Source organism: Coptis chinensis, chromosome 1 (assembly GCF_015680905.1).
Source record: "Coptis chinensis isolate HL-2020 chromosome 1, ASM1568090v1, whole genome shotgun sequence".
NCBI classification, from domain to species: Eukaryota; Viridiplantae; Streptophyta; class Magnoliopsida; order Ranunculales; family Ranunculaceae; genus Coptis; species Coptis chinensis.
This window is the reverse complement of record NC_141456.1, coordinates 22,284,016-22,356,104: the sequence shown is the minus strand read 5'-3', so window position 1 is coordinate 22,356,104 and position 72,089 is coordinate 22,284,016. Positions and strand designations below refer to the sequence as shown.

Genomic DNA, 72,089 nt, shown 5'->3' with positions numbered 1-72,089 from the left:
TCTTTCTCTATCCCTGTAACCAGCCTGCCTAGGCCGGTAGTCACCCTTGGCAGGGCGGTCGGTATAATTATACTGCTCTTCCATGTTTGGTTGCTCTTGTTTGCGGTGCCTGCCTTCCCAATCATGTCAGACATATCTCGGATGGCGGTCTTCCCTGAAATTGATTCTCTGAGGTAAATCTTCCTTTTGAGATCGGACATGTTTAGGGTAGTAGTTATCCCTGTCAATCCGATTCTCCCCATAAGTTTGGGTAATAGGGTCATTACTCTTAGAGCGTCCACTGGTTGATTGTGCTTGAGAAATAACACCTTGCGGTGGCGCTGCTGCAGTTGGATGTTGAGAATTGATCCTACCACTAGGAGCAACTCGATTGTTCAACAGTTCTTGCATTGGCCGACTTGAATTTCGAGGGTTGCGATTCCTATTGGCAGGAGGAATATGTTGACTATTTGGTCTGCTTCTTGTGCTTACCATCTTGATTGTTTCATGTGATAATGGATTCAAAACCCACGATCAAGGCCAATTATGTTTCGGCAGTAACCTGCTTCAACACAACGAGAGCAATGGTAAAGAACGCATTAAGAAACAGAGGAATTTGATGTTGGGGGAGATGAAACTGAACCAAAAAATGGCTGCCTACGTACCCAAGATCTATTCTCTAGGGATCAAGTTTCAACATAGTTCACATTATGAGAATAAGTAAATTTTATATGAATGAAGAGATTGAGTCCTACGAGGATTGTGTTTGTTTTTGTCAAAAGAATTCTTATCCCTTTGAACCTCTATCCTTATATTGTAGAATAATGAACCTGGACATATTCTTACATAGACCAGTTATTAGGTGTAGCTAGGATTAAGCCCTTGGGCTTAATTGATTTGGGTTGGATCCGTGGGCTTAATGAGCCACAAAGTGGGGGTCTATACAATGTTTATGATTGAGTTGCTATGAAATACTTTGACTATGTCTTTAGATAAATTTAAGACAACTTTAAATATGACATGCGCTATATATTTAAATGTGATGTTTAGTGCAATATATTTTATTGGCCGTGATAAAGTGGAATAGATGATATATTCAAATGTAATGTTTAGTGCAATAGATATTTTATTGGCACATGATAAAGTGGAATGGATGGTATATTCAAACGTGGTGTTTGGTGTAATATATTTTATTAGCACGTGATATAGTGAAATAGTTATGAGAAATAAATGAACGATATTTGAATAAGTTACGTAACGAAAATCCTAACTCCTAGTTACCACAACTCTTGTGATAAATATGAAAGGTATCTTTTTAAGAGAATGTGAATTTAAGGGAACTTGGAACCCTTGTAGCCAAATGATGACTTTGATTATCTCGTCGCCAATTTAGAACGAGACACGCGATATTTTATGCCTAACAAAGGCTTACTCACATAGGTTTGGCGTCCGTGTGGGGGTACCTTGTATGCGACATCCCGCTTAGGGTAACTACAGCGGTGTGGACCATTATGTGAGTGAGGCATGCGGATGTGCATGTTCGGCTCGATAGAGGGGAGCGATTGTGGTAGACAAGAGGAACCTAGGTAAAACATAGAGACGATGTTATTCTAGGGACACTTGAAGAAACTCTAAATAATAATTATTATTTGTCAAAGTGTATGTTAACACAATAATAAATGATTGACTATGGTTGTGAAATTTGTCGTAAAGTTTGTTCTCCTTGGTTTGATGGAATGATTGGATTTTGTATATGATATATTTTGTTTATATTGTACTTTGTTTTATTTTATTTTATTTTTACTCACAATTGTTTTGCAGAAAGGTTAGTTAAATTAATTGTTTTTGCAGGAATGACCCACTCTGTAATTTGGCCAACGTAAGTGTAAGTATATTGTAAGTTTCATTTTTGTTCTTCTTATTATATGATGTGGATTTAATCAGAAGCTAAGGCGCCTCGATGGAGGAACTAAATACCTTAATATTATTGAATTGGAAGCTAAAGCGCCTTAGTGGAGGAATTAATTGCTTTAATTATTGTATGTATGGTTGTTGCATGATTAGTTGGAAATTAAGGCGCCTCGGTAGAGGAAATATATACCTTATTGATTATGTATATGTATGTATAAGTTTGGTTTGTATTTTAGGACTGCTCATACCAGCATTGTTTATAATGCTGACCCGATTTGCATGTTTGCTTATCGGGTGTGTTCATAAAATGAACATAGTCGATAAGTCTTGACTGGATTAGTGTTGAAGAAGGTTGATTGCTATTTGTGGTTTGCGTTTGCGCCTCATTACAGAATATGTTTTGTTTTCCCTTAAGGTGCAATAGATTTTTAGTTGAGACAATAATATTTTGTATTTTCAGTTGTAATTATAATTAAAACGTTGTTTAAAGGAAATTTGTAACTTAATCATATTTGTGAATTTTTGTAATGAAAATGACTTTTGTTTATTTTAAAATTTTTATTGGTTTCAAGTTATTGGAAGAATTAAACGGATGCTGGGTTTTTGGAAGTTGAGAGTGCATCACACCTCGAAAATCAAAGAGTCGGGAACAAATATTGTTTTTCCGATTTTGTAAATATTTGGGATTTGACATCTAGCGTCTCTGGGCAAGTTAAGATGGATTTCAGCTAAGTTAATATTGTTATTGACATGCATACAAAGAGGCAATGTGGCAGTTTTTCAAATTATATTCTCCAGATAAAAAAAGTTTGAGATGTTGAACATTGTGTCGTATAGCGAAAGAGATCCATGCATTCACATGATTGGCAAATATGGGTTTACCATCTACGAAAATGTAATGATTGAACTTCCGTATGTATGATCCATCGTGAAAAAGAAGCGTCACATTGATCATATCTCTAAAATCACTTATCTCCGTCGAAATATGCCTTTACGAAATTTCAAATTAGAAAGAGAAGAGCATATAGATCTCCATTGTCTTGAAAAGAATGCTGGTTTTGATGGCATCTTTCAATGGGAGGAAAGAGATGTGACTATGAACTGGATCTGGCATATATAAAACGATTCTTAAGATCATAAACTAAGATTTTCAATCACATGTTAATCACATAACAATACTCATAAATCAACATACCTTTATTCGAAGTCATGCTTGTTTGCGAGAATCTTTAATGGGGAAGAACTAGGCTTCTCTTTCTTAGCCTATAAACCGTAATTGTGTTTTCAATGAATGAATTGATTGATGGAAATCAATACATAGTTATAGGTGGAAAGAGGACCGCAGTTTCCTAATTCATAAGATTTCCATTATCCATCATGGTAGGAATATCGTAATTAAGGAAAGACTTATGTTTAGTAAACTACTATAATCGACAATTTCTAAGTAAACCAATATACCCTATATTATCTATGGACCATATCTAGGGTTTCCGTTATTAGGAAATTCTTGTGTTTCAAATTTCCAACAGTCTCCTACTTGGTCCATAGGAGGATAATATCGTTTATGGTTTAATTTAGAAAACATTAGGTGCGCGTAAATGTCGCGTTAATATTTAATGGTTATCGTAAATACCATATTTAATAAAAGGGTTTTTTAGACTTTGGTCCTACGCATAGTTGGTTTATTAGACTTTGGTTTAGAAAAACTTGAATATTAGACTTTAGTCCTAGTTCTGTTTGTTCACCGTTACAGTCAACTCAGTCGTATGTAAGCAGATTGACCACGTTGACCGTTAGTCAACTGAGTTGACTAATGGTGAACACACAGAACTAAGACTAAAGTATAATATTCAAGCTTATATGGACCAAAGTCTAATAAACCAACTATGCGTAAGACCAAAGTCTACAAAACCCAGCCCTTAATATAATCATTAATGTGAGTCATAGCAGTTCCATGCAAATTAAGCTACATGGTTCTTTCCATGTACCACAACACCAATGATCTTCTCAACTAGATCTTAAGAAGTATCAATAATGGTCCAATAATGACTTATCAAAAGACTGTTTACGTTATCATTCATCCATTCACTTACATGTACATAAATAATGGAAAACAGAAAATTCAGAACATTCTAAAATGAGCTAAAAAAATGTGTCAATTTAATAAGCACTAACCAAAATCCACAAAATAACAACTAGTGGCGACACTCAAGACCCATACTTTTAACATGTTTCTTGAATACCTTGGGTAATATCCCTTTCGTAAATGGATCTGCTATATTAACACTCATACTAATGTGTTCAATTGACACTCTTTGGTTCCGAACTTCTTCCTTGACTGAAAGGTATTTCATTTCCATGTGCTCAATACCTTTAGAATACCTATCATTTTTCAAAAAGAATACAGTTGCTGCGGCATTATCACAATGAATTATCAGCGACTTAGATATAGAGTCCATAACTCTAAATCCTAAAATGAAATTCCGCGACCATAATCCATGAACTGTAGCCTCAAAGCATGCTACAAATTCAACTTCCATAGTAGATGATTCAATAATAGTTTGCTTTGCACTTTTCCATGAAACTGCTCCTCTAGATAAAAGGAACACATAACCAAAAGTGCTTTTCCTACTATCTACACATCCACCAAAATCTGAATCTATGTAACCAACTACCTCAAGATGGTCAGCTTTCCTATATGTATGTGAGCATATAATCCTTTGTCCCTTGCAAATACCTTAGCACTTTCTTAGCGGCTTTCCAATGGTCAAGCCTTGGATTGCTTTGATATCTACCTAGCACATCGACTGCAAAACTAATGTTTGTCCTAATGCAAACCTGTGCATACATCAAACTCCCTACAAGAGAACCATAAGGGATATCTTTAATTTGTTCTCGTTCCAATTCATTCTTAGGACATTGACTTAAGTTGAACTTATCCCCTTTTTGAATTGGAACAACATTTGGATCGCACATTGACATGTTAAATCTTTCCAAAACTTTGTTAATGTAAGCTTTCTGAGGCAATCCCAACAATCCACGTGATCTATCATGAAATATTTCTATTCCTATCACGTAGGATGCCTCACCCATATCTTTCATTTCAAAGTGTTTGGAAAGAAAATCCTTGGTGTTAACAATGTTTTCAGTAAACCCAAAGGAACTAATGGTACTATGAAACTTTTTGTACCATTGTCGGGAAGTCTGTTTAAGTCCATATATTGATTTCTTTAACCTACAAACCATATTTTACTTTCCTTCTTTTATGAAGACTTTTGGTTGAACCATATAGACTTCCTCGTCTAAACTCCCATTCATAAAAGTCGTTTTCACATCCATTTGATGTAGTTCTAAGTCAAAATAAGCTACCAATGCCATAATGATTCTTAGGGAGTCCTTCTTTGAAACTGGAGAGAAGGTCTCATTGTAATCAATACCTTCTTGTTGAGTGAAACCCTTGGCTACAAGTCTAGCTTTATGTTTGTCGATTTTACCTTGAGAGTCATATTTCATCTTAAATATCCATTTGTTTTCGACTGTCTTTTGTCCTTCAGGTAAATCGACTAACTCCCAGACATCATTAAGTTCCATAGATTTCATCTCGTCATTCATGGCATCAATCCATTTAGCAGAATCGCTACATTTAATGGCTTGTAAATACGTGACCAGAGTTTTAGTGTAATCCCGATGTTAAATTCTAATTCTTGTAAATACACCACATAATCATTTGAAATAGCTGATCTTTGTGGTCTTTGAGATCTTCTTAATGCTACTTCTTATGGTGCATTAACAGGTTGTTCAATAGCGACAACTTCATTATAGATTTGTTAATCATTCATATGTTGCTCTTCATTATTGACAGGGTCAACAACAGGAGGAACAACAATATCATTAGTAATTCGTGGTATGGGAAATTGTACCCTAATTTCTTGAATGACAACTTCTTTAATTTTGTCACTCCCACTGACTTCGCCATTCTCAATGAATTTAACATTTCCGGTTTCAACTATTTTTGTAGTATGATTAGGACAGTAAAACTTATACCCGTTGGACTTTTTTGGATAACCAATGAAGAAACCACTAATGGTTTTCGGATCCAATTTCCTTTCTTGTGGGTTATACACTCTTGCTTCTGCTGGGCATCCCCAAACATATGTGTAAATGTCTTAAACTGGGTTTCCATCCTTTCCACAGTTCAAAAGGGGTCTTTGGAACTGCCTTACTAGGGACCATATTCAAGATATATAATGCAATTCTAAGAGCATGCAACCACAATGATATAGGTAAGTTAGAATTACTTATCATACTCTTAACCATGTCCATAAGAGTTCTATTGCGTCTTTCAGCTACACCATTTTGCCAAAGCAAACCTGGCATTGTGTAATGAGCACATATTCCAAGACGCTCAAGGAGTTTAGCAAAAGGACCAGGACATTGTCCTGTCTCATCATACCTTCCATAAAACTCACCACCTCTATCAGATCTTATCATTTTCACCTTTTTATCTAATTGTCTCTCAACCTCAGTTATGAATATTTCAACAGCATTCACAGATTGAGATTTATCATGCAAAAGATAAAGATAAAAATATTGTGAAAAATCATCTATAAAGATAATAAAAGATTTTTCACCACTAAAAGATGGAACATCAAAAGGTCCACAGATGTCCGTGTGAATTATTTCAAGAAGATGTGCACTTCTAGTGGATCCTTTCTTTGTATGTCTTGTTTTCTTGCCCTTAATGCAATCCACACACACACCAAAATCAGTCAAATCAAGATTCGAGAGAACCTTTTCTTTTACCAATCTTTTAACTCTATCACTGGATATGTGACCCAGTATTTTAAGCCACAAAAAGGATGAATTTTCATTCGTTAAGCTATGCTTAGTTCCAACATTATGATGCATGGTAAGAAGGGATTCAGAAAAGGAATGCTCAAGGTTGAGTTGATATAAGCCATTAACAAGAAATCCAGAACCAATAAACTTGTCATTCTTTATTAAATTGAAGGGCATAAATACATAAATATGCAACGTACTTAGGTCCTATTAACACTTGTATCAACATACAATTTTTTTTCACAAACGTATCAATGTACTATGTCTGATTTCACAAGAATAGCAATATGTTAGCATCCATTAGTTAAGTGATGATGTGTCATTTTTTTTTCAATTTTGTTTTATTTGTATTTTCCACTCGGTATACCACCTCAGCATTTCTACCACCTCAGCGTAGCACGCCCTAAAACACGTGACATATAAACGAAACCTTCTCCTAATTCGAAACAATAATTTCTCAATGTCTATCTAATGAAGAAAACCCTAAATTGAAAATTTTCCCTAAAAATGTGATATTTGTTGGAATTGGTAAAATCGATTAATAACCGAACGAAATTGAAGACTCGGATGAAGAAGTAACACATTTTCCTTGACCAAGTAAGTTGATTTAACCGATTGTCTGTTTAAAATTATTTGTTCATTCATTTTATTAACTCAATGCATTCATTTTACTATGTAGTGACTAATTATGTGTTAGAAATACACCATGGGGGGGGGGGGTTCTGTAATACCCCCATTATACATTATAAAAATGGAAAAATGGAGTATTGTTATGATTTGAAATTGGAATTGTACACATGTTCTGGGATTTGTAATGTGGTCAATAGTTTGGGGCACATAAATTATTTTAAAATGTATTATTGCATGCCATGGAAGACTTTAGAGTCGGGACTTAGGTTGATTGAGTCTGACAGTGATACCAATGTTATGCTTCAGGAGGGAAATGAACATGGTGTCATACGTACAGCTGTATGTTGTGGGTGGAAATTATGTGTTAGATGATATTGATGAGGATTCTGAGGAAGATGCTATTGATGTGGATTCTGAGGAAGATAAATTAAAGGAGGGGATTGATGAGGAGAGTGATAGTGAAGACTCTGATATTGCTAGCTTGGATCATATTAGTGATGATGATATTGATGTGGAACTGATAAAGGTTAGGAAAAAGAGAATTGAGTTAAGACAACAGAAGAAGAAGGAGAAATGTTCAACTGGGGGTGATATAGAAGTTGAAGTTCAGGCTAATGCAGAAACTTATGAGAACCAACCAACTAAGCATGGTGATATAGAAGCAGATAATGTTAAGGTTAATGCAGAAATTGATGGGAACCAACCAACTGAGCTTGGTGATACTATTGGTTTTACAGAAAATGATAGTGATTATGCTAGTGAATCAGATGATGATAGCCCTATAACTGATGATGATGAAGGTGGGCTTAAAAGAGTTAATTCTAGGTTTCCTAGCTTGCCTCCTGGTTGTGATTTGTTTCAGGTTGAACCTGTTATTGGGATGAAGTTTGGGTCCAAAAAAGAGCTTAAGAAATTGTTGAAGGCTTATGCTGTGACTCATGGGTATGATATAAGGTTCCCTAGGAGTGGTACTAAGTTATTGGAAGTTGTGTGTAAGGGTTGTGATTGGAGATTGTGGGCCACTTGGATGCAGCGTGAAAAAAGTTTTCAAATTAAGAGTTTGAAATCTAAGTATGAATGTTCAAGGTCTATAAAACTTACATTTATAAATATTGCATGGTTAGCTAAGTATTACTTTGACAAGATCACTACAAATCCCAAATGGACACTGAGAGAGTTCCAAGAGTAGGTGATGCACAAGTTTGGTATTAAAGTCACAAAAATGCAGTGCTTAAGGGAAAAGAGAAAAGCAATGGGGGAAGTTGAAGGATCTTTAAAAACCCTTTATGGTAAACTCTGGGACTATGGAGCTGAAGTGTACAAGTCCAACCCAAGAACTACTTGCAAGATAATTGTGGATGAATGTAGGTTTAAAGGGTTTTATGTTTGTTTTGCTGCACTTAAAAGAGGGTGGAAGGCAGGATCAGCAGGCATGTAATAGGGCTTGATGGAGCTTTTTTGAAAAGCTTTTGTAAAAGGGAGCTTCTTACAGCTGTTGGGAGATATGGGAACAATCAAATGTTCCCAATAGCTTGGGATGTTGTTAGTATGGAAAACAAGGGAAATTGGATTTGGTTTTTACAACTGCTGATGGAAGATCTTGGAATTGGTGATGGGACTGGGTTGACATTGATCACTGATCAATAGAAGGGACTCATTCAAGCAATTGAATTGTTGTTACCATTAGTTGAGCACAGATGTTGTGCCAGGCATATCTATGCCAACTTTAGAAAGCTTCATAGTGGAACTCAGTTGAAGAATTGGTTCTGGAGAATGGCCAAGAGTAAAACTCCACAAGAATGGGATATTGTCACTGATGAGTTGAAGAAAGCTTCACCACCTGCATATGATACACTCATGAAGCAAGACCCACAGTATTAGTGTAAGGCCTTTTTTGATTTTAGATCTTCAAGTGATTCAGTGGACAATAATATGTGTGAGACTTTTAATGGTGTCATACTTGATGCAAGAAGAAAGTCCATCATTGATATGCTAGAAGACATAAGAATCAATCAAGCACTTAGGTGTCAGAAGAAGAGAGAATTAATGGAGAAGTGGAGTGATGATCTTTGTCCCAAAGCTAGAGAGAAACTTGAGAAGAGCAAAGTATATTCAAGATTTTGGAGAGCACATTATATTAGTGAAGAGTAGTAACACTAGTGCAGTACCTGATTCATGTTAGGGGTTTGTAGTAAATGTGAAGGAGAAGTCATGTTCATGTAGGGGGTGGAACTTGTCAGGAATACCTTGCTCTCATGTAGTTTCAGCCATATATCACCTTCATGAGAACCCTGATAAGTATGTTGCTCATTGGTTCAAGAAAGAAACAAACTTGAAAATATATGACTTCTACTTGCAGCCATGAATGGGGAAATGTTATGGCCTAAAACAAATTGTCAGAAGTTCTTACCTCCAGCACTGAGAAGAATGCTTGGAAGGCCTAAGAAAGCAAGAAGGAAAGAGCTACATGAGGTAGAAGGAGTTGGCTCACAAGTAAGCAGAAAGGGAAGAATCATGACTTGTACACTATGCAAGAAAGTTGGGCATAACAAGAGGACATGTCCAGAGTAGGTAAACTGCCTAGGTTTTGTTGTTATTTTGTTAATGATAATGTTGTTTCTGCATGAATTATTATATGTGTTTATGTTTCAGGTAGACATTGTTGCTGAGGATGGAAATGGAGTTGAGAATGCTGGTGAAGGTGCTAATGCCAATGCTGCTAACAATAGCAATGCTGGTGAGGGTGCCAATGCCCATGCTTCAAAGGGTGCCAATTCCCATGCTTATGCTACTACCAATGCCAATGCAGGAGGGAGGACAAATAGGAAATCAAAAGGAAAAGAAAAAATAACTAATCAAACAACACCTACTGTAAGTAAAGACCACATGTTGTTATTGTTTGTTGTGTTTGATTCATTTTTGTGTATGATTGTATAAATTTTTCTTAGGCTCAGAGGGTCTCAATTGATAAAACACACCAAAAAGACAAAATACCACAAGATTTTGGTGTATTTGTATCCCCTACCAGTGGAGAATCTTATGTCATGGTTAGTTAGTTATTTTGTTAAATTTCAATTGAATTGGTTACCATTTAAGTTTATTTTTAACATGTATATTGTTATATTCAAACAGCTGCAGAGAGGTGAACCTATTAGTTTGAATGATTATGGTGTACCACCAAAGATGGATGGATCTGCAGAAACTTCAAAGAAAGTGGGAAGCCCAACAAGAACTAAAGCTGCAACAAAGAATTTGGGAGTTGCTACTAGGTCACTGAAAGTGGGAAGGCAAACAAGAACTGAAGCTGGAACAAAGGATTTGGGATTTAGACCATCTCCAAGAAGAGTTGCTACTAGGTCACAGAAAGTGGGAAGCCCAACAAATACTGAAGCTGCAACAAGAAATGAAGCTGCAACAAAGGATTTGGGAGTTAGACCATCTCCAAGAAGAGTTGCTACTAGGTCACAGAAAGTGGGAAACCCAACAAAAATAGAAGTTGCAATAAAGGATTTGGAAGTTAAACCAGTGGCACTAGGAAGAGTTGCTACTAGGTCACAGAAAGTGGGAAGCCCAACAAAAATAGTAGCTGTAACAAAGGATTTGGAAGTTAAACCAGTGGCACCAGGAAGAGTTGCTACTAGGTCATCATGTGCACTAGTGGCAAGTCAGACTAGGTCATCATGTGCACCAGTGGCAAGTCAGACTAGGTCTAAGACCAAGTATAATGGGGGTAGTCAGAAATGATTGGAAGGACTTCGGTCTTATGTAATTTTGTTCATGTTTTTTTGTCAATCAACAAGGCTTGTATGTTGTTTGCCTTTTTGTTGCAATCTAGTTAAATTGTTGCACTGACAATCAATTAGAATTGTTGCAGTCCACTTAAATTAAATTGTTTTGTTTGCCTTGTTCTGGCAGTCCAAATCATATGTTGTTGCAATCCAAATGCTATTGTTTCTTGCAGTTAAGACTTAAATTCAATTGTTTCTTGTACTTAAATTGTTTGTTATTGCACTCTAAATGCTATGTACTAATGTAGGTAACATTGCAGTCCAAATGCAAAAGAATTCAGGTGCACTCTAAATGCACAACAAATTCAATTGAAATCAATGTGCACTCTAAATGCAACTATAATGCACACAATCAGAAAACCCAAATTCAGCCAAAAATCCAACCAAGCAAAATGTACACAACAAGTTAACACAGTTAACTTGCATTTAATTAACATTACCAAATTCACATTACACATTCTTCAGTAGCTTACAAGAAATTTTGAAACACAACAACTAACAAATACACAACAATAACAGTCAAGAAGAAGCTCTTTTTCGCATCAATCTTCTGATGGTTCTTCTTCAACTCCTTAAACTTCTTCTTCAACTCACCCAATTCAATTTTCAGTTCCAAGTTCTCATCTTTGAACAATTTATTCACCCTTCGCAGCTCATGTTCTTCAATTTCGTCAGCCCAAATAAACTAACCACAATGATTGGGACCAGGAAAATAGGGACAACCAATATATTTTCTCCCTAGAATTTTTACACTCCTAGAAACTTTCATGATAGCAGGATGTCCACAAAAACAAGTGTAGGACGTCACTGAATATGAAGAATTTGGAGAAGAAGTTGAAGCACACTTTGAAGAAGACATTTGATTTTGAACCCTAATCACAAATTTGATTTTGATTACTAAACACACAAATTTGATTTTGAACCCTAATTTGAGAAATGAGAAAGAGTGGGAAATGCACAAATGGAGGGGATTAAATTGTTTCGAATTGGGAGAGGTTTCGTTTATATGTTACGTGTTTTAGGGCGTGCAACACTGAGGTGGTAGAAATGCTGAGGTAGTATGTCGAGTGGAAAATACAAATAAAATGAAATTGAAAAAAAAATGACACATCATCACTTAACTGACGGATACTAACAGATTGCTATTTTTTTGAAATCGGGCATAGTACATTGATACGTTTGTGAATAAAAATTCTATGTTGATACAAGTGCTAATAGGACCTAAGTACGTTGCATATTTATGTATTTAAGCCTAAATTGAAGCAACCAAATCCTACTTGTAATGAAAACCCATCGCTATCAAGTTTGGACAAGGAAATTAAATTTTGGGAAACAGAAGGAACATAAAGGGTTTGTTCTAAATCTAAGTGGTAGCCAGAATCTAACACTAAACAAAAAGTCCTGATGGCTTCAACTGGTGCTTTAATTTTACCCTATTTCCCATGAAAAGATAGGCTTCATTTGGACCTGTGGTCCGGGTTGAAAGGAATCCCTGCATCGTGTTCAAAACGTGAACGTTAGAACCAGAATCAAGCCACCAAGTGTTAAAAGGAACTTCAATTAAATTTGATTCAAAACATACGAAAGCCCAGGCTTACCAATCTTTTCGAACCAAGCTTTGCTTTTTATGTAGTCTTTCTGAAAGTGTCCACTCTTTTTACATAAATGGCACTTGTCATCCTTTTGTCCTTTTTTTAGTGCGGGTTAATTAGGTTCGTTTTGACTGGATGGCCCACACTTAATGCCTCTTCCAGTCTATTTTCTGAATTTTTGCTTCTTATCGCCTTGGACCATAAAATGAGCAACAACTATTCTGCTGCTTAAGTCTACCCTCTTTTTGAATCAGCATGTTGCCAATTCATTCACATTCCACTTGTCCTTATTAGTAGTGTTATAGTGAATTTGAAATGGCCCATACTGAGCAGACAATGAGTATAGGATAAACTGGACGAGAAAAGAATCGCCCACAATCATTCCTAAAATATTTAGCTTAGCAGCCAGATTAGTCATCTCAAGAACATGCTCATGCATGGTTCAAGTACCATCAAAATGCTTGGTGGTAAGTTCAGCCATAAGTTTTCCAGCAATAGATTTATCAGTAGTGCGAAAACGTTCTTTGATATTTTTCAGATAATCCAACGCATTATTAGTTTAAGGTAGAGTAGATTTGATGTTGTTTGCAACAGTCATTCACATAAACATCATGCTCAATCTGTTTGATCTAGTCCATGCCTGATGAATGCTTTTCTCTACATAAGTGCTTGCCGCAGTAAGATTAGTGGGTTTGTCACAGAGAGTTGCCATATCAAGGTCTAGAGCACCCAAACTAAACTGAACTTGCTCATTCTATTATGAGAAGTTAGTTCCATTAAGAATAGGAACAGATGAAGCTTGCGAATTAAGAGCAATAGGGAGAGAAATTGCAAGATAATAAACATGTTCACTACATTAAACTTTAAGACACAAACACAACAAAACAAATATGACTAAGTTTTTCTATTAATTGGTTGGCATATTCAATAGTCAAATAAGCATGGTATCTGTGGGTATCCTATATGCTCATTTAACCAAAGAATATGTGTGGCTACTTAATGTTTATCCAATCTAGCATGCTTGGTGTACCTGTGGGTAACTCAAAATATAATTGAATAAACAAACAATAATGTTACGTAGTCGCGTCTAACATTCAAAACATATTTAGTTCACTGTGGTGAATACCAAGTACGTCATAATATGAATGTTAAAATTAAATCAATATCCACTAACATAGTTGGGATTACTATGGCGAACACCAAATCATCATAATATGAATATTAGGCAATTTAATTTTGGTAATATAAGACATAGATCTCAAAAAAAAAAGCTTCGAAACAACTACTTGTACGCAAAAAACGGAGTTATAACGAATTATATGCATCAAAACAAGTTAAAAAGGCTTAAAGGTCAAACTGGACTTTTTAGTTGGGTCTGGATTTGGACCATTCTTAATGGGTAAGTTCTGACCCGGTTAGCACTTAAGGGAGTTAAGGCCCAGTCAGTCAAAACAGACCCGATCCAGTTGTCTAGATCCAAGAAGCTAATAACAGATCTGGGCTTTGGCCTTTAGATGTTATTAAGGCCCTTTATCCAACAAAATAGAACATGTTATCATCGTCTTCTTCACTAGTATAGCCGACCATAAGCTTTTAAAGGAATCAGATACTTAAAGCTTGATTTAACTAATTAAAATAGATGCATAACATTTATTAAGCATTCATCATAAAGCCCAATGGAATAGCAAATGTCAATAAAATTTCTTATATGAAATCACCGGAATCCGGCGCTAATGATTACCAATAATGGCACTGTCCTCTTTTGATGTACCCGAATCCGGTGAGAAATGACAGGTTCAATACGTCTAAGCTATAAAGATGTAATAACAGGCAAGAGAAATACATCTTTTGATGTGAACAGTAAACTGTAAACCCATTAACACGAAACTTTGACAGAACAATGAATTGTGATGTTAGACCAATAACTAAACCGATAGAAACATATACATGCTTAATGTTTCTATGACATATCCAACAGGCGTGCACGAGTGAAACAAGTCTAACCAATATAATGTCAAGTTTAAATTAAGATCTGTACAAAATAGTATATCTAAACATTGAATAACGGTTAATAGTGACAGTGACGAAGTTAACGAATTTAATATAATTTCGAAGGTATCGACCAAGACTTAATAACAATGATGCAGAAACGATAATAATCTTAATATGATACGACATGATTCGGTTTCGATTATTGGATTAAACACATGATTACAATATGAGCTATGATACCATATTTAAAATGATTTTAAAAATCGATCATAAACTAGAATTTTCAACCACATAACAATACTCATAAATCAACATACCTTTATCTGAAGTCACGTTTATTTGCGAAAATCTTTAATGGGGAAAAACTAGGTTTCTCTCTCTTAGCCTATAAACCGTAATTGTATTTTCAATGAATGAATTGATTGATGGAAATCAATACATATTTATAGGTGGAGAGAGGACCTTAGTTTCATAATTCATAAGATTTCCACTATCCATCATGGTAGGAATATCGTAATTAAAGAAAAACTTATGTTTAGTAAATCGGCAATTTCTGAGTAAACCAATATACCTTATATTCTCTATGGACCATATCTAGGGTTTCCGTTATTAGGAAATTCTTGTGTTTAGAATTTCCAACAACATACAACTTATTCTATCTACTTTTCGATCATGATCATAAGTGCACATCCTTTTCATATTTGCTTTGTATAACTTCTTACGTTACCTCAATCAGTACGCCAATTTACCTGTTGCGCAATGCGGAAACCAATTCGAATCACAAGCAATATATAACAAGACCACGTACACACAAATAAGTAGCTAAGTAGCAGTGAACACAAGACTTAGGAGACGATCTAATTCACTCACTATTATATTATTCTCAATTTCTCAAAAGCTCAGCAACTAATTCACTGATGTTGCTTTCTCATGTTACTCAAGCACTAACTTCTAACATATATAGGTCCTTACAAGATTGTTTTAGAAACCTGTGTGCGCTTAAAATGACGCATGAAATATAGTTGAAAGTTTTATTTATTGGAGGTAAGAAGATGAAAAACACCAAAGTTATTATAATAAGAAGACCATGGGGATTTTAAGGGGGTGAATTACTTGACCGATGGAGGTCGGTGCTTTCATTACGGCAGTTGTTCAATTGTGAAAGACAAAAAAACAAAGGTCATCATCATTGTAGTGCTTATATGTTATGAGAGAACAGGCCATGCCAATAGGACAATATTACATTTTATGGGTTATAGTTTGGTTCGACAGATAATTACAGCCCCAGGACAAAACAATTGTAAAGACGGTATTGCTCTTTATTGTTTTTGAACCCAACTCTTTTTCTCAATTAAGTCACAACTAATGAAAGCTAAAAAATCATCATTGTTAATTTTGCATATTCTTATTACAGTCTCACTAGCCAACTAAACGTACTTCAATCTATCAACATAAGAAATCATTACAAAAAGAACGACTTTACCCAACAGACAATAACTATCGTCAAAGGTATTACCTGATAAGAGCCCAAAACAGTAGTTTTAACCCATTAACAATAATACTTTTAGACCAATTATGCGAGTAATAAATAAGAGTTAATGCTGATTACGTGTTTTTATGTATTTCGGGCATTGGAGTCGATTATGTCGCGAAAATGTGTCACTTTTATGAGATAAAGGAGCGAAGTGTTGGTTCTTAAAGAAGTTACGTGATTAAAGGCCAAGATTCAAGGAGAAAAATCCTTTTTTAAATCCCGGTCAAAGCTGAAAAGTCAAAGTCAACACGGGCAGAAATAGCGCACAAAAGTTAACAGAACTTCCGAAGACCTTATCTTTGGACTCAGAGCTCGGAATTGGGCCTACTTTATGTCAAAACGACCGACTCAGAAAGAAATTTCCAATAGCCCAAGCCTTGACCCAATCAGAGGATCAGAAGTGGACAAAAAGTCTGCTGAAGTCAAATCCAGCTGAAAAGGTCTTTGTGGACTGAAGAGATTGGGTTTTGGGCTCGATTTTCCGGCCTAAAATATGGCTCCTCAGCCTGTATGCACGAAAATGTGGATCTGGTTTCCTCCATTTGAGGAGAGAAGAGTTAGCTCTTAAGTTATTCTAGTTTTTAGGTAACCATTAGCCAATAATTTTTAGATCTAGTTTTAGACTCCATTAATTAGTTTCAATAGCTTGTTTTAGATCTAGTTTTTACCTTTCAATTAATTAGTGTTAGAATAAAAGTAGATTATTATTTAGAATCACTATTAGTTTTATAATAAAGTATTAGTTTTCATCTCAATTTAGTTATTTGATTAAATTCTTATTTAGTTTTAGTTGTTTTAAATTCATAAATTAGGTTGTCTTCATTTGATAATTAGTTAAATCATAATTATAGTTCAAATTAGTAAATTTACAATCTTTATATCATGTCTTGCTTAAATTCGTATAGAAATGATAGTTTAATGACTCAAGGCTAAACCTCTATTAAAGGGGTTTGAGGAAGCCTTGACGAAAACTTGATTTTGTTAGCTTAGAAATCGTCGTGATAATCTATTCAATTCTAAAAAGTAATTAGTTCACCATGAGAATGGGTTTGATTGCTTCACATGCTAGTTATTATTTGGTAGAGATTTCCATGAATAATTAGGGATTAGAAATACCATTTTGTTATGCGAAAGCATTGAAATTTGGATCACGACGAATCTTCGCTAGTTAATTAAGTCGAGTTAAGGTGGAATCAATCCCCTCTAATTCCTTATCATATAGTCAAATTAGAAATTCCGTAGTTTGAATTATTGTATCTTGTTAGTATAATTCACATCGTAGTATAATTTCCATCATACTCTCATTAACTTTGGATAGATTGATAATCTTAGAAAACATTGAATTCTAAAGAACTAGGAGTGGAACGAATCTTCTACTCCAACTCTATTGCGATAGCATCGAGAGTAGAAAACTTTGATAAACCCTTAGCTTAAGCTAGCTTTAGTTTTACTCGTGGTTGAGTCTCGTCGCTTAGTCGTATGTAAAACTATCGTTTTACATATTATCAAATGGCTCCGCTGCCATCTTAGTTCCCTTTAGTATTGTTAGTCTTTTCAAAGTCCCATTAAACCCACCCACCCTTGTTTGTTTCTAACAGTGATTGCTTGGTTCGTAAACTAAAACAATTTCAAAGAACAAGCCTGAGCGCGCCCCGTGCCCATACAAGGCAAAACTCGAACGCCCCACTGAAGCACACGGAACTCCAGGTTGGACTGGAAGCGACCACACCTACCTAGGCTAATTCGGCGAAGCGACGGTGCCCCTCTTCTTGAACCTCCCGATTTTCACTGGTTAGTTCAAACTTCCATTTCTTCAAGTTATTCTGTGTTTCTAACTTGTTACACACAATGAGCTTGCGTAAACAAGACACTATTCATAAGCGAAGCAAGGAGGCACTCAGGCACTTCTTTCTTCCACTCCTCGAATCTTCTGTTAGAGGAGTTCTTATACTAGCATATCAGGGTTGTTTTGATTGTTGTCGTGTTTCTTCAATATTGGACTTAGCCTTGCATAAGATTAAGGTCAGGTAGAGAAAAAACGACTAACGTAATCTATCGTGAACGTCAACACACACACCTATCTAGTATACCACACACCACACCTAATATAATGGCTGAAGAAAGAGAGTCTCCTCTCTCTGACTTTTACAAAGCTTTAAACAATAGCCCAAAATCTTGCATCGTTCTATCAGACCCAGTGGGGGATTTCCGAATCCCCCCAAATATATTTAATTTGCTACCCGTTTTTCATGGGTTAGACCATGAAAAACCTTATCAGCACATGCGTAGGATTGACCAAGTCCTTACTACATTCCACCATCCTACGGTTGGTGCTGAACAAATTAAACTGAGGGCATTTCCTTTCACCTTAGCCGATAAGGCAGCGTCTTGGTTAACTGCCCAAGCACCTAATTCTGTGGACTCATGGGCCAAACTTGTTCAACTATTTATGGAACATTTTTACCCACCACTGAAGACAGATGAAATGCTTTCCAAGATTCATTTCTTTCGACAGAATCCTCATGAATAATTTTCAGAGGCTTGGAATCGTTTCACTGATCTTCTTATAGAGTGTCCATACCATAACCTCGCGAAAGACACGTTAGTTCGTGCCTTTTTCAAGGGACTGTTACACCACCACAAAGAGGTGCTTGACATAATGAATGGGGGTAGTTTCCTCAGTAAGGGAGCCTTAGAAGCTTATAAATTTCTAGAAGATCAAACAAAGCGTAATAATAACTGGGGGAGGGGGGGGGGGGGTAGTGACGATATCTCCCGCTCCACTAGTTCTTCTTCAACAGTTAAGGCCGCCGGTATGTTTGAGATTAAACCGATTCTGAGCTTAAAAATTTAATCAAATCTCTCACTAAAATGGTAGAGGTTATTTCTGTTCAACAAAAGCCTATCCCCGTCATGAATGTCAACTCTAATCCATGTAATTTCTGTTTGAGTCTAGAGCATCCTGACTCTTATTGTCCTCTCGCCTATGAACAACACCAATCACAACAAGATAATGTTTGTTCCATTATTAGCGAACCTAACGCACCTTGGCGACAAAACACCAACTTCGGTTGGCGAAATAATCAACAACTTCCAAGGTTTAATAACCAAAATGTTAGGCCAACAAACAATTACAACCAATCTCCACCGAGGCAAGGACAAGGACAAGGGAATTATAATAATTATTACAATAATAATTATAATGCTAATAGAGGTATTGTTCTGGTAAATAATAACTATCAAAATCCACTCATTAGTAATCAACGTGACATAGTTCCTGTCACACAACCTATAGCTAACACTCCTCCACAACCAGATCGTTTCGACGCCTTTATGCAATCCCAACAACAGATTTTACAAGCTATCCAACTTTCCTTACAACAGTTAGCACAAGAGAAAGTACAACCCAAAGGTGTGTTTCCAGGTCAAGCGATACCTAATCCTAAAACAACAAACACAGCCTTTGAGGTAAACGGTAATACTAGTAATGAAAATGGAAACGTAGGTGAGCTAAATGCCATCACCACTCTCTGTTCTGGCAGAGTGGTTGATAACAACGTAACTATGCCTATAGTTACCCCACCAGTAGTCTCTACACCAGATATTATTCAAGATACCGAAATAGAAACTGAAGATCCTACCCCTGTAGAGGTACCAGTTAAACCACAACCTAAGAAATAGAAAGCCAAGGTTAAACATCCTGTTGATCCATATGCTAAATATAGAGATAAACCACCGTTTCCTCAGAGATTAGCTATGTTAAACAAGGATACAAATTTTGACGAGATTAGGGAAGTTTTTAAAAATCTAACGATAAACTTATCTTTTCTGGAAGCAATTAAAAACTTACCTCACCATGCTAGGTTTCTCAAAGAGTTGGCACTAAAAGACGTAAGACAAATATTTCTAAAGACGCCTTTTTAACTGAATAGTTTCCAACTTTATCAGAACATAATGGAATCGTTAAGTACAAGGACCCTGATCGTCCTACTGTACAATGCACCTTAGGAGATACTCACACGACCACTGCTTTATTAGACCTGGGGGCGAGTGTTAACTTACTCCCTTATTATTTATATAAACAAATAAGTCTATAGGAGATGCAACCTACAAAAATGATGTTGCAATTAGCTGATAGGTCTATCAAGTATCCTAAGGGTGTAGTTAAAAATGTGCTTGTTAAAGTTCACGATTTCTACTATCCTGCGGATTTTGTTATCCTCGATACAAAAGTCGCTAACGACTCTGTTCCGATCATTTTAGGGCACCCATTCTTGGCAACTGCTAATGCGCTTATAAACTGCCGCGATGGATCGATGTCCTTGTCTTTTGGCCATCTTTTTGTTGAGGTAAATGTTTTTAAAATGATGAAATAGTTACCAGATACGACTATCGACAGAGAGGTTAGTATGATCAAGAGCCTAGCTCAAGATTATTTCAAAAACACGTTTCTTGTTAAGCAGATGAACAAATTCCTTTCCTTTGGAAGTTCTAATTTCGACAAGGACTCCCTGGACATAGATGAAATCGAGGAAGATTTCCTTTAACTCTTTTGCAACTCTTCTTTGCCACCTCGCGAGTCCCCACTTATCAACATGCATTCATCCCTCAACGCCATGACAGAAGAAGAATTTTTCACCCTTTATCCTAGTGATTCTTCTAGCCCACCTATTGAGGAATGTCTTGCATATCTTAAAGATTCTGATGATCTAGAACTGAGAGCATTAGGTGAGCGCCATTTACCTACTTCATATCATCCTGTCACTCATTCACCTTCCATCAATGTTCCCCGCCCTACACCTTTTCAAAGGAACCTTGAGTTTGCGCTTGACCCTCTTGCTTCTCCTGTGCTTAATGATTTTTTAAATCCTCCTAATACATAAATAATTCCCAAGGGAAACGCACTTAACACCGTCATTTTCATAATTGAGACAGTTCCCACCTACACAATGAATGAGTTTTGTGCTAAACCCACATTCTCATTTCTTCCATTCCTTACTTCTAAAACTTATCCATATCCAACATATCTTCCACAAACATCCATTTTCTAACGATCATTCACTTGGACACCCTCTCGTTCAAAGATGAAGAAGAAGGTGCATGCTCGGTTACGTTCTAAATCTATCAGACTTTGCTTTCATTTCACTAAGTTGCATCGTAGAAAATCTTGGTGCTTGATTCTGTTTGGGGGTGTATTCCATGTTATTTATTTATGGAAAGACCCACAACTCTTCAGGTTGTTGATATATAGAAAACTGCAGGGTATATATATATATATATCCAGTTATTTGTTAAAGTCTCGAGTATCTGACTATAAACGGCTCATTTTGTTGTTTGGTGCACTTTCTTACACTTCCATATATTGGTTAGTGCACCATTCAGGTAACCGGGCCCTCCCTAAGGGTGGAATTCGAGCTAATCGAGCCGAGCTTTAGTGTGCTCAGGCTCGGCTCGAGTTTAGTGGCGAGCTTTAAAATAGGCTTGAGCTCGGCTCAAATGATATATTGAAAGCTCGGCTCGAGCTCAATAAGCTTGTTTAACCAAACGAGCTCGAGCCAAGCTCAAGCTCGTTTGTTATACGAGCTTGTCAGGCTTGAAATCTGAATATGCAATACAAAATTAAATAGCCCACATTCATAAATTATAAGTCATTGTCTGAAGCTTGCTAGGCTTGAAATCTGATTATGCAGTACAAAATAAAAAGACTCCCAACCAGGCAACCACTTACTGACTTACAGTCATATAACTAACTGACATACTACCATTACTGACTTACATTCATAACTGAACTGAACTGATTGACATACCAACATTTCATACCAAAAAGTCAAAAACATCTTTAGATGTCTTAAAAGATCATAAGTACAAGATTTGGTCTGTGGAATTTTAAGGAAAAAAAAATAACAAAAGGTGGGCACCACTTTGATCCCAGTTCAATCTACTTGGTAACTTGGACAAGCTTTCCCACTATCACACATTTGAAGCTTTAGTCTACACAAAAAAGAATGAAGCCCAATATGCACAAAATGGGATCAAGGCCAGGCTAATCTACACAAAAAAGAATCAAGGCCAGTCTGCACAAAAACGAATCAAGGCCAGGCCCATCTACACAAAAAAGAATCAATACCAGTCTGCACAAAAAGGAATCAAGGTCATGTTCAATAATTTGTTTAGCAACAATTAATATACAAAAACATTAACTATAGAAAGCATTATAATTACTAGACAACCAGTAAAGTAAAGGACAACTTACATTTATTTTACAAAACAAAATACAAATGGTGATTAGGATTAGAAGAAGCACCTTTGCAATAGTGGAGGCGTGGAGCAAATGAAGCTATGTGGCCTGACCCTGCAAAGCAAGCACCACTATGAGTGTATTTAATGCACTAAAGTTTTAGTAATATTGAACTTACATATAAAAAAAATATATACTTACATTCACAGATTTGCCAATCCTAAATTCAGTTCGCAACCAATCTCCGATACAAACCAATGCTTCTATTGTTTCCGCATTCAATGAACTTCGATGATCATCAATGACTCTACCAGCAGCACTAAAGGCACTCTCATAAGCCACCGAAGTCACCGGGATCGAAAGAATGTCCCGAGCCATTTTTGAAAGGATCCGAAACTTCAAAGTGTTTGCTTTCCACCAGTTTAGAACATCAAAAGTACCATCACAGCCAACATAGATGCCTTCTTCCAAATGCACTTCTATCTCAGACTTAGCATTTGATTGAACATAATTTGTTTCCGTGGCCCACATTTCAAATTCACACCTCGACTCGGCTATCTCACTTGAGCTGCTACTTCTAGCTCCACTCTCTTGGTTAATTTTACCCCTCTGCTTCTTTGGATACATAATCCTCAAAAAGTTCAATCATTGAATCACGAACAACTTTAAGTTTATCTTCAGCAGTTTGGGTGGGATAAAGTTTGTTAAAAGCATACTCGATATATTTCAATTTGTTTCGGGGGTCTAGGGCAGCACCTATTGCCATCAAAAGGTTGCATTCTTCCCAATATTTATCAAATTTGTCTTTCATGGCTTTTACCATACGAGCCATCCATTCTCTAGTATCCATCGACATTTGCAACAAGATCTTTTTATCTTCCAAATTTCGGAAAAAAAAAGATTAGAAGTAGGATAGAATTGACCAGAAAATGCTTTTGTTGCATCATTAAAGATCTTCAAAAACCTGCATACCTCCGAAGCTCTTGCCCATTTATCCTCAGATGGTAACCACTCATATTGAGAGTCTCTAACCTTGTACCTTGGAAAGACTTCTTTAAAGAGAAGTGCAGACCTCAACATGTCATATGTTGAGTTCCACCTAGTGGATACATCCAGAACCAAAGATTGGGTGGTTGTCAACTTCAATTGTTTCACAATCTCATTAAACTTGTGAAGTCGTGAAGGGGTCAATGTGACATACTTCACACTTTCACGAACATTCTCCACAACACGTTTGATCTCTTTCAAGCCATCTTGCACCATAAGATTCAGAATATGTGCACAACACCTAACATGGAATATTTTACCACCAAAATAAAGGTTCTCTCCAAAACTAGTCAAGAGGCTAGTAACAGCTGCATCGTTTGCAGAGGAATTATCAAGTGTAATGGAAGACACTTTTTCCTCGATCCCCCACACACTAAGACATTGAAAAATGCAATCAACAATGTTAACTCCATTGTGAGGAGGTGGCAAGTAACAAAAGCTCAAGACACGCTTTTGGAGCTTCCACTCTGAGTCCACAAAGTGACCGGTGAGGCACATATAACCAACGGTTTGGTTAGAGGTCCACAAATCAGATGTTAAACCAATCTTCCCAACATTTCCCAATGTTGACCTCAACTTTGACTTCTCACATTCATAGACTTTCAAACAGTAATCTCTAATAGGTTTGCGATTAATTGGATCAAAATAAGGATTGAGAACTTTACAAAATAGCACAAACAATTCATGTTCTACCATCTTAAAAGGATACTCATGCGCAATGATGGCTTTTGCTAAAATATCTATTGCTTTTTGTTGATCAAACTTATATGTAGTCAAACCATCATGACTATCAAATGACAAAAGAGATTGTTTAGGAACTTTACCTTGACCAGAAATCACAGCAATACGAGGTATATAAATAGGTATGTGCCTTTTAAGATGACTTGTTGGCCCCCCATCAATATAAGAAAGCCTCAGCTTGCAATGTTTACATTCAACCTTCTTTACGCCTTCGACAATTACTTCTATAAATTCCTTCCAAACAACGGATGTCTTGGCCATAACCCTCTTCTCTGGATTCTCAGATTGTTTGTGTTGTTCGTGTGAAATTTCTTGCTGTGTTACTCCACTTTGATGTTCAGTAGTAGAAGTGCTTGGCGTTTGTAAAGGCGTACTTGAAACAAGTTCAGGTTGCAAATCAGACATATCTAGTCAAAAGTTTCAAACCAATCAGTTTTTAAGAAGAAAGTAAAAAAAGGAACAATCAATCACAAGAAATAAACAATCAATTTATGCGTCCCTAGAAAAAATAAACAATTACAAGATTTCAACCGAGAATGAATTGAAAGAAGCTAAGAAGCCAGTCTGAAAATCACTTTCTCTCACCCATTCAAAAATGGAATTAGTCTCAAGTCTCAACACAACCACAACCAACTATAACCAACTGTACTAATCGGTGAAAACTACCAGACCATGTTAAAAGAATCAATCGATCAATTTCTCAACGAAATTAGTCGTGGCATTACTTATTTTTCAGGTTTTGTTTCAATTTTCTTTCATTTACTACATGCTAGAGTTGACCCACCACTTGAAACTATCCCCTTTGTAGTTAGTTTTAAAACTAGTGTTGAACATAATAGTGCCGTCCTATTTTGCAGTAGAAAATAATTGGGCTTCACAACTGGAACCCCTAATTTGACAAGTTTGTTAATAATTTAAGAGGCTCACAAAGTACTGTATAACCCCTGCATCGCAGAGTGTGCACAAAAGCTTTGTAGAAAATGAAAATGATGTTGTATGTTAAAAATGGACAAGCATACTGCTCCAGATTATTCCAGAAACAATGACATTTAAAATTCAACCGTACATGAACAATGACATGGTGTTGACTGTTGAATTAAGAGAGGAAGGAGAAAAGTAATTATAAATTACTCAAGGGATCGAAATGAGAAAAGAAAATTCAACTCCTACTTTTGAGGAAATAGATATAAAGACTTGTTTTGATTACTTACTTGTTTACGTTTCTTGTAATGGTTTGAAATCTGTTGCTTTGATTTCTCCAGTGTTTTATGAGTTGTGGAAAGTGGGGTTGTTTCAGTTATTGGGGGAAGAAAAACGTTGACAAGAAAGAGGGATAAGCTAATCCATTCCTGCACAGTACAAACACAAACAATAAATTAAAAGAAAATGGATGACCAAAAACCAAAGAAAGAAAAAAAAAAAAAAAAAAAAAATAGAGTGAGAGACTGAGAGTGGTGAACTTGTCTTGGTGTTATTAGGAAGAAAGATGAGAGAGAGAGAGTCAGAGAGAGAGAGTAGAACCTTTGTTGTTGGTGAAACCCTACAAAGAATAATTCTTTTCTTGCGGCGTGAATGAAACCCTGAAAATGAAAGATGGGTTGCTAAACTATATAACTTGGGTCATGGGTATGGGTATTGGTTTAAACTTTAGTGGTTACTAGCTGGACTTGGACTATTGGTTGATCCACTAATTCGTAATCTACTATTCTATTATAGTGTATTTAGACGAGCCGGTTCGCGAGTTACTCGGGCTCGGCTCGTTTATAGACGAGCCTTAATCTAAGCTCGAGCTTGGTTCATATAACTAAACGAGCGAGCTCAAGTGAGCTATAAACGAGCTGAGCCCGAGCCGCTCAGCTCAAATTCCACCCTTAGCCCTCCCTATGGAGTGTGTGGCTGTCACACCCTGAATTTCGACAAAATCGGAAAAACAATATTTGTTCCCGACTCTTCGATTTTCGAGGTGTGATGCACTTTCCACTTCCAAAAACCCATCAACTATTTAATTACGTGGATAATTCAAAACCAATAAATTTTTTTAAATAAACAAAAGTCCTCTTCATAACCAAAAACTCACAAATAAGATTAAATTACAAATCTCCTTTCAACAACTCTTTGATTGTAATTACAACTGAAAATACAAAACAACATTTGTCTCAACTAAAATCTATTACACCTTAAGGGAAAACAAAACATATCCTGAATGTGACGCTAATGCAAACCACAAGCAGCAACCAACCTTCTTCAACACTAAACCTGTCAAGACTTATCAACTATGTTCATTTAATGAACACAATCGATAAGCAAACATGCAAATCAGGTCAGCATTATAAACAATGTTGGTGTGAGTAGCCCTAAAATACAACATATACTTATACATATATTTACACAATAAATAAGGTAGTTAGTTCCTCCATCGAGGCGCCTTAACCTCCAACGAATAATACAACATTCTTAAGTACCATAATTAAGGCAGGTAGTTCCTCCACTGAGGCGCCTTAGCTTCCAATAATAAAAATAATCATATCGATATGTACATACAACATGTAAGGCAGTTAGTTCCTCCACTGAGGCGCCTTAACTTCCCACTAACCACACAACAAACTATACGCATAATAAAAATGCATTTAGTTCCTCCACCGAGGCCCCTTAGGTTCTAACTAAACTAATAACCAGCCAAGCATATTCTATACTTACCACATTTCATGCTCAATTACAGAGTGGGTCGTCTCTGCACAAGTAATTAGTTTGACCCACCCTTCTACAAACCATATACAATCATATATTTAAAGATATATCATTAACCAACATATTACCATAATTATATTATTTAAGGCTTTCTTTGCGTGTCCCTAAAATCACGTCGTATCTATGTCTTACCTAGTTTCCTTGGCTATCATAATCGCTACCCAACGCCGAACATGTACATCCACATGCCTCTCCTCACATAATGAACCACTCCGTGAGTAGTTACCCTAAGCGGGATATCGCATACTAGGTAACCCTCACACGAAAGCCATTATGTGAGTATTGTCACTATTCGGCATAAAATATCGCGCGTCTCTTTCTAATTTTGCGAACGGATTAATCAAGCCACTATTCGGATACAATTGCCCAACACATGGCTCAATCAACATCTTATATATACACCCTATACAAGGGCCAATCATATCACATACACCCATCACAAGGGCCAAATCACATGAGTTATGGTAGCTAGGTTCTAGGATTTTCGTTACGTAATTTATTCAGGTGTCATACATCTATATCTCATAAATAATTCTTGTTCTACCTCATGCCAGTATACTTAATTGTACTGAAGCTCAACGTTTCTCGTTATAATAAAATCCACATTATCACGTGCCAATACTATTCATTGCACGATATCCAAGCATCTCTATATGAAATCTTAAAACTTATTATTTCACGTGCCAATCATATATTGCACTACAACATATGGAATATCTCAAGCTTTCATAAATACTACAATTCATATAAGTAGCAACACATAATAGTAATCAATCAAGTAATGTATTCGTTCAATATATTTATGTGAACTCAATTCCCCATCAAAGGCACTCATTATTTCCATTTGTGTATAATATAAATAGTAAATAAATAATCAAAATATATGTCCATACTACCAATGTCAAAATGAAACGACTTTAAAAAGAAAGAACAACTCAAGTCCAAATATCATGCATAATTATTCGAGTCCAAATCTCAAGTCAAACTGATCAACCGTCAAAAACCCAAAACTAAAGTCCATGAATCTAAGTTTGTATGTAGTTTAATTCTCATAAAAACGTATATATCTAAGCCTTATAAGAATTCTCCTCTTGTTACGTGCCAATATTTATATGCTTTACACACTACTCACGTCAATCTTAATTAGATAATGACAAACAAGGTTATGCAATTTTCGACAACAGTTTTATTATTACATTTGTCCATAAAATTTACAACATAAAACGTAGCACAATTAAACAGTCAAAAGTCCACAATCAAAGCCCATTGTCCTAATCCAATTAAACAAGACAAATCCCCAAAACCAAGGCCCGAAAGTCTAAACCCTTAAAGACCAAATTGAACCCATTTTAAGTCCTATGGATCCAGCCCAAACAAAAATAGAACTGGCCCAAACTAAAGAAATGAACTGGCCCAACACAACTAATTAATTTCGGCCCAAAACAAAAATAGATTTCGGTCCAAAACAAAAATATAACTCAGCCCAACAACTAAACAATCTAAGGCCCAAGCCCCAAGCCTAACCGACCAACAGGTTGTCTTCCTCCCTTACCAGCAGCCTCTTCCACCACCAGCCACCATCCTCTTCCAAACCTAACCAAAAATACTCCCTGCGAAAACCCCCTAACACTTTAACAAAAGCCCCCACTCGATTCGCTACCTCGATATCACTCCCTCCAAACTGGACATAGAAATTTTCGATCTCCATTAATGGCTTCTACAAGCTTCGACAGCTCCCTCCCCCACTCTACCACTCTCAAACACACCCCCTACAATCAACCAATCAACCAAAATAACTACAACATAATTAATAGTGATAACCCTTCCTCCACACTGGGTTGTCCGCCATTAACGACCTCCAAGCTTCGACAGCACCCATCTCTACTCAATAAACCAAACCAACATCAAATACTTAACCCCCGATATCAACCAACAAAAAAACACAAAATAACAGTAAAAATAAAAATATCAACACCCCCACAATATCACGGTTCAACAGTATAGGACAGAGGAGGATGTTTAGGGCTCGCGCCTCCATTAATAACCCCTTCAGAGTTTCGACAGTCCTACAATCTAACCAATTTTAAACACTAACGAGACGAATAATGACTGAAGAGAAATGAGCATAAACTGAACAGAAACATTGTACTAAAGTAAAGTTAAAGTTATCCCTGTGTACCGTTGTGAAATGAAAACTAAACTACTCACCTTAATTAAAAACTCCACGAATCTCTCATAGTCTGAATTGTTGCGCTCCAACTCTCTAGCAAGCGAGCCGCCTCCATTTTATTTTATTTTATTTTATTTTTATCCAAAAACCCTATTCGCTGGAAAAATATGAATATATACCTGGGTTTGAAACCTAAGCCCAACACAGACTCGATCCCAGAAATCAGGCCCACATATCCCAAATCCAATCCAACAAATTTAAAATAAAAATAAATAAATACATACATATTACAAATACGGGCATTACAGTGGCTGTAAGTACCGGATCCTAAGTCCATATTTCACATAATTCACGTTTTCCACTCTTGCATGTTTTCTCAGTTTTTGAGTCATGTTTCTCTATGGTGCGAATTATGCATTTATTGCTTTATTATTTTTCTTATATTAAATCTTATTCATAAAAAGTAAAAAAAATATCAAATCCATAAAAATAGTAATCTAGGAAGTCTCGGGAATCTGACTTTAAAAGACCCACGTTTTAAAACAAATTTTCAAACTTCGTTGCCAAAAATTTGTTTGGGGGTGGGGTGTTGGGTTTTCCGTCCTTGATTGTTCAACTTTACATTTGTGTTGCTTATGCCGTTTAATCGTATTTTGATTCAGGTTAACATTATCTATGCATTTAGATTTCATTTGTTCGCACAACTTACGTCATTCACACATTTTGAGGCATTTACCACCTTTCTATATGTCATCCGCAGTTAGATTAGAATGTGGTATGGATCATTGGATTGGAAATTCTCTCCTGATCGTTTTCATATCTCATTCGCAAAAATCGGACCGGTAACGAGTCAAGAATTCCAATTTTAATTTTTGCGTGCATGAAGACAAAATGGGCATTTCCGAATTTGATTGGGCTTGGGCCCAAGTCAACAGTACAAACCAAGAACGCATCGCATTCTTCTTCTTCCTCACTCCATATTCCGCCATTACCAAATTTTAAACCCTAAAAAAAAAAAAAAAAACCCAAACTAAAAAAAAATCACCAAACTTCTCCAAAGCATGTTATTTAGTTGTTTTATTGTTTTTATTAGTTGGATGTTAAGTTGTTGAATTCAGTAGCTAAATTTGAATTTGGTAGTTAATTGTAATTTGAATTTGAATTTGAATTTAATTTGGTTCTTTTCAAATTATGTATTGATTTTAGTGTTAATCCTACCTTCCCGAATTGTTTGGGGGTGGTACTATTTCTTCTAGCATGATTTTTATATGATCCACAATTTGAGGAGTGATATTTCGATGATTGTTGGGAATTTTGCCGATATTGGCATGGCTATGATTCGATGATATTGTGGTAGAATGAAATTTCAATGAGTTAGGAAGTTGCTATTCTAAATTCAACCTAAAAGATATTAGGTTTGTTTTAGAATAATGAATATGGGTAGTTTCCGTTTTAGGTTTTGGAAATATTTTGTTTCCGACAACTGCCTTAAACCTTTTTGGCAACTTGTTGATTCGTTTTAGAAACAAAAACCCTATATAAACTTCCTCCATTCTACACTCAAAACCTACACATCTCACACCTTTCACTCCCAATTTTCCCTCTTTTATTCTTCACTTCACTACTCGGAGCACGACCTGTGCTTGAACCACCTGTGACTCGATTTAGTGAGAAGCACGACTTGCGCCCATCCCAGGCTAAAAGTGAGCGCACCCTGCGCCCAAGTGCATGTAACTCGACCATAGCCAGAGCGCGACCTGCGCCCATCCCAGGCTAAAAGTGAGCGCACCCTATGCCTAAGTGCCTGGAACTCGATCATCACCAGAGTGCACCCTACGCCTAAGTGCCTGGAACTCGATCATCACCAGCGCACCCCGCACCCATACAAGGTATAGTCGAGGCGCGCACGCCTCGACCTCCTCCTTAACCGAAAAAAAATTCGAATTTTTGTGGTTTGTTCTAGGATCGTTTGCAGCTGTTCTGGAGAGTAGTTTTGTGATGACATCTCCTACAGTCATACTTGAGCAGTCTTTCGAAGACTTGTTAGGAAGCGAGACTTACGGAGGGTGGTTCCGCGACAGGATCTTGCAGTTAGGATGGCAGCATCTACTGGTAAGTGATGACGATTCGTATTCACCTCAGCTTACTGCATTTTTCTACAATAATCTTAAATTTTTATTGTAACAATGAGGGAGAACAAAATTTTTCCCTTGCAATTAATGACACTACAATGGAATTCAGTAAGTCTTTGGTAGCGTTAGTTTCGGGATTCCCTTTACCTGATCCTAAACACACATGGGGATATATGACCGATAATGCATACCTCTATGACTATGCATATTTCCATGAGTATTACAGGGGTTGAGTGTTTCGTGTGATGGACTAAGGGCGATATAACATAGCCCTTGGTAGCCTGTCCTTAAATGTAGGCACCACCATGTTATTCATCCTGATGAATATCTTAGGGGAGTGGTAGTTTACTTCTGCTAATAGTACCGCTGGTGATGTTTTCCTTGCTTTAGTTGAGGGACGTCGCCGATATGACATTCCCAGGGTATTAGTGGCTAGTCTAAAGAGAACCCATAACATGAGGCATCAATATATTCTTATGCCTGTTTTAGTTTGCCGCATCATGCGCGGTTGTTTACCTGAATTATGTACCTAGTTCACGGATTGGAAAAGGGTTGAAGTCATGAGACCCACCAATTGCGTGGTTCATTCACTTCGAGTTATGACTTGGTCGGGATGGCAGGTGCAACCTCATTTGGTTGCTCCTTACACCCTATCATACCAAGTAACACTCGCCAAGTTAGCACAGGTTGACGACACACGACGAAGGGCTTGGCAAGTTATTATAGCGTGGCAGGACACTAAAGAGCCTTGGTCTTATGTAGAGGATGAGGATGAGGAGGAGGATGACTTTTAAAAGTGGGAGATAAGGTAAGTTTTTAGTTTCAGTTCGTGTCTGCTTATGTCCCAAGCAATTTACTTCTTATAACCCCATAACGGGTGGAACTCATATAGAGTTGCGTCTGTTTTTATTTTTCTATATTAGTATGTTTTAACCTTGTTTTGCAGATGTTCCAGAATTCACGCGTTTCCATGGTATTTTTCGACCCTTTTTATTTCAATACTTTGAGGACAAAGCATGCTTCTTGTTTGGGGGTGGCATAGAAACACGTGTAATTAAGGCATCTGTTAGAATATAGATATGTACAATATTCACTCGTTTTTTAGTTAAAAATTCAAAAATTTCAAAAAAATAAAATAAAATAGTTTATGCTATACACTTAGAAATATTGGTATTGTTTTCTTTCTCTATGTTTTTAATAATCTAGAAGTCTCACGTAGTTTTTTGCATGAGAATAGTTTTTAGAAACTTAGGTTAATATGTACATAATAATCTTTGCATCTATCTATAACTATATTACATGAGTATCTATGATTGTTTGGCAGTAAGTTTATGAATTCTAGGCTAGAGTACTTATTCTACAAATCCTGTGAGAATATAGCCTAAAGCCTTTTATGTGCGAAACATTTGAGAATAACACAAGGGAGAAGTAAATTCCGAATAGAGAAATCACACGTCCACTTGCTTGATCACTATACCATATCCTAAAAGAATTTAGGCCCTCTTTGGATCGATATAGTCAGAAATTCAAACCTTATGAAATTATTTTCCGCTAGTCGCCCCACTGAGCCCCGCAAATCCTTACCCTTTTACAAAAACAAAACAAAATAAAAAATCAACCTACCCATTATAGAATGAGTTTGAGAATAGGATGAGTGAAGAAAAATCAACCAGAAGTACTTATGTCCATTGCAAGAGGGGTTGGATATCCGATGCAAATCGATGAGAAGACGCTGAGCCGAGAGTACGGATACTATGCGAAAATTCTGGTAGATGTGGACCTTTCAGAACCCATCCCTGACCAGATTTATGTGCAAACAAAGTCGGTGAAGTTTTGGCAGGCGGTGGAGATCGGGAAGTTACCAAAGATGTGTACTCACTGCGAAATCGTTGGGCATCTGGTTACTGAATGTAGGAAATTAAAAGGGGATATGCAAAACTCTCGAGGGAAAGAGAATAAAGGCAAAGATGTTGTGATTGACCTTACCCCTGATGCCGAAGTTTCACGGAGGAAGTCAAGAAGGAAACGAAGTCAGAAAAAGGCACAAGATGAACCTAGTAAAGAAGGTGAGAGCGACTTGGAGACCAAAAATCTTATGAGCATCTGGTGGAAACACAAACTTCAGAATAGGTTTGAAAACCTAGAGATTGAGGAACTACAACCCATAGAGGAGCGGGAGCTAGGCTGGCTGAACAAGGTGATGGCGTAAATGGGGGAACAAGCAAAGATAGAGATGCAACTCGGAAGCGGACCAAGAGCGAGTACACATACTCCACAACAACGAAGAAATGCCGAGGCGGTCGGGGACAACAAGGTGGTAGACATCTTTGGAACTGAACCGCTGGCCGAGCACGAGCATATTTCCAACTCAAGAAAAAGCGGCGAAGAATCACCGCCCGAGAATCCATGAAGAGTGCTGCTGCAAAAACTTTGGTCGAGGCCGGCGGAGAAAGTCTTACAAATGCTCGTCCGCAAAACATCATTTTGGAGAGGAGGAAAATGAACCTCCCCGACCCGAAACACCTACTTCGGATGGGGAGACATGGCGGAGGATGATATAGAAGAGGAACATGATCCCACTGTGGGCTTGATGGGCTTGATGGTGAATGACACACAAGAATCCGATCTAATCTGCGAGAGTCGGAACGGACCACGCGATGGCGATTGCAACAAACATATCCCCGGCTACGAGTCCGATCTCGATCTCGGATCAAGCAAAAAGGATAATTAAAGGTGGTTTACACCTTCCTTCACAATAAAACAACCTCGGTCTCAATGAGGTGCATATTTTGGAACATCGAGGAATTGCGAGCGACAAATTCGCAAAATAGGCTTTCAAGCTCATCAATAAATGGGATCCCGACATAGTAGGTATTGCGAGCCCATGATCGATCCCGATGATTTCTCAAAGGCCTATCTCCAATCTCTCGAATGAGTTCTTGCTTTTTCTTCAATAATAGTCGAATAGAGTGCCTAACATTTGGCTCTTACCGGAAGACAACAGGTGGCTACTCGAACTTGTTATGTTGCTCCAATTAACGGATAACAAATGGAGTGGATGGAGTGCTTTTGTCCATTATTCATGCTCATTGCGCTTATGTGAATCGGAGGCAACTATGGATGGATCTTCATCGGTTTAGCCTTATGAACCTTCCATGGTTAATTCTTGGGGATTTTAATGCTTATCCGAAGTTACTCGGACAAAGCAGGGAGGCCATCGACCATCTACAAACGCGATGTCGATTTCGAGGCTTTATTGGTTCCAATCACTTGATGGAAGCTCCTTGTAATGGGTTTCACTTCTCACAGTGGAACAAGCAAGTTAGGCGACTTAAGATTAAGGTAAAACCGGGGCGGGATGTTCTTTAATATTCTATGGAGCTCCAAATACCGGGATGGAATTATAAGGTATGCAACGGTATGCTCGGACCATTCTCCCATAGTAGAGGGCGCGGTGTGGATATCCCCGACCAAAAAATGTTCCGCCTTCAAATTCTTCAACATGTGGTGTTCCCACCCATCTTTCGAGAGATCTGGTTAAAGCTATTTGGGATGTTCCTTTGGCGAGGTCACTCCATATATATCGACACAAAAAACTAAAGCGGCTGAAAAGTGCTTTGAAAGTTTGGAACGAGGGAGATATTCGGTAACATCAAATTTCAAGTGGAAGAAGAATCCAAAAGTTTAGAGCTGATGCAAAAACATTTTGATCAAGGGAACACGGATGAGGATTTCAATATGCAAATGGTGAATCAAGAGAACAAGGTTGAGAAATTGCTAGAACAAGAACAGATGTTCTGGAGGCAGAAAGCAGGAGCCAGCTGGGAGAATGATAATGATCGAAGCACCAAGTTCTTCCACGCAATGGTGAATACCAATAGAAGCAAATCTCTTATCTCGGAACTGAAAAACAATGAGGGGCACACAGTCAGTACCCAGGAGGAGATTGGTGAGTTCGTGGTCAACCACTATAAGGAGAAATTCAGAAAAATCGGAGCATGAGATCGACTGGAGGCTAATTCAAACTATGCCTCGGTACATTTTTTCATTGATGATAATGCAAAGATATCTTCCATCCCATCATCAGACAATAAGTGAGGGCGGGTTTTCATCTTAAAGCGGACTGACTCCCGTGCCCCGATGGTTTTATGGGATTTTTCTTTCAACAATGTTGGGACATTGTGGAAGCTGATTTAATTCGAGCTATAAGATATTTCTTCATCAAATCTCGGCTGCCTATGGGTGTTAACACGAACTTCATTGTGTTGATCCCTAAGGAAAAGAACGCCAATCAGTTAGCAAATTCAGCCTATTTGTCTCTCGATTTTGTATTCAAGATCATCACCAAGATTCTCGCCGTAAAGATTAAGCCCAATTGCGGAAAGGATCATTAGCAAGGAGCAATATGGTTTCATACCAAAACGAAACTCTCGGCAAGCCATCGGGTTAGCCTCAGAAGTTAATCAATGAGCTGCAAACACCTCGGCATGGAGGAAGTTTAGCAATCAAGCTTGACATTTCTCAAGCTTTTGATATAATGGATTGGGAATTTCGTGGGCAAATCTGCGGCATGTGGGATTCGTGACATTTGGATTCAATGGCTACAAGGAGCATTCTCTAGCAACTCAATGTCTATAATGATCAATGGTGGACCAATAGGGCATTTTTCGAGAGAGGGCTAAAAGCAGGGGATCCTCTCTCCCCGATGCTTTTCGCGTTAGCGAGAGGGGGCTATCTAAGCGAAAACATCGCAAGCTTGTCCACGAGAAGAAGATTCGGCAAATGGTGGTTAATGGTAAATCTTGCGATCCATCACACCTAATGTTTGCGGATGATATTTTCTTGTTCAATAATGCTAACATGAGATGCATCGAGACGATTGTCAAGATTCTTAACAGATATCAAGACTTCGTCGGGGACAAATCATTAACAAAGACAAATGCAAAAATTCTCAGCCCAATGACAACCGGGCCAGGCGAGTATCTGAGGAGACTCTAAAATCAAGGAAGGTACCTTGCACGAAAAGTACCTTGGGGTACCTCTAGTCGAGGGAGATTAACGAAAGTAGCACTTTCTCCTTTGGTGGATAAGATTAGAAGCAAAGCTTGGGATGGGCGAAGTTACTATCTTTCCAAGGGCGGGTAGTTCTTGCCGCGACCGCTCTAAACAAAGATCCCATTGCATAATATGGCTATCTACAAGTGGCGAGATCGGTGATAAAGGAATGTGAAGCTATTATCCGAAATTTCATTTGGAGCGGAAACCCGACGAGCGAAAGCTATCACGGTATCATGGGAGAAAGCTTGCAAGCCTCTGAGAGGAAGGGGACTGGGGTTAAGGAGATTACACGATATCAATCTCTCAATGCTTATGAAACAAAGCGCGGTGTCTTCTAACGAGGATAGTGATTGAAGGCCATACATGAAAGGTAAATATACCAATCGAGCAGGGGGATGGTCAAACTACAAAACCTCCAATTGTTTGGAAAGGTATCAAATGGGCACTTAGTGAGATGAAGCATCTGCATGCATGGTGGGCGGTGGGCAATGGAAACTCTATCAATCTGTGGAGAGAGAATTGGTTGTTGAATAAACCGCTCTGCGATTTCTTTCGGGGAAGAGAGCAAAGAGATTGTCAAATTTCATCAAAGCTCGGTGAGTGTATTACGGGAGATACTTGGAACTTTTAGGTAAACATGACTCAACCGTGCGACAAATGGGCATAGAACTGGGCACTCTACAAAGACCTAACGGTGCAAGAGAGGATACAAAGGGTATGGTTAGGCAATTCTAATGGGAAATTCACGGTTTAAGCGCGTGATGCCATCCAAAAGAAATCACCCAAACCGGCATGGTGTAAATTCATATGGAGCTCAAAGGTTCTACCGAAAACTCAAGGTATTGCATGGAAGTCATGATGGCGCAACAAGAACAGACGATCGGCTCAAAGGCGGAAAACGTGGCCTCTAGATGTTGCATTTGCCGCTTTTCGAAGAAACTCTAGAGCATATACTCTTTCAATGCAAGTGGCCAAAACAGTTTTGGAACTATGCTCGAGACATTTTCAAAGACTTCCAGAACCCTAATCATTTCGGGATGTGCGGCGACAAGGTAAGCATTACGACTCCCTCATTCTTGACATGTGGAAAGCTTGCTCTATTACTATGATGGTGAGTCTTTGGAAGAACCGAACGAGTGCTTTTACGACAATAAAGACTCAAGCTTATCGTATATATTTTTTAGCTAGGCGAGCAATCATTCGAGCTCACCACAGTCTACAGGGCATATGGAGAACTTCGGTTCATGACTTAAAGATTCTTAGAGTCTTCAATCTTCATCCAAGTTTGAGAAGAGCACCGAAAATCATTGAATGCTTACGGACTCTTCCTCCACTGGAATAATAAAGGTAAATACTTATGGGTGCTTTCGAGGGAATCACGGGAGATCGGGTTGGGGAATAGTTATGAAAACTATAAGGGTGAATTCTTAGGTCTGTGGCGGGAGGTCCGGGGTCAATACTAATTACATGGCGAAAAAGTGGCTATTGTGGAAGCCGTACACAAAGCATTTGGAAATGGGATGGAAGTATATATGGGTGGAGAGTGATTCAAATCGGTAGTTCAAGCTTTTCGGGAGAATAAATTACATTGGAGAGTCCGGGAAAGGTGGCAAACTATGAAGGAACAGGCAGAATGGATCAACGTCACAGTCACTTGGAGAGAGACCAACCTTGGTGCCGATAGCTGTTCTAAACATGGGGCTAACTTGGTTCAAGGTGAAAGGAAATGGTGGGATAGTAGACCACTCTTCATGAAGAATCTAGAGAATCACTACACCACTTATTTCCGCTTTGTCCACTAGAGCATTGATGTTTTAGGAATGATACATTTATGATGTAGCCTTACATGCGATTCTTAATATGTATCTGACACTTTTGTAATCCTTATTCTTTATTAATCAATTACCTTTAGCAAAAAAACAAAAAAAAAAGAAGAAAAGACCTGTGTAAACAAAAATTAGTTAGTTGCTTTAGAAAAGAAAAAGAAAAGAAGTTTCCATCCAAAGAAAAGAAAAGAAAAATAAAAACAAAAACAAAATAAAAACTCCAAAAATAGAATAAAATGAGTCAAAAGCCAAAAATAGAAAGGCTAAAGATGGAAACAAAGTGTAGAAAAGAAAACACAAGGGTTTCTCTAGTTCGTAATATGAATACCCTATTATCTCGGACTTGTCCTTTTTGAATATCCATTTCCTTCCTTCTTAAACTATCTCCTAATCCCATGACACCTAATAAAGACTTCTAGCTCGATTAGGAATATGTTAGTGTGATAGTAAAGTGGCATATGTGTTTGATCGACTTCGGCTTCCTTGTGTGTCATTGAGATTGTAAGGTAAAGTGTGCCCACTGCATATTGGAGTAGCGAAACTTGAGCGAAAAAATCAGAGTGTTTTTGTCTTGACATTTATGTGAGGACCTACTTAAGGACGTTATTCCAAAGTTTCAGAAACGGACCTGCTAGTGCATTTCATAGTATTACTCATTGTATATATGTTTATTCGTAGATGATTGATTATTATGCATATATTAGTTTAGGTTTCGACTTGATTATTCTGTATTCATTGCTAGTGAGATGTATAGATAATAGAGACATAAATAAGGAAACAATAGTTTTATTTCTTAGTCGTTGTAGTATATATGAAGTTTGTAAGTACCTTCACTGGAAAAATCTCACGAGGCTATAACTCGTCCACTAGGAAATTCCTAGTGGTTTAAGGCCTTGTTGCATATGGTCAATCAATCAATTTCAGTGAAAAAGCGAGATTAGTTAGAACTCCATTTTTGGTCACTTATTCTAATTTCTCATATTTGCTTGAGGACAAGCAAAATGCTGTTTGGGGGTGGTTTGATAAGAGCCCAAAACTGTAGTTTTAACCCCTTAACAATAATACTTTTAGACCAATTATGCGAGTAAAAAATAAGAGTTAATGTTGATTATGTACTTTAATGTATTTCAGGCATTGGAGTCAGTCATGTGCAGAAATATGGCACTTTTGCGAGATAAAGGAGCAAGGGTTGGTTGCTAAGAAGTTCTATGATTAAAGACCAAGATTCAAGGAGAAAAAGCCTTTTAAAGCCGGTCCAAAGCTGAAAAGTCAAAGTCAACGCTGGCGTAAACAACGCCTGAAAAGTCGTGAGAACTTCCGAAGACCTTATCTTTGGACTCAGACCTCGGAATTGGCCTACCTTATGTCAAAACGACCAGCTCGAAAAGAGTTTTCCAATAGTCTAAGACTTGACCCAATCAGACGAGCAAAAGTGGACGAAAAGTCTGCTGAAGTCAAATCCAACTAAAAAGGCCTCTGTGGACTGAAGAGATTGGGTTTTGGGCTCGATTTTCCGGCCCAAAACATGGCTCCTCAGCCCATGCACGAAAATGTGGATCAGGTTTCCTCCATTTGAGGAGAGAAGACTTAGCTTTTAAGTTATTTTAGTTTTTAGGTAGCCATTAGCCAATAATTTTTAGATCTAGTTTTAGACTCCATTAATTAGTTTCAATAGCTTGTTTTAGATCTAGTTTTTACCTTTCAATTAATTAGTGTTAAAACAAAAGTAGATTATTATTTAGAATCACTATTAGTTTTATAATAAAGTATTAGTTTTCATCTCAATTTAGTTATTTGATTAAATTCTTATTTAGTTTTAGTTGTTTTAAATTCATAAATTAGGTTATCTTCATTTGATAATTAGTTAAATCATAATTATAGTTCGAATTAGTAAATTTACAATCTTTATATCATGTCTTGCTTAAATTCGTATAGAAATGATAGTTTAATAACTCAAGGCTAAATCTCCATTAGAGGGGTTTGAGGAAGCCTTGACGAAAACTTAATTTTGTTAGCTTAGAAATCATCGTGATAATCTATTCATTCTAAAAAGTAATTAGTTCACCATGAGAATGGGTTTGATTGCTTCACATGCTAGTTATTATTTGGTAGAGATTGTCATGAATAATTAGGGATTAGAATTACCATTTTGTTATGCGAAAACATTGAAATTTGGATCACGATGAATCTTCGCTAGTTAATTAAGTCGAGTTAGGGTGAAATCAATCCCCCCTAATTCCTTATCATATAGTCAAATTAGAAATTCCGTAGTTTGAATTACCGTATCTTGTTATTATAATTCACATCGTAGTATAATTTCCATCATACTCTCATTAACTTTGAATAGACTGATAATCTTAGAAAACATTGAATTCTAAAGAACTAGGAGTGGAACGAATCTTTTACTTTAACTCTATTGCGATATCATCGAGAGTAGAAAACTTTAATAAACCCTTAGCGTAAGCTAGCTTTAGTTTTACTCGCGGTTGAGTCTCGTCACTTAGTCGTAGGTAAAACTATTGTTTTACATATTATCATTACATGACAGCCAAAAACTATCGCACGACCGTCGGAAAAGGCTCGGTCAGCATAGGCTTCTGATAGTCAGAAATAGTCAAAATAGGTCATCGGCGTTTGGTATCTATGCCGACGGACATTGCAGCTGTCATAGACTGTTGGGTATTGCTGCAAACACTAACCGTCGAATATTACTGCTGTCGAAGACAGTCTGATATGTGTTAGAAAAATGGATTTGCACAAATCCATTGAGATATGAATGAGTAATTTGTCTTCCAACTTACCCCACTTGAGATGAAATGGGTTTCTCTTGAAACAGTACATAAAGTGAGAAAACCTTTTCGAAAGGGTGCACTGGTTCGAAACAGTTTATTATGCTATAAAGGTGTGACCTTTCAAAATGTTCACTGGTTCGAAGTAGTGCATCATGTCGAAATGGTGTGATCTTTCGAAATAAGCACTGGTTCGAAACAGTGCTTTATGCCGAAATGGTGTGTCTTTTCGAAACATGTGACTTTTCAAAGAGTTGCTTACTTTTTCCCAAGAGTCACTGTGTTGTTTCGAAGAGGCACCACTCACCTATAAATAGTGGATGAATTTGGAGAGAAAGACACCATATCACACAGAGTTCTGATATTTCTCTTCTCGCCCTGTTCTTAGTCAAATACTATGTTGTGCTCGCTGATTCTGTAGAATTGAAGTGCTAGCTTTCTATAGAAGGAAATCCGTTATATCTTGGGAGACAGTTTCCCATCAACCTTCAAGCACCGTGAGGGGGAAAATCTGTCTTAAGGACATATTGTATCTACACTAGGCTCAGATTTAACTAAGAAGTACAAGACACGTACAAGATAAAAGATTTGTATAGTTTGGTAATTGGTAAAGAGTAAATACAATTAAGTTGTATATTCCTAACAACTTAAGACAGATTTTTCTTTGGTAAATTAAGTTTATTCGTTGAACTAAATGTTTGTTCATGATATATTTGTTATATCAATTTGATTTTCTTGTTTACTTAACAATAAGTATATTTTTGGAATAAGTTTAATATGGCTGTTGTCAAAGACCATCGGGTATTGCTATTGTTAAAGACCATCGGGTATTGCTACTGTTAAAGACCATCGGGTATTGCTTCCACTCGACATCCTTTGTCCGTCGGATATTAGTTTTTTTTTTATTAAAAACAAATATTAGGATTTTAATAAAAGATCCCAACATCACATTCTTTTTCGTGCCAACATCACAATTATTACAAAAGAGTTATACTTGGTATCTAGCACAAGTAGAAAGGACGTGTAACAACAATAATTTGATTAAATTATAACACCATATCTCCATACAACTTTAGTGGCCAAGTCTACAAGGATGTCAAGCTTTTTACATAAAACAAAATGGAGTCTTCTAACACTTTTTAACTTCCCAAGCCAAACCCTGACAAAAACCAAGTAGATTTTCACTTTCTACCATTGTTTCGATCCAATACGTGGTTTCCCTTTGACTTCACTTTCCTACAAAAAAAAAAAATGATCGTGAACTTTATTTGTCACTAGAGAACTCTTTAAGGTCATTAGACAAATGGGTTTGTCGCATTTGTCTTTGCATCCATGCACTTGGGATACCGTGTCGTCATCCAGATGATACCATAGAACCGCCTGCTTTGATGGAGAGTAGAGAACCCGCATGTGTTATTGTGGGCATACCACAGCCACCCTCTAAGCCCAACACTACGGATCTTACACCCATAACACCCAGATACCCCTAATCAGCTTGGTAATGTTTCGCATCTTGATGAGACGTTACTTGATAGTGCATTCCGTATACCTTTTCGTACTGTGAAAAGTATACCACGTGCTTGTCGTTTGACTTTTTCTGGTGCACTGAAATCTGCTCTCTGGGATATTACGGCTGATCCCGGTTCGATTATGCCACAGGTTCGTCTCCTTACTTGGCTGCATTTGTACTTTGCAAGCTTTTCAACCACAGAATCGTCAAGAACGTCGTTCTGGTACTAGAAAAAACCTTCAGCAGAAACAAATTCTCCATGCTTTGACGACATGGAATGAGCCTGGTGGGATGTTTCGTCTCTTAGAGTCTGTAATAGAGCCTCCTTCAATCCAGCCACCCTAGAGATCTGTCCCCATTCAGAATGTGCATCGGTGTTTGCAGAAAGTTGCTGATGGATATTTTGCTGCAGCAGTAAACGTGTTAACTTCATCAGGAGTTGCCTCCAATACTGCGGATACCATATGTGCATTAGAGGAGAAGCACCCAATACGACAACCACCTGTAAGACCAACTGTTCCTTTTGATAAGCCCCCTTTAGTGCTAGAGAGAGACGCCCTATTATCATGTATTAGGTCGTTTCCAAAAGGTACTTCTTGTGGCCGTGATGGTCTTCGAGCTCAGCACTTGTTAGATGTCATGAGTGGTGCTGCAGCAGCTATATCTTCTGACTTGCTAGATGCATTGACCTCTGTGGTGAATCTTTGGTTATAGGGACGATGTCCACAGCCATTAGCGGAGTTCATTCATGAGTGCTCGCTTACTCCACTTCTTAAGCGGATAATAGTATTAGATCCATGGACGGCAATGAAAAAGAGTTTCCAAAGGCGTGGTAGGGTACTTACAAGATTTTCAATATGGGGTTGGTGTTTACGGTGGAGCGAAGCACTTTTTTGCACTGTGTCAACCGTTATAGTGTATGCTAACGAGGGGACGATTACATCTTTCGATCTTTGCTTGTAGATTTTCGAATGCCTTTAACATGGTTGATCGGAATACCATGTTAAGAGGTTTGTATTCGGTGCCCGACTATTGCCCCCCGGGTCGAAAGTACTTATATTGTCAACCCGCAAGGTTATATTTGGGAGATGGCTACATATGGTGCGCTCTTCGGGTCAGCAAAGGTGACCCTTTGGGTCCCCTTCTATTTGCACTGGTGTTGCATCCCCTGATTCTGCGGATCCAGTCCAGTTGTCAGTTGTTGCTATAGGCTTGGTATTTAGATGATGGGACTCTGATCGGAGATACAAAACAGGTGGCGACAGCTTTGGGTATGATTCAGGAAGAAGGACCTTCTTACGAGCTGGTTCTTAATGTGGCTAAAAATGAGATATTTTGGCCATCACTGGATCCATATCGCTCCACTCCTGGTCTCCTGTCCTCAATAGGGAGTCAAGTTGCTTGGAGGTGCGGTCAGCACTGATTCATCCTTTGTCATGGGGCTTGCTCGCAAGCGTGTTGAAAAGGTTGTGTCTTTGATGGACCGTTTAGCTATATTGGAAGATCCACAGTGTGAGTTAGCTCTCTTACGTGCTTGTGCTGGGCTCTCTAAGTTGGTCTTTGCGATTCGTACTTGTCCACCATCCCTTTTTAGAGAGGCAGCTAAGACTTTTGATCGGCATCTCCGCAGTGTTCTCCAGGGTATTGTGGTTTCTGATGGTCCTAACTTCGGTGATTTGCAGTGACGTTTATTGACACTTCCATTACGTCTGGGTGGGTTAGGTATTTATTGTACTACTGATGTCTCTACTATTGCATTTGTGGCCTCCCGTTGTCAAACGTTTGAGCTTCAGAACCACATTCTTAGGAGTTGTGGGCTAGTGCCTTTGGATGAGATTCTTGATGTTGCTAGCAGTGCTTTGAGTCTTTGTCTACCCGATTTTGACCTCAGTTCTATGGTCGTGAAAGCTTAGTCCCCTCAAAACCACAAAAGTTTTGGCGGAAGGCGTTCTATGGTAAGATTGTTCTTTGGTCTTGAAAGGGGAGTTTGTGTTATCTGCTTTCGTCGAGAAAGTAGTCATTGGATGCTTCTTTGTCGAAACACGCATAAAGGATTTTCTACTTGCTATTCCGATGGAGGGACTTGGACAGCGTATGTCGCCGGTAGAGTATCGTTCTATTCTCCGGTACCATCTCATGATTCCTTTGTACTCTGATGGTGGTCTATGCCCTGTTTGCAAAAAGAGTAGACTAGATGTTTTCGGGGACCATGCAGCACATTGTCGACATTTTTCAGGTTTCAAATATCAACATGACCATGTCAGAGATATTTTATGTGATGCATTTTGGAGGGTCAATTACAGTGAAGAAGGAGGCTCCCGTGAATTTTCTCACTGATCCGAATGAGGGAAGATCTACACTTCGGCCTGCGAATGTATTGATCTACAGTTGGTTTGAGGGGAGACATGCATGTGTTGATGTAACTAGAGCCTCTCCATTGCTTGGGCTTGGGAATGGAGTCTTTGAGGTAGGTGAAGCAGCTAAGAGAGCAGCGACAGGAAAGATGGAGAAGCATGAGGAAGCTTGCACGGCTAACCATCATTGTTTCATTCCGTTTAGTTTCGACACTTTCGGTTTCTTGGAACAACAGTCTGTTGAGCTTCTCAAGAGACTTCAGAAAGTGATGGACAGTAACGTTATGATAGCTGGTTCTAACGAGTTTGTTTTTAGAAGAATAGGATTTGTTATTTAGAAAGGACTTGCGGCACAGCTTGTTGCACGCTTGTCCTAATTATTTGTAAAATTCCTTATCAGTTTCAATAAAATTTCCACTTAAAAAAAAAAAAAAAAAAAAAAAAAAAAAAAAGAAATTCTTTACTCATATTAAAATTACATTCAGTCACTTGAACCCCACATGATAAAAGAACATTAAGGAAAAGGGCATAAACTACCACTAATCATAGTCGTGGATAGCTCAAACATTTTTATCAGACTTTTGTAATCTTAGTCTCAAAAAAATTCCAGATACTCTGGGCATGAACATGCCAATTCTTATATTTAGCACCTATCCGATCCAGATCTTATGAAGTTTTCTAGTCTAACTAGAACCTAAGAAACGTTGGGCACAAAAATAATATGGTACAGTAAATAAACTTATATTCAAGTTAACAACTTAAGTGTTGTTACCTGTGGTAAGTCAAGTTAAATATAATTCTTTGCTGTTGATGGATTATGATTTTTTGCACCCTTGCTCCAGTCATAACCAACCTATGCATGATGACAAAAATCTACTAGAGTTAGTGTAAGAGCTAGAACAATTGTCTTGATATCACTAGACAATAATAAACATGTCACAAGAACAAGACTAATATACTCCCTTGTTACAGATGTTAGCAAATTCTAGCTCTCCATAAAAATTTAACGAAAGAATGGCCTGCAAATTCGCAGAAGTTATACTTAAAGGTAGACATACCGCTTACGCAAATATTGGACCGTTCTCATGGGAGAGGTTGCAAGTTCGAATCCCACCAAGTGCTGGTTGGAATTTCTTTCTTGTGTAATTATGTGATGGGCCTTTGGGCCAAGTAAGCTTTCGAGCTAGAGACAAGACGCTGCTACGATGGGTGGACCAAGGAGCGAAAGGAAGTCTTCATGGACAAGGTGGAGGCAGTTGGGTCTACTAAAAACTGGCGCATCGGCGAGAGCCTTCGAGCTAGGTTCCCTTCGGGGTTGGTAAGCCTTCGGGCTAGGGTCTTTCAATATAACCGGTGTGGGGGCGCATCGGCGAGAGCCTTCGAGCTAGGTTCCCTTCGGGCAATGTAAGCCTTCAGACTAGGGTCTTTCAATGTAACTGGTGTGGGTCTGCCTTAATCCTCTAAATATTTAAAAAAAAAAACAATTTGAACTGTTGTTATTGAATGTGCTGCAAGTTATGGGTTTGCTACACCAAGACCATGCCTTTAATTAGATGAAATTAAATTAGCCAAGTCATATATCACAGTCCCGTGGGATAGACCACCTAGGTCTCAAAATGCATGAGCCAATGCCTCTATCTTTTGTGAATCAAATCCAGAGCATAATCATTTTAAACAAATATTTCTATTACTTTAAGTATTACTAGAATCTTCTAATTTACAAATCCACTTCACTTTTAAAGTAGAGATCTGCTTTATATTTTTCTTAAGATTAGAAAACAAATAAAATAATCCAGTAAAACATATGGATCAACAGGCCGGTAGAATCACCTCTTAATCACTTGAGACTACCGATGAATTGCCTTTCACCACCCTTTTTAACAGCCTTAGTCTCATTGGCTGGACGTGTTCGAGCATAATCCAATGGATAGACAAATAGAAGAGATGAAGCACTAGCTGCACCTCCTTATGCCACGCTACCAGTAAACCATTTTCAATAGCCATCTCTATCTTTCTTGAAGTTGAATAGTCTTTTAAAGTAATATACATTCAGGGTTAAATATTTAAAAGAAAGCCTCGAACATGCTTAAATAATTTTAAACTCCAGACCATATAGTTTTCACTACAAACTTCTGGGAGGACACTGAATTTAAATAGTTTACCTTGGAAGGCTATTTGGGAAAAGCATATTTTGTAATCGGGTAATGATGAAACACCAGCCCATATCTCTTCATTTGGAGTGCCCATAATTCTTGGAAGAGAAAACCATAAGTAGAAGGTAAGTACAATAGATATTACACTCCTTATGACAAGTCAATACAATTTTATGAAAACTAACTCAATAGAAACCGACGAAAAACATAAAAAAAATCATTACATATATAAACACCTATTCTTTTTCCTGACTTGTTTGTTAAGAATTTGAGATGTAAATGTTAAACTTACTCAATCTTGAGATAAGTAAGTTAAGCTACAAATTCATTTCACAAAAAAGCGAAAAACATACCATGCATATGAAACTTCCATACTCATCTAACACTAAGTGATTTTCAAACCATATAAACAAACAATCACAAATATCAAAAGTGCGTCACTTCGAGAATTTCATAATATTCAAGAACTAACCGCAAACGATTATTCAACCTGAAGGGGGTACCTGTTCGTCTAATACTATAATATTTCCAATTTATGTTTAGTCCTAGTAGAAAAGTAACCTGCTAGTCATTTAAAGCGTTCTTTACCTGTTTCATGGTTGGCTCAAATCAACATTGTTGATTACAATATCATCCACACCTGAGAGACACGCAACAGTATCAAGCAACACACCACACATAAGATAGCAAACAAGAGTGCAAAGTTCTGCACGTATTCATTTGCCTATGACCCATTCTTCTTGTTAAGCAAACTTTAGATGCATTACAGACAAATAGTCAAATACAGATGATTCCTGATATAGGTACCTAACAAAAAATAACCTTGATGACTTCTATAGTTCTATAATGTACCAAGGGAAAACGGAAGGAAAAGTTAGTATTTGATGTTGCTACAGAAGGATGACGAGAAAGCAAGATGTAGGTTATTCAAACAAAAGTATTTAGATTTTTCCATTTTTTAGCGAGGAAAATTAGGACAATGATTTGAAAGGAAGACGTAAAAATGTGAGCTCATACGCTATAGAAGCCATAGCTGTAACATCCTATACAATAAGCAACCAATAAATTTCATATTTATGAAATCCATATAAAGGGTGAAACAATTCCAAAACTACATGGGTTTTACCCTTTTTCCATTATCCAAATATCTCTCTTATACTCTTATATTCTTACAAGATTTAATTTCTATCAATCATGGGGCAAATTAATTCTATAAAAAAAACTTGGAAACCATTTACCAACCTTTCCCTTTCAGCTATTCCTTCTAATTGTTCAAGAGGCTGGGACTGCGGCTTTAAATTCAACTTGGGCTTCTCCACTGCGCGCTTTCCCTTGTCACTCCCAGCAGATCCTGGTTTCACTTGCATACAACTCAATGACAGTTTCCACATGACCGGGATTGGATGGCGGTCGGTACCCCTGATTGCAGATAGCAATTGATTATAAACATTCAATAAATTTAAATTCTAAACTTCCCAACTTTAAGATTATAAAACTATAAATCCAACTTCGAACAACTAGCAAAAAACGTAGCATTACCTGCTTATAATCAATGATAGGTGGCTCCGAAGTGTCCAGTGGCTTTGATCTTGGAAGGAGATTTATCTTAGGCTGTTCGACTACTTCTGCAGGTATCATAGGTTGCATTTGTGACCCACCCAATTTACATTCAGCAGAAGCTGGATGAATCACCTCACGGTTGAATGATAAATTTGGCTTTTTAGCTTCAATGTATAGTACATTTCCTGATAATACACATTCCCAACGCCCAAATTTTCATCCTCAACTACCCGACCCTTCTCCTCATACCTCCCCCTCATTCCATTAAAATCACCCCTATCATTCTCCACTCCACTATACGAATTCAACCGAAAATTAGTATCATCCGAGAACCTAATAACTTCGACATCATTGATTTACAAACCATATAAACAAACATTCACAAACTATAGCTATATTCACAAATTATATTCTACCCAATCTAGAGTTAATGCAAAACTAGGTAAAAAAAAATCGACTTTATAGAACAACCTCATGCTTAGAATGAGAAACCCACACAAATCCAGAGAAGAAGAAAAAAACACGAACCTTGATGTGAGAACGCACGGAAGACCTGCTCACATCAATTTTAAAAATATAATGAATAAAGTTACTTTATTTGAGCTCAATAGCTAAACCCATCGAAAAAAATACTATCTTTAAAATCAAAATTGAGAACGAGTTAGAGAGGAAAGAGACACATGAGTTAAAGGAAAAAAAATTACCTTAAATTGCTGGTGTTGAAAAGAGAGACAATTTGGAGAGAATATATGCGTTGAATTTCCTAAAAAAGAACAAAAATTTGAAGGTGAGCTAGGGAGCTAAGTGTTTGTGAGATATTGAAAATTAGTTTAAAAAGTGAGCTAAGAGAGATGACCTTGCCTCCCTCTTTGTTGCAGTTGTGTGAGTAACCTAAAAATTTTAGACTACGTTATTTTCTTTTGTAGGGTACTAAAACATTTTTGGTGCTAGTGAGAGTTTTCCAGGGTCCATTTCGGGCTGACGGTTGCCAAATCTCTAGAAACAGTCGGCATACAAGAAATATCCATCAAAAGTGTACAACAGTTATTAACTGTCAAATATATCGATGGCATAAAACAGAGGGATGTCTATCGAGTAAGAATTTTTTTTAACAAAATGGAAAATAACTAATCCGACGGGCATTATTTGGTGGCCAACTAGCTAGAACCATCGGAAACATCCAACAGATCATAGCTGTTGGCGTACCTCTATTAGGTTTGTCCGTTAAACTCAATTTTTTGGTAATGAATCTACCATTTTCAAACCTTGATTTCTTCTAGTACCTAATTAACTTTAGTCCACAAAATTTGAAAGACCCATTTTCTAACAATTTGAGAATCAGAAGTTCAGATCAACATGTTGATGAAGATTTAGGAAGAATTGAAGATGAATATAATGAAGAGGAAAATAATAATGAATTAGAATATTTACCTTTTTACATTTTAAATTAGTTTAGAATATTTAAAATTAGATACACAAACCCTAGCTTTTGTGATTTATTTTATTTACATTTTTATTGTATGTAAATATGTGAGTTAGTTGTCTAAAATGAATTAGAATAATTTGTACTTTGTAATTGGTATGTTATTATTCAAGTTTTACTTAATTTATTTACAACGAATTTACATGTAAATAGGTATATGCATGTTCTAACACACATGCATAAACTTATTTGCATGTGATGTGATGTATTTGCGTGAAATTAGTAAATGGAGTATCACAAATTTTTTAGGGTTATTACATTAAAAAGTTGATTATTTTTTGAGAAGTTTTCAATAATTTATGTTGTATTGTTTGTTGGTGTAGAAGTTTCAGAGGAGATTGAAACTCAAAGTTTCTAGAAAACAAAATGAAAAAGACATAGAAAAAGTTGGAAGCTAAAGATCAATGACAGACGAGTATTAAGAGAGAGAGGCAAGCAAAAGAAGCGGAACAAGGAAGTCGTGAGTAGTGAAATAATGTACAAAGATTGGTCAGGATATAACATTGAGTGTCTGCTTTTAGTAATAGTAAATGTTTTAGGCAATGTTTAAGACAATGTTGTAATGTTTGAGACAATGTTTCAGTTTGTTGAATGTTATTTCCTTTTTAAGGATAAATATTTTTTCCACTTAATGGTTAAACAAATGTTTGTGAATTGGTTGAACATCCATACATGTATATTTTTGTAAATTGATTGTACATGCATACATGCATGTGTATACAGGTCTATACAAGTGCAAGATAGAAAGAAAAACACATACAAACTGGTAGTATGCATGTGATGGTTTAGTATATAAATTTGGTTTTTGATGTGTATATATGTGTGCAGCGTAACACTTAGAAACCAATAAAATTTTGGAGTCTTTAAGTAGAAAAAATAAATAAATCAAAGAATTACCTATTAGCTAGGAATAAGTATAGTGTGTGGGAGAAGTAATATTATGCTTATGCAAGGTAGAAACAAAAACACATGCAAATTGGTAGTAGGCATGTGAATGTTTAGTATATAAATTTGGTCTTTAATGTGTATATTATGTGTACGGCGTAACACTTAGAAGCCAATAAAATTAATGTTTCGTACATAAATTTGGTCTTTGATGTGTCCTGTCTCTCTCTCTTATGTGTGGTATACACATGTTTAATGGTGTTTACATGTTTGTTGCACACATGCATAATGGTGTGTGCATGTGTGGTATATACATACATAATAGTATGTGTTTGCATGTGTGTTATACACATGCATAATGATGTTTGTATGTGTGTTATACACAAACATAATGATGTGTGCATGTCACACATGCATAGTGGTGTTTGCATGTGTATCGGACTACTACTCCCAAGTCCAAACTTAAAATTATTATCGACAATAACTTTATTGAAATCGAGATAAATCACACAATTGGATTGATTAACATAAGATTCAAGGATTTGAAGAAGAATTTTAATTGTTGTACGTTCAATTATTTGTTGAACTGGTGTCGAAATCAACCTAATTATTTTTCAATTAACAATAACCTAGAATTGAAAAGTGAAAAAGTAGATTGTAAAATGAGAAGAGTGTTTGCCATGAAAGAATATTATTTTTTCTCATATCTTAAATAAAAAATTACAAGTTTCTAGTTAAAGTTTTTATATGTACAACGACTAATCAGAAAAGCTATTTGCAGGGCACACTCTCTTTCCAAGGGTCATATGGAGAATACAACGACTAATCTTTCCATTCTTCATGGTTTAAGACTATCGGGTAAACACATAAAAGCACCCAAAATGCTTGAATGTTATTGGTTAATTACCCCTTCCTCATGGAATAATCAAAGCCACAACAAATAGTTCATCAAGGGGAAATTCAGGTCTAGCAGGTTGGGGTTCACTATTTAGAGATTGGTAGTTGGGGTTCATCAAGGAGTTGTTCTCGACACTTTGATTGGTAGTTTGGGTGTAGAAACAAGTTATGTAGCTGAGTGTCAAGCAATTGCTTTCAGCCTGGCAAGGGCTAACAACAGGGGTGGACGCGAATCTAGATTGTGTCAAACTAATCCACTACTGTAGTTCAAGCCTTTAATAGGGATCAAGTTCACTGGAAAGTTAGGCCGATATGGAGCAAGTATAAGAACAAAACAAATTGGCTGCTTATCACCTCAACTTGCATTGGAGAGAATGCAACTTCCATGCCGATGCATGTGCTAGAAAAGGGTCAACTTTACGATGCATGTGCTAGAAAAGAAAAGGGTCAACTTTACTGTGGGGGCATCATAATGGTGGAATGACAAATCCCTATTCCTAAGTAGGATTAAGCACCAGGATCTGACTTACTTAAGATTCTTGAACTAGTGTTAAAAACTTATAATGCAATGCAATGCAACTCAGCCTTAAATCGAAATATTATTTGTAATTTTCAACTTTATATTAATATAATTATCTTAAGCAAAAAAAAAAATCTAGTTGAAGTTTTTTTGAGTTTTTTAGACATTGGTTCTACTATTACTATTATAATTAGACTTTGGTCTATAAATGTTAAAACCGAAAAGCTAATGTGCGCAAGATGTACCCATGCGCAGACATCTGGGCCACTCATATAGACAGGAGATTCGTGTGTATTGCAACAAAGAAATACTGTCAACGGCTCTCATTCCTGCACACACACATACATCGTGATGCACCCCAAAAGCCCTCCCTCATGTTAAAATATTAGTTTTTAGTGGTCAAACTGTTTGCTTTTCGTATATGGCCAGAATGCCCTTGAGTGTTGTATATGACCATAATGCCCTGAGTGTGCCCCTCTCACACGTGTCAAAATCTCAAAATTGACTTGCCACGTGTCAAAATCTCATAGACGTCCTTGTGTATAGAAAGAAGATAATTAATGAGCTGCATAATTAAGTGAATCGCCACCACTCCCAGGAAGCTCAGACGGTGGCACATAGATAATTGATGCACTCTACCAAATTATGATTTGATGGAAGCGACCCAACAACTTATTTTAGGGCACGTTAAACACAGACAACGAACTCACATTAGCCAAACCAGACGGAATCTTCTCGGAAAGATTATTGTCATTCAGCAGCCAAACTGTCAGAGTTTGAGGAAAGTTGCAACACTTGAAGAGAGAGTAAATGCCCCAAGCTGGAAGGGATGCCACCACTCAAATTGTTTCCAGCAAATGAAAGATACCTCATACCCTTTATGCGGGTGAGGCCTGCGGGAATGGGACCATCAAAACTGTTCCGACTCAAATCGAGACTAAGAAGAAACTCTATATCTCCAAAACTTTCAAATCAACATCCCAAAAAATAGTCATTATTAATCGAATCCATAATATTATACTAACTTATATTATGGAAACAATTGCTTTTTCATTACACACTTCAACAAATGCTTCAACCCCCAAAACATCCAAAATCATCCACCCCAAATGTGATTCCATCAAAGTAATTGAAAAAAAATATTAATTAGTTGAAATTCTTTTGGTTTTGAGAATGGGTATGGTGGTTTCTTGTTTGTTTTTTAAGTTGGAGAATTGGAATAGTGTATTGTACTTTGGTCGGTGTTTGTTTGCCATGAATTATAATGTGATGAAACGGGTTGAAGACTTGAAGAGACGGGTTGTTTCAACTATTGGGCTTTAATCTGTTATTGGGCCAAGTTGAGTTGTTCACAACTTCACATGATATAATCACGGACCAACACGTGGCAAATCAACAATACACATGTGGCGAACTAGATCTCAAAAACATTTACAAATTCTAATTAAAGTTTTTTTTAGATGGAGAATAAAATTATAATTGGTATTAATAAAAAAATACTTGCTAACATCAGTCTGAAAATGTCCTAATTTAAAACCGAAATTATTAATGATAGCAGCTCATTTTTGTCTTAAAATCGAAATTACTGTTCACCCAATATTCCAATACTAGCCAAAATTACTAGTCAGTTTTTATCTATGGGCCTAATTTTGTGTATATGTTATATTGTCGTTGTACAAGAATTGGGCTATTAGCGCACGACCCGTTAGTGAAGGCTTTCCATTGGGCTATTAAATAGATGGTTATTCAACTGGAAGGCCCTCTTAGCAGTTAGCACTATAGCAGCAGCATAAGGCACCATGCCTTTGTTTAAGAATTGTTAATCACCAGTAACTCCGTCAGTAATCAATGACAAAATAATTTATTCAAGGGCTAACAGGCGCCTCCTAACTTTATATGGAAAAAAAAATTACACTATACTACTTGTTAACATAAATACATAATTACATACTACCATTTAGTGTTATTTTTGTTAGGGTTAATTTGTCCAAACCACCCACTTTTGTCACCACTTTATAATAAACAACCCCCCCCCCCCCCTCCCCCATTTGTAAACATTACGATTCCCCTCCCCACTCCCACCCCTCCCCCTACGCTCCATCTGACTTCCATCCAAATTCCGTTGGTATTTCACCTAATACCAAAAGTATCTTTTACTTTTTGGTTTGATGGGTCAAATATTATTTAAAGGGTTTATACAAAATGAAATACTCTTTTAGAGGGTTTAAACAAAATGTAATCCATTTTTGGGAAAGGTATTTTTTATATTAGGTGAAATACTAACGGAACTTGAATGAAAGTCAGATAGAGCTGGAGGGAAAGAGGAGAATCGTGATATTTACAAATGTGGGGGAATTTATTATAAAGTAGTGACAAAAATGATGGATTTGGACAAATTTCATCTTTTTGCTATGTGAGAGAATGATTTCTTCATTTCAAAAACATTTTCTAAAATAGCACTCAGTTACATCAATTTTTTTTTTTTTTTTTGGCTAAAAGTAATTTGCATTAAGCAAAAGAGTGGGGTTACAGGAACAATTACAAATGATCAAGGATCTTACAGAATGGGAGCACTACTATACATGTCCCCTCAATGCATTTTAAGAATCAAATCTGAAGTATGTAAAGTTAGGGTCTTGAAGTCTCGGGAAAAAGTCTGCTCGAGAGTTGCATCATTGTCTTACACTTTTGGGATCTCTTACATCAACTAAAACACTTTGAGCTATATGTTGGAATCAAAAGTTACAATAATAATTCATGGCCGGATTCAATGCATAATTACTTGCAATTTTTGATTTGCAAGTATTAATTAGTTGTTATTATGAGTTTATAACATTTTCATTCAGGGATGAAAGTGGGACGTTCATTGAGCACAAGTACATCTAAAAATATAAAGTTGATTACGGCAGAAGACACTCTTATTATTATGCTAAACACATGTCACTTCACCATATAAGTGGGAAACATATTGAAGTGATGCACTAGCTAGCATATCCGTATCCGATAGCTCCGTCAATGAACATTTTTGTGAAATTAGGTATGTGCATAGCTATAGGGAGGAGTTTAAACATGAAGCACACTGAGAGACAAATTTCTTGAAAAATCAAACGAAGAGAGTTCCACGCAGACAGACTCCTATTGTAGAAAAGATTGGTACTTTAAGAGCAACTTTAGGAGAGAAACCAAGAAAACACCAAATATTTGAACCAAACCAAAAAAACACCAACCAATTTCAGGAGCTCAAATAGTTGACATCAAATGACGCGGTTTTGGATAAACCACGCCGTATAGCCCATGCAGCTTTCGTAAAACCGCGCCACAGAAACCCACCTTAGAAGTCCAATTCCACGCGGTTTTCCAGAAACCGCGCGATATGTCGCACATCAACTTTTTTCTTTCTTCTCTTTTCAAATCTCTCGCGCGGTTTTTGCAAAACCGCGTGATTGAAGCCTACACTCTAGCCCAAGCCCATGCGGTGTTCAAAAAACCGCGTAGTTTTTCCAAAACCGCGAGAAAGATTTGATACAGCACCAAATCAAACACCAAATTTTGGTCAATTTGGTGTTTGCTTTGGTATTTTCATCAACATGTGTTTCTCCTGAAGATGAAAAAACACCAAATTATTAATTTGGTGTTTGATGTTAAGATAGTGTCTTGCCTAAATATGCTCTAAGACATGGTTGCCAATGCATGCATCGATTATCAATTTGCTGTACTTTTACATTCTTTATTTCCTCTATTTTTTCTAATATCTAAATTCTTGGCTTACCTAGCGAAAAATAAAAAATGATTGATACATCATATCAATCAATTCATAGTTTGATACGACTATTTCAATCATCAACTTAGCTATTTTCAAATTATACATACATGAAAATATAAAAATATTAGCAAATACTTATAATTAAATATATTAATAAACATATTTACTAAGGTCAACTGTGTAGACTCACAGTCAAGTGACAGAAGTAATACTAAAATCAAAATTTTCATACAAAATAAGACTAACACCTAATTACCATGTAACTCTAGCTAGTTAAGTTGGTAAAACTTTTGGGTGATAATACTAGATGGTTTGGGGTTAAAACTCGGTCTGCTCTGCTTGCACACGTACCATTGAGTTACTGATATCTTTAAAAACAAACTTGCCCACATATTTCTCGTTAACAACCTCATTTGCCAAAAAAATAAATAAAATAAATAAAAATAATAAAAATAAAACCCTAATTACCACAGTATTAGTCAATTGTGATTTGGTATGAAACCTCATAGTTCTATCATAAAAACATATTTTGGATTTTGAAGAATCGAAATGATGATGTAAGAGACAAAAAATGCAAATACCAAATTTTGCTCGGAATATTTTAGAAATCCAGTTTTTAGAGCTTCTGGAATTCCGACAATTCTGAAATCCATAACTATGGTAATAGTAGGAGACTAGGAGTGTAGGACCAAGACCTAAAATGCCCGAATTAAAAGTTGAAACAACTTTTAGCTCTTGACTGCATAGAAACTCCATAGCAGTATCATTGCATATACCTATATAATCACGAAATTGGGCATACAACCCTGTTTTGTTTCTTGTTACTCTCATGGAACCGGTCCATATTTTTTTAAGAATAAAAATTTGTATAGCTTTTAGCTACTACTCAAGCAGATGAGGCACTCTAGTAGGCACTCTAGTTGCGTACTGTTGCCCGTAAGGAAACAATTAAAATAAGACCAAGACATTTATTATTACGAAGTAATCTATATCAATATGTTAATATTAAAGCTCCACAAGGAGTATTTTTCTTACTCTCTTAAAATTCCACATCATCAACTCCTATTAAAATAGAAGTTCCTCTCCTATTGAAAACAGATATTCTAGCACTTCTAGTTAAAACATGAATTCTTCTCCTATTATAATAGAAATTCTTCTCCTATTGAAAAAGAAAAATCTAGGACTTCTAATTAAAACGGGAATCACATTTCTAAATTAAAACAGGGTCACTCCCCCAATTAAAAAAATGGGTTTTTAAAACTTAATTAAAACAATTTGTTGAGAAATTAAAACGGATTTTTCAGACTTGATTAAAACAATTTTTTAGGAAATTAAAATGGATTCACTACTATATAAAAGCTAGTAGACCACATTTTTTAACAGTGACCTATTGGGATAGAGCACATTTTTCAATCCAATTTGAGAGCGTGTTCTAGCATGGTGTGATATATTACATAGGTAAAAGACCAAGATTTTATGACTGAAAAATCATGCTCTATTAAGAGTATAGAGTACGATTTTGCAGGAACACTATGCTCTATTCCAATTGGAAAGAAAAAAGGTGGTCTATCTCCTAGACAGATGGTTCACAATTTCTATTTAAAAAATGTAATTTTCTTCACCTAATACCTCCATTCTTAATGTCGTGCTCTTTATCCATATATGGGATAAAGTCACTCCAAAAACGTACAAAGTCATATCTCATCCTACAAGTTGAATTAAGGAATGATATTTTGTAGATATGATCTCCCCACCATAAATAACATGCCCACCAAATTTCGGATCATTCAAATATGTCTAACCTAATAAAATATTATTATGAAATTAGAAAATTCTAGATCGTTAAATAAATGTTCAAAATTGAACACTATTTTTCGCAAGGTTGGACATATCCAAATAAGTTAAAATTTTGTGAGCATACTATCCATTGTGAAAAGATCATATCCACAAAAAATAGAGTCTTAATTCAATTTATAAATCGATGGAGTGGCTTGGGAGTAACTCTAATAGGAGTGGCAGGGATAGAATGTACAAAACCATATCTCATCTTACCAGTTGAATTAAGAGTTGATATTTTGTAGATATGATCTCCCCACCATGAATAACATGCCCACCAAATTTTGACTCACTCAAATGTGTAACCTAATCAAATATTATTATGAAATCGAAAAGAAATCGAAAAATTCTAGACCGTTAGATAAACGTTCAAAATTGAACACTAATTTTCACAAAGTTAGACATATCCCAAATAAGATGAAATTTTGTGGGCATATTATCCATTGTGAGAAGATCATATTCACAAAAAATCGGATATTCATTCAATTTGTAAGTCGGTAAAGTGGCTCGGGAGTGGCTCTAATGGGAGCGGTTCTATCCCTCCGAATACAAATGGCCTCTTACCTCTTTGGCACTAAACTTTTTTATAATTCCCACACTTGATACAAGGACACCTAATTGAACTTGGTTGTGAACCTGTAGGGGTTGCAGGCTTTTGTGCGAAATCAAGAAATTCCTCAACCTCGTTTATATATTCCTGTGATATATCCATTGACATCCAAGATCTATCCATATCCATATAATAGCACTAATTCACAACAATACAACAAATTTTAGAAATCAACCTTGTAAGTACTTTTTTCAATCTTAAAATGCACGACATTACCACACGAACAATACTATTAGATAGTATATAATGTTAAGCATAAAAAAAACAGTACCACTGAGCATGCAAAATAATCAAACAATAATTATCGACAAATTAATCCCAAGTGTGGCATATCTTCCAGAGACATGTACACATTGCAAGCTACTCAACATATGACCATAAAAAATTAAATTCTTTATCGATAAGAGATTTTAGTATACGCGGAAACACAGCGCCATATTAAAATTTTACAACTTCAGCAATGTAAAATTTACTTTAAAACATGTATATGAATATGAAGCGACTGTAGCCATGTAGTAAAGTCTCAAGTTATAAATCCAGTAAACATATATAGCAAATTAGCATTGGTAATTAGTAATAAAACTAGCTCAAATCGTATAAAATACTAAGAAGTGAGTAATTAATTGGTAATATAAGTGAAGAACAGGAATCAATCATATTAAAAGCAATCAAAATACTAAAAATACCTTTGATTGATATCAAATCGATTTGAAAATAGATCTGAACTTCGAAATTTTAGATCTAGAAACCTCTGTTAATGTGAATTCGTCCTTTCCGCTTCGAATCAGTGTAAAAAACGTATAGATCTGTAAACCCTAGAAATAACTGATCTCGTCCGAGAGAAAAATAAAATGAATGTGAGTTACGGGAATTTTAAGAAAAATAAAAGTGTAAAGTTACCAAAATAAAAGAACCCGGGACCAGTTCAGTCGGTCTTATTAGATTGTTCACAGTTATATTAGAAATTGTGGTATATTTGTTTTCAAAAAACCGGACTGGACTTATAGCTCAGATTTTTATATTAATGGACCGCATTTTTAATAAAAAGGGCTGGAAATTGGTGGTCTATTTTGGGTGTGGATTAGCTTAGGTTAATGGACCACATCTTAAAAAGAGGGTGTGGTTTATATGTTGAATGGAACATAGTTATAAAAGTGGTGTGGTTTAAATGTAAAATTTCAATATAAGTTCAGGATTAGCAAAAATATACTTATCATATAGATCACCATTCCATATAAAGTGTGATCTCAATTATTTTTGCAACTGTGCTCTATCTTAATTGTGCTCTATCTTAATTTATATAGTAGTGGTTAGTGACGAAAACATAAATCACAATTTGTTAGAAAATTTTGATATGTATACTTATAATTGTTGAGCAAGTTTTCAAAAGAGTCAGTGCGTATGCACGGGTCTACTTTCTAGCCTTAATATTAAAACTTTCACAAAGGGTATTTTTCGAGCTCGATCTATTAAAATTCAACATCATCATCTCCTATTAAAACCGAAATTCCTCTCTTATTAGAAAAAGAAATTCTAGCACTTCTAATTAAAACAGGAATCATTCTCCTATTAAAACGGAAATTCCTGTTTAGCATATCTAATTTCATTTTCCTATTAAAACGGTAACCACACTTCTAAATTAAGTCAACTACTAAAACGGGATCTATCTCCTAATTAAAAAATGAGTTTTTAAAACTTAATTAAAACAATTTGTTAGGAAATTAAAACGAGTTTTTAAAACTTAATTAGGTTAGTGATTTGATAGAAAATTTCTATATATGTATAGTTATAATTGTTGAGCAAGTTATCAGAAGAGTCGGTGCGTAACTGCGTATGCACAGGCCTACTTTCTGGTCTAAGGATTAAAACTCCCACGAGCTTTATTAAAATTCCATATCACCACTTAATAAACCAACCTAAAACAGGAATCTCTATTTTCAACTTAAAAAGGGAATCTATTATTCCTTTCAAAACCCTATTAAAACATGAATTCCTCTCTTCTATTGAAAATGAGAATTCTAGCACTTCTAATTGAAACAGAAATCCTTCTCGTATTAAAACGAGAATCATAGTTCTAAATTAAGTCAACTTTTATAACGGTATCACTCTCCCAACTAAAAACAAAATTTTAAAGTACAATTAAAATGATTTGTTAGAAAATTAATAAAACGGGGATGCATTTCCCATATTAAAACAATTTGCTATGAAATTTATATATGTATAATAATGATTATTGAGCAAGTTTTTAAAATAGTCGGTACGCATGCACGGGCCTACAAACTAGCATAGGAAGGTATTGGAAGCTCTTAATCATACGGATCTTATATCATTTCTCAAAAAAAAAAAAAAAAAAAAAAAAAAAAAGATGAAACCGCGTTGTGAATGCTTCGTCTTAACTTTCAAGTTTCAGCAAAGCAGCAGAACCGCTAGGACTTGCATTGGGTCTTCCATTTACATGGCCGGTTAATTAGTTAGTTTAGATTATGATGATTTTTTTTTTCCAGAAGAGTGGAAGTTGGAAGGAGACTTCAAGTCAACTCATTTTCGCTTAGTTAATTATAATTTATACAGGCTAGTAGGAAGGTATAGGAAGCTCTTAATCATATCTTATACCATTTCTCAAAAAAAAAAAAAAAAGGGCGGTTTGAACAAATGAAACCGCGTTGTGAATGCTTCGTCTTAACTTTCAAGTTTCAGCAAAGCAGCAGGACCGCTAGGACTTGCATTGGGTCTTCCATTTACATGGCCGGTTAAGTAGTTTAGATATGATGATTTTTTTTTTCCAGAAGAGTGGAAGTTGTAAGGAGACTTCAAGTCAAGTCATTTTCGATTAGTTAATTATAATGGATCAAGCAGGAAGATTTGTAGGTTATTACCATTCCCCTTCATGGAAACATCGTACATTATTGTTTGTTTCCACTTTCCACGCGTTTCTTTTCATTAACATAACATGTTCACATCAATATTTTTTCCTATAAATAGCAATCTTAACATTGCAAATTAAAAGCAAGAAACAAATATTGGAATATTGGGGAGACATGACAATATATGTAGATGAAATTGGACGAGAGTAAGGTACAAGTTTAGGGACTTCTTTCGCAGGGAGATGACACTAGCTTTTTGACACTGGCTCACCGGCTTTTGAAAAAGCCGGTGTCATCTACTTGTGACAGAAGTCCCAGCAGCTTTTTCTATCGCATACAAATTAAACTTAACAGATGCCATGCATATCGAATTTCTAAGATACTGCTAGCTACACGAACTAATTTGTAAGTTCTCTAATGACCCACTCTATCTTTTAGTCTCTAGCTTGTTTATTGGTATATATAGTAGAGCACAGCTTAAACTGATCTGATACATATTATCTCTCACGAAAATAGTCCCTGCAGCTTCTTCTATTGCTTACAAACTTTTAGTTGCCAAATGGATATAATTTCTAACATATCTACAGTGGCCTGTAAGTGCTCTAACAACTTACTATACTCTATCTTCCATATATATAATATCTTGTTTAGTTTGGCATGTGATCTTGACAGCAGTACACATACCGGCCAGGGGTTAGCATGCATCTGATCATGTATGTGATTTTGTAGTACTGTTGATTGATATATACAATGTCTTGTCACCGGCCACCAGCATGAAATTAAACTAGTCGACTGGCCTGCACGGCTACATGCCAGACTGGTGTCACCTTTTCGATCAGATCTTAAAAATTCACCAAACAAGTGATCTTAAGAACCAGATCTGATTCAAATTGCAAATAGACTTATATATTGATTCACAATATAGTAGCTAGAAACCAATGTTATATGTTTATACCATTCGGCATTCATGCAATCATGCTCAACTACTATATCTAATGATGGCAGGCAAGCGTACGCGACTTCATTATTAGTGAAGAGATATGCAAGTGGTTAAGCATCTTGCAGTTGGTTTGATATGTTGATATTGCCATATTGTTAGTGATGGTTAGGGCTTGTGGCTAGCAGGCCAAGCCTCAAATTAAATGATCTTTTTCCAGTTTTGGTCTGCTCTTTTCTTTATTTAGTCGGTGTCATTTTCTAGTTCAATCGTTTTTTTTATTTTTTTTTGTTATTGTTATTGTTATTATTATTATTTTTATTTTATTTTTGAAATAATGGGTAAGGATCTGTGGGGGTTTTATTTAGAAAGTTAAACCTTACAAAGTCTCCCTAAGAGTTCGATCGTTAAACGAAGGTGCACAGTCACTGAGTGACTACATACCTAACAAGCATGACATGACAGGTCGCATATTACAATTGAACCTCATCAAGAGAATAGCTATAAGTTAGATTCTCTTAGTCTCTAGTCATTGCATGATTTGCTTCATCACTATCTTAGGATGATCCTTCCTAAGACGATTTTGTGCTTTCACATAATTACAGAAGAAACACTCGCAAGCACAACACACTTAAGTGAGACTCATGATCAGAATATCACCATATCCCAAAACTCTTTGGTACAGTGTAGTTTTCGAGATTCCTCATCTTGTTGTTTTTGATTACTCACTTTACCTTCTTCATCATAGTAGGTTCTATTTCTCTTTAACAACACTGCTAGGTCCTTTTGCTAGTTTTTGGCTTCACAGCAGTCTATTGATTTTGATCTTTTAAAGGCGCAATGAATACCTAGATGTACCTTTAGGCAAGTCATCTTTAAAAAGTTCTTCCTTCTCATCAAGTATGCCATTTTTAATTGATATGGACCTCTTTTCGAAGGGAAAAATATCACTGTACGTACCACAGAATGACAAATAAACAATCACAAGCAATAGAAGTATGAATTGTCCTTTTTACCTCAAGTATTGGATATCTCGGCACCTAACTCCAATTCATTGTCCTTTTTTTTGACAACGACTCTAACCATGCATTATTTAGTCCTTATTGTGTAATTGTGTCATTTATGATTAACAATTGCATTGATTTGTTGCCAGTTACATTGAATCTTGGTTGTCTACCTCAATAATTGGAACAGTAGCATCAAATAGGAGTGTCAATGGGGATCACTGAAGTTTAATATCCAATATCATCCAAGTGCAAAAGTATTTCTATTCAATGTTAGTTTGCTTTATTACTCTTTAATTGGACTGCAAATGTAATCAAGACGTTAGGTTTGGCAATAGTGAGATTGTCCTTATTAACGTACCAAAACTGCCGGTATAGTATTACACTCAACCGGTCGTAGGAGATGTAAGGATTGATACCTAGAATAGTTTCTTTCTCTCAGAGCAACTTCAGTCTCATGCACTTTATCATATATCAGACGTAACTGCACAAGATATGGCCAAAAAAGTAGAATCCAACACGTCGAGCTCGTTAAAACATGATAAGCTCCAACCGAAGTCTTCTTTCACATATCCACAAGCCCTGTTAAAGCAACTTAATATAAACAAGGTGTTCGATCAGTCCTGTAAATCGGGTGTGTGTGTGGAATCTAGCCTAGAAAAATGACATTAGCGGCTCTGATTATTATTTGGGGGCTGGACAACTAATTTTGGAACGAATGGCAAATAATCTTTCTGCTCTTGATTAAGGATATACAATTGTATGATACAAGTAAACACTTCACATGTGCCCATGACTCGAAACATCTAAGGTGCAAAACATTAAAGCTCACATTGGTAGATTTCTTGTTAAAATGGTGTGGTTAACGTTACTGAGTGTACTGGAACCAATCAAGGAGTGATAATGGACGTCCTGTTTCATCATTTTCATGGTTGGAGAATTGGAGTAGTCTTTCATCAACATGGCCAGTTATTTGCTCGGTTTAGTTTGTTTTCAAATAAAGGTGGAAGTTGGCAGGACTGCAGGAGACTGCAGGTCAAGTCAGTATTGGTCATATTGCAATTTATCAAGAAATATCTAGGCAAGTTTCAAGGAAATTCAGCTCACAAAGTCACCCCTATATTCTATAAATAGTGAAATAGCATTGGCATGCACAACTAGAAGTGCAGAACAAGAAGTGGAGTTAGGGGTGGAGATCAGGGAATGTGGTAACTGGTAAGTCGGGTGACTATTTTTATAGGGAGATGACACTGGCCTCGTTAGCTTATTTAATTGCGATTTTTTAAGTATAACTATGGCATAATAACTCGTGGTTTCAGTTCTCAATGTATGTTACCATTGTAAGTTTACCATTTTTTATTTTTAAATTTTTATTTAGCTTAATATGTACTAGTAAACGGGCACGTGCGTTGCACGTGCTAGGAAAGAAAATTGGGGCGGAAAAAATGAAAGGAAAGAATTATGTAAAATGTAAAATATTACATATTAAATTTGTCTGAATGGATTATGTAAAATGTTTTATATTCAAAAAACTTCAATAAGAAAAAAAAAACACTTGAATACGTTAGTTTTATTCTTTGTTTGAAACGATTTTTTTTTTGCTCTGCCATGTTTGCTTGATAAATAAATTTGAAGAGGTATTTAACCGCCTGTAATTTAGTTAGTATGTAATTAGTATTATATATGGCACAAACTAATTTACCTAAAAAATAGGTATTATGTTGATGAAGTTTACTTTTGTGCGGCTAGTTGTGTAATTCTCTTGGCGAGCATTTATATGTGATGGAGGAACATTGTTGGATTCATATGAGTGTACTACCTGTAAGATATAAGAATATTACATCATGTTGTTCAGCATAATTGGTATTCTAAACTGAAGAATATAAAATATAAAAAAAAAATGCAAGAAGAATAACCTTTTTCTTATTATTGTCTTCAAAATGATCTAGTGAATCCATTAGCAATTGTTTTTTTATCGTTGAATATTTTGGTCAGTTTAAATAAATAGGTAGGTTGGACAGAGAAAGAATTTGTTGCTAGCTAAAAAAAGCCATTTTTTTTTTAAATTTAGAAACGTTCACATTTAAGTCGGATATAATATGCGGACTGAATTGAATGTGTAAATAATAGCTTTCGGTAAGATGGCTATGTGGCAAGTTTACAATTTAAAAGCTTTTAACATAATGTGGATCCATTTCATGTGTAGAGAGATTGAATTATTCAAATGATTGAGGGGTGAATTTTTTCAATCCATTTGTATCCATTTGTATGGAGGCGAAAGAAGGAAGAAATTATAGATTCTAGTTGCATCATTGAATTACATCTAGAGTGTTTAAGCGACACATCACTGGGACTGATTCCAAATATTTCAAGTTAGTACTCAATATCCGTCATCGACGCCAGAAGTGGTTTCAAAGTCAACTTTAACAGTACTGCCACCCTGGCACCTGTTGGCGATTGTCATTTGGTGGTGACGTTGTGACTTGGTTGGCGACATGGCATTGTACTTGGTAGTGGTGGCTTGGTTTTCCGAGGAGCATTGTGTATTGATTGCATTGGATAAATGGTCGTTTTATGCAGCTTTGATTTCAGATATTTTGCCTGTCGATTGCATTGGATGAAGGGTGTTTGTGCAGAGACCCTTGACATGGGCTTACTGTAGCATGGACATTGGCAAGAATGCAAAGAATTATATAAATATTGAGCCAAACGGTAGTCTCGAGGAACATTTTGGTCAAGAGAATGGAGGCCAAATATTAGCTTTTCCATTAACATTACCATTACGTTGTTCCCTACTTGGTAATCGTTTGGTTTCATGTCGTTTATGAGTACCTAATCCTTCATTCCTGGAACTTTTTAATTTTTCTTAGCCATTTTGCTTTGAGCTACCAAGGCATGACACACCCAACAAAAGATTGAACTGCAAGTTGATTGTGAATCAGGTTAAACTATATGATTCCTCACATAAGGAAAAACTGCAGTATGCATTATTTTTTGTTTGTTTTATGTTATATATATGTTTCCTAGGGGAAATGGGAAAAAGTTATTCAGGAGAATCAAACTATTGTTCTCTCTATCTTGCTTAATTGAGAGGCATCAAATTAGGCATTCGCTAGTCACTTCCCAAGTTCAAATTAAAAGGGCGAGAACATGCTATAAGGGCATAAGTTAAAACAGATCTTAGGCTGATTATGTGCCCCAAAAAGCGGCTATTCAAAGAGAAAAAACTCATACATGCGCAGAGATAGACTGCATGATAATAAATTGAAACAATAAAAAACATTATATTAACTCAAACAATGATTATGCACAAAATTTTCAGCTGTGTACAGGAAAAAAAATCTAGATAGAAACGAGTTTTCACGCAAAGCGAAGGCATTAATTTGCCCAATATTATATAAGTTAAAGGATTCGGCCAAAGGGAGCATCTAAAGCCCAGCTGAAGTCCATCGTCGTATTAAGCAACAATGGTTATACTACATTGTAGGCAGTAGCTGCAACTGAATCATTAGGGGCCTTGAAAGAAAGTGTTTGTTTATCAATATCATAACAAACACTATTACATGGCAGAGCAAATCTAGTAGTTTGATAGAACAACTATTTATGTAAATCCTATCGCATTACTATTACATGGCAGAGCAAATCTAGTAGACATTAGTAACATCACTGTTGCATTACAAATTAAATTCCAAGAACAAAATATCTAACAACCATAAATAATAAAACAATAGTAAGTTTAGGACAATAATAATAACGACATAGTCCAATCCATCTCCAGCATTCAGTCCTATAACCGTTTACATGCTCCAATCTCAAACCACAACATCAGCAGCATAATAAGTCGACTACACTACTAAACCACCTGCCACATACATCACTACAGCATCACACACCAGTTCGAACATAGATACGAACCAACAAACTTACCACACACGCATTACACCACGGGCATCAGGCGGTAGTAGCGAGAACGCAGAATGCGCAAAGACCAAGTACATAGCAAAGAATAAATCCCAACATTCAACACAAAGACAAAGACAACACCACCCGCCACACACACAACACTCTAGCACATGACCTGCCAAAGATACACATACACATAGAACACAAAACACGCACACACTACCACCTCCACCAAACCCGACCACACCATACACTACCACATCCACAACACCACACCCACAAAGACACACATTCACTCCTATAACGACATATTCTTTCAAAAGAAACTTTTATTTAAACTAAATATAACAATAGATGGAAGTTTAGCATTCGAATTGAACATAATTAAAGTTTATTACCCGTAAATTTTATGGATTCTCTTAGATGCAAAGCAGTCGTGGTCCGAAGTTTCCACGGTTTCATTAAAATTGTATGGATAAATTTCCTATGCCAACATAATACGCACATTTTTTCCCCCGTGTTAGTTATAAAGGGTAAAGAATTGATAAAAACAAATATTTAAAAATCATCGCTGTTGTATATTTACCACACATTCGGACTTTCTACGTATCCGTTTAGGCTTTGTTTCCTTAGTTGAGGTTCCAGGCTGTTCAGCAGAATCTTCAAATGGTAATATCTGTATCAAGAAGGATTGAATTTCTAATGAGCTGCCCTACCCAAGACATGATTCTTAACAAAATAATATGCAATTTTTTAATTGAAACACCTCCCATTACAAATAATAAAAGATGGCAACATATAACATACTTTAAGGCATAGAACTTACTGATGGTTGATTGAAGATTGAAAGAACTAACAATTTTATTTATTTTTTAATTATTTTGCCAAACACAATGGTATGGCTTATAACGTTATAATCATACAGATTTTAAAGCTAATATACATCCATGAACCCACCGCCTAGATTTTAAAGCTAATATACATCCATGAAATGCATTAGTGAATAAGAAAAAGTACACAAAAAAGTAACGAATCACTCTTGAAAGTGTAAGTGACGAACTGCTATTTAAGAAAACTACAATACTATGAAAGAAAAAATGATACGATGAAACAATTTATTAAAGTTAAAATTGTGTCTATATAAATTTGGAATATGCAAAGTGTTGTCGAAGAGACTGAAATTAGTCATGAGCAAACCTTTTTTGCAGGATAATGCTATTTTTTGATGCCAAAGATTCCACATGAGAAATTGACAATGGAAATTTTTTTGTATGTATACTGACAGTTTCGCTTAACAAACGGTTATTGCTTGAAGAAACCATACGGTAGTTGAAGCAGTTAGTACTTGAATTTTTAAGGAAGAGTTTTTTGACGATTGAAGGGAGTGAACTTCAAGCAGTGGGGATCCAAGGGATAAGTCTGTTTTTGTTTTTTCCATTCCTGGGCCTTGGTAGTTGTAAAAAAAATAAATAAATAAATGACGGTTGTATTTATATTTGTTGGAGTCTATTTTTTTAATTTGTATGTACAAAAAAGAGCTACTATACTGCTGTAACATAGACATAAGATTCGGATAGTACGTTCTATGTTAGCATATTCGATGGCGTTAACTATATAAGCTTGTATTATAAGAGAGTAGTAAGTATCGATGACACAATAATAAGCGTAAAAAAAACCCGATGGACACTATAATGAGTACATAATTATAAAGATCTTGCATTGCTGAATTGCGCCGAAAACATACTGATTAAGTTTATGGGTATAACATGTGGTGAAAACACAGTTGCTTGCAGCAAGAACAACATAAACCATTCCTCACCTCCATGCTTTCCCCATTCGTTTATCAGATTTCATGCAAAAAGAACAACATATCATATTTCATGCTTCCACCACTCGTTTATCCCGACATTCCTAACCTCCATGAACTGATTCCTCAAGGCATCAATATTATTGACCTTGGTTTGATAAGCTTTGGTTGGTTCTCCTACGTCATGTGTAATGCAACTACATTCTCTAAACGGCCGACTTTACCTCGGCTCTCCTCATGGGCACCTGCGGACCACCACGGGGTTCAAACCTCGGCGAGAGCGGTGCCCTTGTTCGGGGTGATCCAAAATCTCCTCGAAAGTAATGAATCCGGATGGTCCGGTGGGCAATTAGGAAATATTTGTGCTTATTAGCACATGTCTTCTACAGGGTCTCACTCCAGACCTCGAGCTTCGAAAAAGCTTGCGATAGAAGCGAAAAGAGAGGCCGACCTATATCCCAGAAGAAAAGAAGAAGGTCAATTAAGAACAAAACCCTAGGAGTTTAAACATGTTGTCTCCAAAGCAAGGTCAATTAAGTTCCAACGCAACCCACTAACAAATCAGCAATAGAATATTTGATCGTTATAAAAGAAGTGTTATACATAACTCAACATCATTTCCTCACGTATGAGATCTTCATCTAAGTGGATGCATTTGAGAACCACGTCCCCTTGAACACGACAACGGATATCTATCTTTACCAGTGTAGACTCTTCCCCGTAGATGCAGATCGATTCGGATAAACATTAACCGCTTAATGTGGAGAGTAGATGTACTTTCGCTCGATCTTCACTTGATAAGAGTAGATGGATGGGGTCAGTATTTTGCATGTTCTAACCCCATTAACTTCCTACTGCATTCTTAAACACAGAAAGATCGAAGAGAAGTTGCGGGATTGACAGCTTTTCAATCTTAAAGATGTTCCATGCGGTGCAAGCACAATGCCCTCATTGTCGCAAGTACATGTTCTCGTGGCCTCCCCTGCGCTTTGGCCGATTCTGAAAAAACATATATATGTAGGTACATGAATATAATTCTAATGATTGTCCTACGACAAAATGAAGAAAAAAATGTCGACGCGTCTAGGCACAATAATGTCGTAAAGATAAAATAACATGCCAAATAGACTAAAAGTCTGGGACAATTGAAATTAATTTCAGTCGTGTTCATGGCTAATAAACACAAACATTCAATTCCCAATTCCAAAAATAGATACTCCCATTAAAATGATTGTCGCGTACCTCTGCTTTGAAGTCCTTTGGTAAGTGGCCCTTGGCATCCCACAGTGTATCAATCTCCTCACGAATCAGCAATAGAATATTTGATCGTATAAAAGAAGTGTTATACATAACTCTGAACATCATTCCTCACGTATGAGATCTTCATCTAAGTGGATGCATTCGAGAACCACATCCCCTTGAACACGACAACGGATATCTATCTTTATCGGTGTAGACTCTTCCCTGTGATACAGATCAAGATTCAGATATACATTAACCGCTTAATGTGGAGAGTAGATGTACTTTCCGTGTTTCAAACATCTAAGAGTTTTATACCTGCCTCAGAATGGCGTGTTTATTTGTTTTGGTTTTGAAAATATAACTTTAGAACCTCTGGCTGGCTGTGGATTAAGAGGAGACAGAAGATGAAGCAGTTCCCAAGGAACTTGCTTGTATACCATTTCTAGAGTTGTTTGCTCCCAACTATATCGCTTCTCAGATAACAATAGACCCGCGAGCATGAAAGCAAGCAGGGGGCCACCCCTTCTCTCCACAATTACATCAGAAACACGAATGATATACGAAAAGTTAAGATCAAAGTTAAAGAGCAAATAATTGCTTTAAATCCATAAAAATGAACAAAGAAAACATAGAAGATAAATTGAAAATCACTCTGTAAAATGTGTCAATACCTATTACCCATAATGAAAGTTAAGAATGACTGGCCACAATTCCATTATTTGTCCACATGATTAAACTTTATACTTTAGCCATTGATCAAAGATTTTTAAATCCAGCTAATAGAAAACAGAGAAGGAAGCATGACCAAGAGAAGAGTTAACAATTTAGAATATCCAACACTTGCACACTGTTCAGAAAGTAGTGACAGACACCATTCTTTTCTTTTGACTTGCTTTCTTATAATAGTTAAAAAGCAATAAAGATACAACAACTTCTCTAAAACTCTTAAAACTACAAAGACTGGCTAAAGACATGCACAAAATGCTTAGCACAGAGGTCAGCTGCAATGGTATGACATGGCTCGTAGACAAATAAATACACTACTCAATTTAGCCAATGACAGCAACAACAACATCAAACAATGTAGGTTTAACCAAAGATCCTTCCCATCCTTTCATAACATTTCCATTTAGAAATGTTACGCTTAGGTACATCCTGCATACCCAACAAAAATCCGAGTTAAGAAATCGTCAACTGTGATGTTAGCATAATACATGCACTGATGGGAGACGTACCTGCCTTAAGAGAATGTTATACGCTTTGTCCTTTGCTAGCTACTTCTTTTCGGGTTGGTCTCTCTTGAAATGCATATGTTTAACGATAGGAACAGAATGGACAATTAGAACCCCCAACACTAAATGAGAAAAAACCAAATTATTAATTACCAAACCACAACCCACAGCTTCAAGGCCAAATGTTTGAAACCCTCAACCAATCAACCATATAACACACAAATAATTAACTAAATTTAAAAAATGAAAGGATAACATCAAATTTGTTAAGGAGGTCTAATATATAAATGACTTTTATTAGTACAACTAATATTAGTTTTTAGTTACTTAATACCAAATTTTCAATTACAAAACACTATAAGTAAGTAAGTAACAATTCTCATTTGATCAAAATATACATTGTTTACATATCCAACCGTACATGAAAGTATGAAACACCTCATAAAGGAAACCGGTAAACAGTATATGGCATTCACATAAAAAAATCAAGGCCAATAGTAGTGCATACCTTGTCA

The 72,089-nt window shown here is 36.5% G+C and overlaps 2 protein-coding genes and 3 long non-coding RNA genes across 17 annotated transcripts; 1 reads left to right on the top strand and 4 right to left on the bottom strand.

Annotated features, from left to right (window-relative positions):
* Nucleotides 1-22,602: 22,602 nt before the first annotated feature.
* On the bottom strand, nt 22,603-23,034 carry LOC147522916 (zinc finger BED domain-containing protein RICESLEEPER 2-like). Its single transcript, XM_086568959.1, has 2 exons — nt 22,705-23,034; nt 22,603-22,617 (listed from the first exon to the last, which is right to left on the bottom strand). Exons 1-2 carry the CDS (start codon nt 23,032-23,034, stop codon nt 22,603-22,605), a joined length of 345 nt encoding a protein of 114 aa, XP_086425085.1.
* Nucleotides 23,035-23,104: 70 nt separating this feature from the next.
* LOC147522915 (zinc finger BED domain-containing protein RICESLEEPER 2-like) lies at nt 23,105-24,696 on the bottom strand. The gene is made up of 2 exons (XM_086568950.1): nt 23,427-24,696; nt 23,105-23,379 (listed from the first exon to the last, which is right to left on the bottom strand). Exons 1-2 carry the CDS (start codon nt 24,694-24,696, stop codon nt 23,105-23,107), a joined length of 1,545 nt encoding a protein of 514 aa, XP_086425076.1.
* A 1,659-nt stretch (nt 24,697-26,355) lies between these two features.
* On the bottom strand, nt 26,356-59,556 carry LOC147522914 (uncharacterized). 13 transcript variants are annotated; one of them, XR_015215151.1, is made up of 10 exons: nt 59,272-59,556; nt 49,296-49,354; nt 49,120-49,144; nt 48,571-48,885; nt 48,274-48,450; nt 47,620-47,671; nt 47,041-47,129; nt 45,937-46,338; nt 45,651-45,731; nt 26,356-26,564 (listed from the first exon to the last, which is right to left on the bottom strand). It is a non-coding gene; the product is annotated as an uncharacterized LOC147522914 (long non-coding RNA). The 13 variants fall into 13 exon arrangements; XR_015215166.1 differs by lacking the exon at nt 45,937-46,338 and adding an exon at nt 53,087-53,340 and having other exon boundaries at nt 59,272-59,544; XR_015215162.1 differs by lacking the exon at nt 45,937-46,338 and adding an exon at nt 53,087-53,269 and having other exon boundaries at nt 59,272-59,543.
* Nucleotides 59,557-61,603: 2,047 nt separating this feature from the next.
* LOC147522913 (uncharacterized) lies at nt 61,604-64,897 on the top strand. Its single transcript, XR_015215140.1, has 2 exons — nt 61,604-61,854; nt 61,966-64,897. It is a non-coding gene; the product is annotated as an uncharacterized LOC147522913 (long non-coding RNA).
* A 2,835-nt stretch (nt 64,898-67,732) lies between these two features.
* Nucleotides 67,733-68,722, bottom strand: LOC147522912 (uncharacterized). The gene is made up of 3 exons (XR_015195729.1): nt 68,491-68,722; nt 67,880-67,969; nt 67,733-67,777 (listed from the first exon to the last, which is right to left on the bottom strand). It is a non-coding gene; the product is annotated as an uncharacterized LOC147522912 (long non-coding RNA).
* Nucleotides 68,723-72,089: the final 3,367 nt, after the last annotated feature.

Coding starts and splice junctions, on each gene's coding strand:
- LOC147522916 (XM_086568959.1), bottom strand. CDS start 23,034: ATGTGGGCCACGGAAACAAATTATGTTCAATCAAATGCTAAGTCTGAG.
- LOC147522915 (XM_086568950.1), bottom strand. CDS start 24,696: ATGTCTGATTTGCAACCTGAACTTGTTTCAAGTACGCCTTTACAAACG. Junction 23,380..23,426: donor TGCAACAAAAGCATTTTCTG/GTCAATTCTATC, acceptor GAAATTTGGAAG/ATAAAAAGATCTTGTTGCAA.